Source organism: Excalfactoria chinensis, chromosome 6 (assembly GCF_039878825.1).
Source record: "Excalfactoria chinensis isolate bCotChi1 chromosome 6, bCotChi1.hap2, whole genome shotgun sequence".
Classification (NCBI taxonomy): Eukaryota; Metazoa; Chordata; class Aves; order Galliformes; family Phasianidae; genus Excalfactoria; species Excalfactoria chinensis.
In genome coordinates this window covers 11,550,850-11,622,938 of record NC_092830.1, presented here as the reverse complement: position 1 = coordinate 11,622,938, position 72,089 = coordinate 11,550,850, and the positions used below count along the sequence as shown (strand labels likewise).

Sequence of the window (72,089 nt, the reverse complement as noted above, 5' to 3'; positions counted from 1 at the left end):
ATCGACAGAAAAAATATATTTTGATAGCAGATAATAACATCTATCGTATATCAAAGATACCAGTCAGTTTGTTACCAAATACAGTCTAGACTGGAACTATTAGAAGGGTCAGTAAAACTTAAACCCTCCTAGTGATGACTGAGCCTGATGATCCTTGAGTGAATACAAACTGGATATTCTGCTGCCACTTGGGTTTCTGAGATGATGATTCTACTGCCTTGCTCATCTTACTACTCAGTTCCTGACAAATGCTCTGGCTAACCCGGGGTTAAATGGTATCTAAAACTGAGTGAAGATCCTGTACAGTACCTCAGTGTGTTTCTATTATTGCTCTTCTAGTGTGTTTTCTCAGATCAATTCCTTGTTGTCATTTTACTGTTATTGCTATTTCATGTCATGTAGCACACTGGGAATTGAAGAATTAATGTTGGCTCAAGACATCAGAAGAGAATTTCTGTAGTATGGCAGCAGAGACTGAACCTTGGATCAATGTCCATTACGTGTTGTTGCTGCGTGACAGATGGCAGCGGAGGAACATGGAGAAACTGGCATTTCACGTCCAGGAAGTGTGTATGAAGATAAGGTGTGTCACTGAATTTCTCTGTGGGGGAGAAAAATGGCACCCACTGACCTTTGGTGCTTGCTGAACTCATGTGGGTGGTGTGTAGTGAACTTCAGTGGTGACAGTGACCTGTGGGTCACTTGTGCTGGTGCAGATTAGGACATGCACAGCATGCAGCCTCACGTTCGTAGCTGGCAAAAATGCATAGCTAATGGTGGTGACTATGTTGACAAATGAAGTTTTGTAGCTGAGAATTTGCTCTATCAAACAGAATTAATGTGCTTATTTTATCTGTTGTGGTTTCCATGAAAATAAACAGGAGGCATCATATGTGGCCCATGAGAATTTGTCTTCATTCAATTCAGCCAAGACAGGTTGGACGCTGGTGCGATACACTGTTTGTACCACAGCCTGTTCCCTCAGGTCTTGGGTTCCTTTCTCCAGGGCAATCCATCTGCCTGGGTTACATCCCAGGTGAAAGATAATTGCCTAAAAGGAACCTTCTCCTCACAGCTCAGTTATTTGTGCTTCTGATGCATAGAAGGGGTGTGCAACGGGCATAGCCCATTGGGAACAGCATATACTCTGTAATCATCACTGTGTCTTCTCCCATAGCTGTATTTTGTACCATTGCTACAACAAGAATGAAAGTAGCAAAGGACAGAATGAAAGGAAATAAACAATAATAAAACAATAGCAAGTGCAATCACAGTGTGGAGCAGTTTTGTGGTTTTTTTCTTCTCATTAATAAAGTGGTGGGAATGGCGGAGGAGACGAGTGGTGCACAGATGATTAAAAGGGGAGATGCATGAAAATAGAGATCCCTGTTTAAGAACATAAATGTTTTTGGTGTTTTGTTTTGTTTTTAAAGCACTTCAGGAGAGAAACAGTGGATGCTCAGAGAAAAAATTAAAATTGAATTTTAAGTTTTGTATTCTACTTCAGGACAAGCCGTGGTAATAGGTGTTACAAGTGAGAAATCTCCCTTGTAACTTCATGCCAGCATATTGCAATGAGAGAAGATTAATATATGGAAATCTTAATCTCAAATCAAACAGATAAGGAGAGGAACGTGAGGCCTCTCCTTGTCAAATAAGACACAGTCACAGTTCAAATGAGCCAATGTGGTACGGTGGCTCTTTGTCTGGGAAAACGCCAGTTGTTGTCTTTCTAATAAAAACAGTGCAAGGGGGTCTCCTGTAATCAGGGAAGCTGACACTTGGCTGCTGTTTTTTCAATTTCCAGATAAAAATGATACTTGCCAAGTCTGTAATCCTCCGCAGAGCCGGCTTGAAGTCAACCGTGAGTCTGTGAGGTGAGAAAAGCTGCTCAAAGCAGCTTTTGCCAGGGTGAATCGGGAGGGGGGGTGTGCAAGGCCTTCCTTGGCTGGGTGGCTGCGTGCCGAGTTCCTTTGCGATGTCAAGATTCCCTTTTCCTCCGGGAGGGGGCCTTGCCGCTCTGCAGGTCTAATGGTGTCCCCGCTGATGTTTCAGGAGCTGCTGCAGAAGAAAGAAGAAGCGGTGTGGAGGACCTGCCAGGCAGGAACTGGGAAGAAATTGATTCTGTTAACTCTCATTCTCATTCAGTTCACTTTTCCCTTTTAGTGCCTCTGTTGAAATGTATGCATTACTCTTGCTTGCTCCTTATTGTTATCTTTCTGCTCTGAGAATAAATGTTTATGTTGGTGTTTTCTTTTTTTTTTTTTTTGTTTTTTTTTTTTTTTGTTTTTTGTTTTTTACAATGATATCTGGCTTTTATCTCTGTCCTCCTTAGAATTTTTCTTTTGAATTACACCTCTGTTAGCACGAAGCTTTTACTTACTGGGTGGTTTACTTTCATGCCATTTGTTTCATTCCTTCACCCATATGGAAGATCCTTTTATCTGAGCTGCTGATTTTAGTGTCCTTTCTTTGGGTTGTAGTGGTGACTGATATGGCACAGCTCTTCCCTTATTCTGCCCATGTCCTTTGTCAAGCAGGCTGTGGTTTAGTTTTTCAGCCAATTAAGTTGCCTTCCTTTTAGGAACACTTTTCTGACTTCTTCCTTTGCAGTTTTTCAGCGGTTAATGCTGCTCTTTCTGCTGATGCTTTATCCCTTCTCTTTCTTTCAGTGCAGTCTTACTGCACATTCTGCACTTACATGGCCCTAATCAACGTGGCTGGTGATTTTGTTTTTCTGAAGTGCTGTGGTTTAATTTCGCAGGTGGTTTAGTCCTATTGCAGTTTTTGGCTTCCTCCCCTGCTTCCCACGTGGTAACAGTCGAGACTGGGATGAGAGGGGGAACAGGTAGAAATAGTGAATTAAAGATAAAAAGAATTTACTAACGTACAAAAAAGAAAGGGAAAACTCGATAATGGCTATGGTACGTACACTCATTTATTTATGAGTAGCAACTGTTAACCACACAATTGCCCAGCCCCCACTGATCGATGCTCAGCCAGTCCCCGAGCATCGGTAGCGTTCAGGCTGGACATTAGGAAATATTATTTCTCTGAAGGAGCGGTCAGGCAGTGGTATGGGCTGCCTAGGGAGGTGCTGGAGTCACAGACCCTGGAGGTGTTCAAGGAATGTTTTGACGTTGTGTTGAGGGAGGCTGTTTATTGAGAGCTATTGGTGATATGTGGATGGCTGGACTGGGTGATCCAGCCGTGGTGATTCCATGATTTAGTAGGCCAATGTATAATCTGATTTTTCCAGATGCAGTGTATTGTAGGGGATGTGATATAGGAACTCAGTGCTGTGTTCTTTTGCCCAGGTGATACTAAGATTGTTTCAGTCCTGTTGTCTGACTCAGTTCTTTCTGGGTTGCCATGTCACCAGAAGGCTTGATTTTCAGGGCCCAGGACAGTAATTTGGGCAGTAGCAAATGAGCATGGGGTCTGTTTCCAGCCACCTGGTGGTTGCTTCCACCACTGGAAGCACGTGGTGCTTGGTTGGCCAGCAGCTGTAATCCTTTTGCACATCTCAAAGTTTACTTAATGTTAGGAGTCAGAGAGCTTCTTTGTCTTTCTTCCCCTCCCATTTTAGTAATGGCTTTGCTCAACCTTAATCTTGACTTACGGGCTTCTCTCCTTGTTAAATGTTTTGGCTTTTATAGATATCTTTTTCATCTTGCTTATAGGGGTCAACAGTTAAGGGCACTGATTAGTTCTTTGGTTGAACTGCTGGACTTATTATCGGAATTGGAGTGACCACAGGGCTAGTTGTGAGGCTCATGGCAGCTGCAGGAGCCTTTAGAAGGGTTACAGTACCCACAGGTCCATCACAAGCACTGAAGCAATTGCAGGGCCTGTTGCAGGGACTGGAGCAGCTGCAGGATGCGTTGCATGGGCTGGAGCAGCAGCAGAGCCTCTCTGATCTCCCCCATTCTGTTCTCAAACGAACATTAAAAAATGTTTTGTCTGTGTAATGGAATACTTCAGTGAAGGTGTTTTGACAGCTGTCTCTATGGCAGGGCAGGTGGTGGGAGAGTAGTCTCCGTGTATTCTTTCCCTCCAGTAGATTCTTTCATTCTTGTGTTTGGTTGATGCAGAAGGGGAATTCACTGTACAAAGTGCTCACTAGAAACCTTGTTTTTTGAGAGGGAAAAAATGCTTCATTATTTTTGGAGGCTTTTTAAAGCTATAGAAAATATTTCTGGTATTAGTTATCTGAAAGGACATTTGGGCAAAAGAATGAGATGTGTTTTATCCCTTAACGATTGTTTGTACTCTTTAAATAGAGATGAGGTACTCAAATGTGTGGAAAGTTGGGTTTCTGTTTAGTTTCTCCTTCAGGCGTCCTCTCAGCACCAACCACCTTCTCTGATGCTTTAAAATCAGAAACAGAGATCTGAGAAGAATTTATTTAAATCTCTGAGGATACGGCAGTAGTCCTGAGAAGAAAGAGAAGAAGTGTGTGAGCCTGAGCTACCCTCTGCAGTGAGTATCAAGGCAGAAAATTATTGTCTTGGCTGGCCAAGAGAAGATATGATGTTGCTTTTATGCTTTTATGTTTATTATTTATTATCATCCAGTATTTGATTTTTACACCATTTTCCTTTTTAAAGCTTTAGGTCATTCAGCGTCACTGAGTTCAGTGGAAGAAATGAATCCCATGGATGTATCTTCTTAGCTTTAAAACAAGAAAGGGATTTGAATGTTTTGCTGATCTCAAATCCACCGTGAAATCTTCAGTGTGTCTCCAGCTGTAGGTACGTAAATACTACCACTATTATATCAGGAGGCGGTTAATGTTGTTGTCACAGCTGTGGTCGAGTGATCTGAACTTTTAAAATAAAATAGAAGGTAAGTCAGAAGTGTACCAAAATGCGAACTTTGACTGATGCAGCTCTACCATGGGAAGCTTGACCCAGTGCAGTGGTTGAAGAAAGTTTTTCAGGAAGCTTTGAGGGGATCCCATTACTGTGTACTAGAATTTGCCCATGTTTACATGCTGCAATGATCTCTTAAAAGAGAGCCATCTTTCCATGCAAAGAGTTGGAGAACGTGTGAATTGCTGATGGCAGCAAACTGTGTGTAAAAGATGAAAGATCAGGTCAGGACTCTTGACGCTGTAAGATGTACAGGCTGTAGCTTCATTCCACCCATTTAATTCACAGCTTTTGTATTGTTGTGTAGTTTTAGCAAGGTCATCCGAGCTTTTGAGAGGATAAGGATAAAATATGGAGAGGACGGTTTTTGAGAACCAAGCTGGTACTTTCTCTATTTGTAGGATTTCTCACAACTGAGCCACCAGGACATCTCCAAGGAAACCGATACGTTTAGGTGTTCTTTCTACCAAAGGACTGCTAAGCAGCCTATACTGCTGTCCACAGTTTGCTGTGACATAATTGCTGGAGTGGAGAATTTACAAGCTTCCCTTTGCTTGTCCCGGCTGAAGTGTTTAACTCTGCTTTCTGTTAAATGGATGAGGCTAAAGTTAGGAGGACTCGCCTGTATTTTTAAGGAGGCTGTACTGATGTTATTTTTACCTGAGTATTTCATGAAGCATATTTTTGATGCTGAAGTGGCTGTGAGGTCAGTGGTAATGAAAGGGTGTTAGCATGCAATGTAATGTATGTATGTATTTCTCTGGTGTATTGAAGTTGGAGGTATTCTTTTAAAGTTCTTCAAACAGCTCTGTGGTGAGGATGATGTAAAAAGGTACATTGACAGAGTGTATTCTGGTGAATTGTTTACAGAAGCAGAAAGGGTTCCTACAAAGCTGTGGTTTGAGGCCAAAATGCAGAACCGTCCAGATATCTCTTGTTATGTAGCTGGAGTTGTTCATAGGTGTCTTGTATTTTAAAATGCAGTGGGGAAGCACCGGGATCTATTCTGTCTGTTTCTTGATTAAGCGATGAGACTTTACTGGAGGTCAGCTGATGTGTAAGGGAATTCCAGCCTTGGTAGACTAACAGGTGATGCTGCTTCAACTTTAGGTCCCTAACTTTTTTCTTTTAGTGAAACAAATGCAAAGTTAATTGTCACAAGGGAAGTTTAATGTGAAACTGAGTGAGAATGGGGATAATCAAAGGGAAGATTTAGCAAATTAAGTCCATATATTTGATGACCCACAATAATGTTGTATTCCTTCTTTCTTTTTTTGATGCTGTTGTTGGAGTAAAACTCTCAAAGTAGTGTTTTCACTGAAGAAGTAACTTCCTGCTGGAGGCTGACAAAATGGTAGAACAATATTCAGCCTATTTCATAAGATAAAAAACTTCATTTTGAAACATGATATGTAGTCCAGTTCACCTGTCTTCCACTTGGTCTTAGAGTGATATGCATGTACACAGTACATCTCAATTTGCCTATAAGAATAAAGATGACAGAATTAAAATGTCTCAAGTGAAGCACTCTAACATATCTATGCAGAACTGGGGAAGCCTCCAGTGATTTCCAACATCATGGGACACATTTTCTTTCTGGTAGCTTAGGGGCCTTTCCATTAATGTCATATTTTATGCATTGTTAAACATACACACACATATGTAGATATCACATATATATATATATATATATATATATATATATATATATATATATATATATATATATATATATTGCTTGTATGGTTAGAAACTGAGAACGAAGTTCACAATGGACTGGCATTTGTAAAATGTGTTTGTTTAGTATTTTTTTTGTAGGGGCTAAGTAAGTTGTTTTTCAGAAATATCCCCTACCCGTGTTTTCAGAAGAGTAAAAACAGCAAAATGTATCCTGTTCTGAGAGAGAGCGTTCATTCCACAGTTCTTTTAAATTGCATAGTATTAAATAAGCAGTAAAATAGATGACTGTCACCAGGAATAAAATCAAGGCAACTGATCTTCACAGTCCTTCTAAGGACTCTGAACTTTGCTGAAAAGGGAAAACATGATAAACAGAAGAATGATGTTTTAAGATGCTGAAGAGAATAGGCTGTACGAATGAGAATCACTGTGCGTTTTAGATATGCTGCCAGGTGGATGAGACAAGGGTGTGCATTTGTCAGCATTATTGCTCTTGGGTTTTGATTGTTCCAGCATTTTGAAGAAGGTGTTTTGGAAGGGATGCACAAATTTCACAATCATTTTTGTACCAGTTAATAGAGGTTGTCTATCCACAGCTCAGAGGAACAATATTTGTGTCCCTCATGTGCTTCACAATAACCTTTAATCCTTGAAATCCTACGTACTCTGTCCCACAGCTCCTGCTGTTTCTGAACTTAACTCCAGATTCTTGAAGGCAGGAATAAACTTTCCAGTCAGTTGAAAGATATTTTGCTGACCATCTGTTTCCAGGATCTAATTATCTTTTTTTTTGGGGGGGGGGGAGAAGAGGGGAAAGAAGTTCACATTGTTTTTTATAATGTATATATGTGGGAAATGTGATTACTGTATGAATTGTGCAAATGTAATTAAAGATGTGGTCACATTTTCTGCCAAAAAGTAGTTCCTGAATTTCACCGGTGTAAGTAAGAGGGAAATGAAGTTCAGCAGTTGTCCCTCTCACCGTGACGCTGTGTCTGTAGGCTTTACGTGGCTTCAGAGATGCACCCAAAGCCAGCAGAATCTTGGTCTTGTAACGTGAGGTTTAGACAGCGAACTTTAGGCTGCAGATTGTTGGAAATGTTTCCACAAAGGACCATTGCTGAAGAATGTTCCACTAAAAACATTTCCTTCCTTTCTCTTCTTTGTTTTCAACTTGTAAAAATGGATGTTTTCAAATGACTTTCTCTGGTAACCTTTCCTTCATCCAATACATAAATTCTCATCTAAATGAAGAAAAAGAGCCACCCAAAATCAGCCTACTTCAGACAGGTATTTGAGCCTGTTTCACTTGGATTCCGGATAAGAAAACTCAGCACTGGTTGGCACGGCTGACTTATAGCAACACGCTGGTGACATTTCTGTGGGATCCTGAGTTTTGCACAAGTGGAAACGCTTGGTTCATCTCAACACCTCCCAAGCAGCGATGAAACCATTTACTAGTCTTTTAAAGAGATGCTGAAAAGAAGGGGATCGGAAAAGGACAGCTTAATACACAAGTAGAACTGCTAATTCACTTCTAAATGCATTTATTTTTTCTGCTTATAAAATGATCTTTTATTAGGAAGACTGGTTGAAGTCTTTCCATCCACTCCACGCTCAACAAGATTTTTAATTTTTAATTTTATTGTTATGCATGTAAATCAGAAAGTCTGCGTGCTGATGCCTTTTTTCCTTGAGACTGAGCTTGTTTCCCTCTGCTTTTAATCTGAGTGAATTTCTGAACAGACCACAATATAGTATAAATTAATAATTTCCTAGTGTCATGTATTCTGATTGGGCTATGATTGTTTTGCATGTTAAGTTTATAGATAAACACCTTAATTTGTACATTGATAAAGTGAAAGATAATTTTTGATTAAAACTGAAGATTAACTCTTTCTGATATTCCTGGTCTCAGTGCATCTCTGCTGGACATGGTGCTCTGCGTAGAAGATCATCGCTTGTTCTGGAGTGCCGATGTGCATGCGTGACTTCGAATCCAGTTATTCCCTTGTGTTCATCTGTGGGATTTGACGGAATAACCTGACTGCAAGCAGCCGAATAGCATAAGGGAATCTTTGCAGAATCACACCAAATTCTAAATGATTCTCTGTAATATGAAACATCCCTTATTCTTTTCTTCTGGATCCTCTGTCTTTTATGCTTTCTTTGAATGATTTTTCTCCTGTCTCACCATCCAGTAATCAATACTAAGCTGTTTAAAGGTGCTGTGACAGAACGTTCTGCTTTCTTATATGAATTAAGATTTTATTTTGTTAAGCAGTATAAGATCTCTAAGCATTTCTTTCCACTTTTTGCTGTGATATTCCTTTCTGTCATTTCAAGTGACTCCACACTTGTCATTTTCATCACGCTGGAAGCGCAATCCGTAACTGAGAAGTGGGCTCTGAATTTGTTTGGTTGGCAAAAGCCGTGGTCTAAAAAGGCATCAGAGCCCTTTCAAAATGTTACGATGGATGCTCCACAGTGAAGATTTCTGTTTGCATTCTACTGTGAACCATAAAATTAATATAATGGAAAGAGATGTTAGGCATGCTCAGAAAGGCCTGCTCATCTCTAATAATGGCTTCACAAGGCACAGCTTGGAAGCATATTTTCACATTGAAAATGCAATTATATTATGCATTATATAGATTGTTTTCATTATATTACAAAGTTAATTTCCTCTATCAGATGGTTGCAAATGATGACTGGCATTTTTGCTATGTATGGAAATAAAGGAATGTTAATAAAAGTAATAAGGGCTGAACTGTCCCGGCGTTCCGGTGTGCACTACAGATAATAAGCTAAATATCCTCACAGCACAACAGGAGGGCTTTACTAACTGGAAATCAGATGTTTCGTGCGCAGCATGTGAACTTATTTTGTGACTGTGATGTCAGCATGTCAGCCAGAAATGCAATCTTGCTGATAATTCTCAATGGTCCATTTTATGTGGCTTTAAGCAAAATTGTAAGATGAATTGCTGGCATTCACTCACACACCAGATAATTAATACATTGAATGTTTGATTTCTTGTTTCTTCCTGTGTGTATACATACATTACAAAATGACCATACGTTGTGGTGTAAGGAGATCTTAAAATTGGGCTTCTGATTCTTCGCTTAATTTTCATTTTTTGAAATAAAGGTATCCTATTCCTTCTCATTTCCTTAGGGATAATATCTTAACATACTGCCAGCCTCAATTCGAAAAGTGTATCAGACAACAACCGGCCCGGCGCAGACCTAGAAAGTAATCAAGATATTCATCTCGCACTCTTCCATGCCGGTCAGCTGCTGCCCATTCCCTTATTTTAGTATTAGGGCTTCTGCCTGTTAAGCAGCCACTTACGTACTTTATTGCCACACGAGCCTGGAAGCTGGGAATGGAGAGTCACACGGGGATGTATATCCCACAGCATTGGAGAGTTTGGAAAGCTTCCCCTTTTAATAGTCTTTTAATAGTTATTCCAGGGCAATATGAATTTCCAACTCATCGTATTAGAAGTTCTGATGTAACTGAAAACTGTGTTTGTGAAAGATGACATTGTGGCCTATGACAGAGCAATATGAGGGACCCAAAGCTTCATTTGGATTCTGAATTCTAGCAAAGAATCTTGAGGAGATAATGAATTATGTCATTAAACGTAAACATGTTTTACCTTGATTAAAATGCATTCTGCTATGGGTGAGAGTGCAGGAAACTTGTGTTTAATATCGCTCAGAATGAAAAGCAACAGATCCTGACATCTCCAAATTAGGGTTAGGGTACCAGTGCTTTTTTTTTTTTTTATTATTATTATTTTATTTTTTTTGTTAACTTTGAGATATTTTCCAAGATGTTCGTATGTGACATAAACGCTTTCCTGTTTTTAAGGGAATTTGATTCATTTTTGTCCACCTTACATTTAAATCACGGTGCATAACAAAAGCAAAGCATGGCGAACTGACAAAACAAAGACTCCCCTTCATCACTCAGTTACCCGAATGGACATTTGTACCTCAGTCAGCATTAAAATAACAGAGGTTACCATTAAGTAATACTCACATGGAGCTGACAAAGCTGATAAAGCTTAGGGGGACAGAGGGCTCTGCGCTCAGTAACAGTGAGCAGATGAAAAATCCCTGAGTTATTTTTGTGAAGTCTGTTGCTTTTGAAATCTATGGAAAGACAATCAGCACTTGGCTGAGCTTCTAAAACGCAGTGATTTTACATGCTTTGTCACACGTGAATTGTAAGGAAGAATGACACAAAGATGGTAACAGATATTCAAAAGATAATTTATAAGGGAAAAACTCACCAATATGGATGCCTATGTTGGGAAATGCTGAGGCAACCTCCACCAGGAAGCACTCACCAAGAAAAGCTGCCTTAGTTATGGTCAGCCCTTAAATGAGGTCTAGAGGAGGTGGAGTCAAGCTCCACTCCTTCCAGGAGCACAGCTGAATTACTCTCACCTATGCTCCCACAACAAACCCGACACTTGCCTCAGCTGATTAACAGAGCTTCAGGCTGTGATTACCAATTTCCCATACATTAAAATATTCAGATGGAGATGAACTTTGTATTATCCATCTGTTAGGAAAAATATCTATTTTCCTTGCAGTAAAGCTGGCAGCAATACTTTGTCTTACCCAAATTTGCCTGCTGGTTAACATGAACAATTACAGTGATGAGAAAACCTGGTTTGTTCTCAGTTACAGTCAGAGTTTTGGTTTCTCTCACCAGAAGCATTTGACTTTTCATCAGGCAGCCTAATGATTTTCCTTTGAAGGCTGCCGATCCCTTGTTGCAATGTATCCAGATTGATATTTTATTACAGAACTGGGTTTGTTGGCAGATTTAGTCAAATATTCTCACTGTTCCTTTGATGAGTTGAGCAGGATAAAATAGTTTCACAGCCTTCTTTGTAGAGGATAAAGGGCAGAGGCTGGACTTCATTTTTATTCACAAGATCTCAGTTACGAGAAATGAGGTTCTAATCTCGTGACTGGAAGAAGCTGAGGGAACTAATTTGCTCGTACACTTTCTCACTGCAATACATGACAGGTTCACAGCAAGAAGTTCTTTTTTCCTTTTCTCTCTTCCTTGTTCTTTGTTTTTTAGTTTGTTTGTTTGTTTCTATATGTGGGAGGTGTTGTTGGTTTTGCTTCTTTTCTTCTACCTTCCCAAGTGTATCTTAGTATCAGGATTCCCTCCGGTGACCCAGGGAAAGTATTCTCACAGCTAGCGATCACTTCTCGAGGCTTCTGAGATCTAAACCTCCCATCTACCTTGTTATTCATGTTCTCAACCCGTATTAAACTGCACTCTTTCTTTCTAGTATCACATCAAAGTCGCACTACTTCGTTATTTTTTGAAGGAAATCCAGACAAGAATAGGTGTGGGGTTTTTTCCCCCTCCTTGAGTAACAGACATTGGTATCTGTATTGGGTTTCTGTGACAAGATTTTGAGAGGGAGGGGAGCAGCAGGAGCGATCTCTGTCACGGGCAGGGCTGCCACCCCCTCAGTCACCCCCCATCCAACCCAGGCTCGAATGCCTCCGGAGATGGGGCCATCACGACTTCTCCGGGCATCCCGTGCCAGCGCCTCACCAACCAGAGTAAAAAATCCCTGCCTCTTAATAACCGACCTAAATCTCTCCCCTTGTAATTTAAAGCTATTCTGCTTTGTCCTGTCACTGTCAGGCTGTACAGAAAATGCTAAATCACAGCCAGAAACAGTGATGGAACATCTGGAGGGAAGTCCGCTTTGGGCCTCTCGGTCAGAATCTGTAGCCCAGGACACGTTCGCTTTGAGCACACGCACCCATTTGCAGGCAGTAGGTCCGGAAAGCGAGAGATGTATTTACACATTTACAAGCCAAGGAGTTGCATGTGCCAGTACCCGATCGCTGTAGTTCACAACTACATTAACTGGATGGCTTTGCCAGAAAACCAGCAGGCAAAGGTTTCCCCCTGCTGCCCCCAAAACATTCAGATTTCCAATTAAGACCAAGACTGCTAAGCAAAGCGAGTTTAATCACTGAAGTCTTTACACAGTACCTTGGAGATGACCAAACTCTTTCTGAAAGCGTTCCTGCCCATGTATGCTTCACATCAACGTAACTGAGCAACACCGTACAGAGCCATTCATAAAGCTGTGCTGCAAATGTCCTTCATCAGCTATTCTGTCAGGCACATCATTAACCCCTGCAGGTGATTGCCACATCCCTGCTTCCATATTTCCACCTCCAACTTTAGGTTTTTTTTTCTCAGTCAGGTACAAAGTTGTTACATATTTAACAATCTTTTTTGGTTTTGTTCCTTGGTTTTTGTTTGTTGTTGTTGCTGTTGTTTTGGTTTTTGTAGGGTTTTTTTTTTTTTTTCTCCTTTTTTTTTTTTTTTTTCTTTGGATGAGGGCCAAGAGAAAGCGTGGCAGAGACAGAAAGCGGACAGCAGGGGACTCTGGAGACCGTTAATGGCGGGGACGTTCTTTGGAAGGGTGTCTCGTGAGACGCAAAGCGATCCGTTCCAATTTGGCACAATTATTTAATTGATTTATGAGTCCGTCAAAGAGAGGAGAAGGGGAAGCGCGTACTAAGCTGTCATTTACAGAAACGTCATCGCAGCCCCTAATTCAGATCTAGGGCTCACACGTCAAACCGTCACGGCCCCGGGCCGGCCGTAACGAGCCCCAGCTGCGCTAACGAGGCGGCGAGCGTCAGGCGGGGCCGCGGCCGCCGGGCGCGGCTGCGGTTCGTCGGCGGCCCGGGGGCGGAACCGCGCCGACGCCTCTTAAGCTCCGCCTGAGGCCGCCGGTAGCCACGAGGGAGTCGAAGGGAATCAGCATTACGAGGAGCTGAAGCGGGTGTCGTTTGTTCGTCCGGTCGTCTCGTCGGTGAGGCCGAAAGGCGGTAGGTGGGTGTGGTTTTTTTACGCGTGTTTTTCGGCTTGGTTGTGATGTTTTTCGTTGTTTCGTTTCAGGCTGCTGCTGGATCTTTCGCGCCGAGGATCTGCCCTGACTGGTGAGTCGTTCTATTAGAACCGGAGCCGTCCGGGGCCCCGGCTTCCTCGGCGGGAGGACCGCCGGGCTTTCGCCGCGCTCAGTTTGGAGCCGACGCGGGGTAGCTGCCGGGCTTCCCCGGCTTCTGGGAGCCGGCACAGTGTCGCCGTCCGGCCGCCGTTACGTTTTCGGAGGGAGCCACCGCTCGGTTTTCCGGGTCGCAGCGCAGCCCCGCCGCGTTCTCGGTCCGTCCGAGTTTGTGAGCGGCTTTCTCGGATCCTTCCTTTTTGTCGAGCCGGAGCGAGTGGGACGGGGCCGCGTTCCCGCGGTCTCGGTGCCGCCGGGAGTAAGAAGCGACGGCGAGAGCCGCTTAAACGGAATCTTTTTCTTTTCGCAGATCGCCCGAGGGTCGCGGCGGAGACTCCGTTATGCCGGAATCGCTGAGGCGGTGGAAGCCTTGAGAGTTTGGGAGTTAATAGGTATTTGTTTTTGTTTTGTTTTTTGCAGTAATCTCGCAGGTCCGTCGTTCGGCCGCTTCTATTTCCTCGCCTTCAGTTAGGCGCGGCGGTCGGGTTCCGACCCGGCGTTTCGGAAGGGCCGGCGCGGTACCGCCGCCGGACGGGCCCGGGCGGAGAGGGACCCCGGGGCGGCCTCGCCCCTTCGGCCGGCGTTTTCGGGCGCTTCGGTCCGTCCCGCTTTCGGCGAGGGGGACGGGATCGTGTGTTCTCTCCTTTTCTCTTTTGTGTAGTTTCAGGAGCGTGGTCTCATTCTCCACACGGAGACACGGCTGGACAGGAACGCTGCCGTGGAGGGCTCACAGATTTTACAGGAATACGTTCCGGGGACGAGGCGGCGGAGTCGGTGTTGTGGCGAGAGTTCCTCGAGGGACGCGGAAACGAGGGGAGCGCCGAGGAGCGGGGCTCGAGCGGCCGGTCCATGTGGGTTTCATTGCCGGGGGCGTCCGTCGCAGGACCGAGAAGCGTGGAAATGGGCGTGCACGCATCCAAAAGGAGCTTCTCGGCTTCAGTCGTTTGTTCTAGCAGTAGGTTTGTACGTCCCTGCTAGTTGTCAGGAAAGTGAAATGTATCTTTGCAGGAGGTTCGGTCAGCGAGTCTAAGACTAAAATTTTTGTGCAGGTGACAGGAGACCGGGAGGAGCGCGAGGCCTCCGGAGCTCGTCTTCAATTGCGAGTAAGTGACGGGAGTAACCTGAACAAAGGGAGCTGGGGTGAGTGATTTGCAGGTAGTTTTTTACTCAATGAATCATTTTATTTTTGCAAGGGACTGGAGGACTGCAGGGTAAAGACGATCGGCGCAGCTTTTGGGAAGCGTGAGAAGGACGGCCGGCAGAACTACAGGTTTTCACTCTCCAGACAGGTTGTGGAGTCCTGTGGTCCCGGGATACTTAAGTGGGGCCCGCAGCATTCGCAATGGAATAACCATCACAAAGCCACGGAAGCAAGGGAGCCGAACAGCAGGATTTTTTCTTTCACATCGGCAAGGGAGATGAACAGCAGGATTTTTTCTTTCACATCGGCAAGGGAGAGGAACAGCAGGATTTTTTCTTTCACATCGCGTTCTGTAGCGGAGCATCGGCTTCGACAGGGAGGACGGAGGGGAGCAGGGGAGCGAGCCGTCAGACGAGAAGGTCGGCCACCCGGAAGCCCGTCGGGATGAGGATACGGCGTCACCAGGTAGGGGCTGTGTTTCTTTACCCTTTTTTTTTTTTTTTGGAGGTAGATGGAGCGTTTTCGGTCGTGCCCTCGAGGCGTGTGACTCGTTAGAGGATTAGGGTTAAGAAATATTGGTGTGGTTGTCCTGTAAGGGTTTTGTAGTGTGAGGTGCTATGTCTTAGAGCTGTTTAGTTTTGTCAGGTTCTAGTGCAGCTGGTGCGTCTGTCGATGCCGTGGCTGGCGGGCAAAGGCAGGTGAAGGCTGGCGTTTGAGTGTCTAGCGGGCTGTTTTTTGGGGTTCAGCAGGCGGTCGGTTGGAGGTTAGCACTGCGGTGAGGGGGTTGTTTTTCTGTTGCCGATTGGCCATAGTTAGTGGTTAATGGTGGAATGCTTGTTGTAAATGTTGCCTCAGGGAGTTGGAATCGGCACGGTGGCAGGGGGCGAGTCAGACGGCTCGTTTGGATCAGGTTTAGGGGCTCGCATAGGTTGGCGTTGTGTTCTTTTGTGTGGTTTCTGTTAGTGCGGAGCCTGATGTCCGGAAGGCAGGGCAGATCGGTTGAGGCGTGTAGCATCGGCAACTTGTGTAGTTTTTGGTGTATGTTTGTTTTTTGTGTGGTTCGGAGGCTAGAGTTTGTAGTGTTTGTGCTTCATTAGGGGATGGAGCCGTCGGGGGTTAGCTCGATCGTGTTATTGTTGGCACCGTCAGATTAGCGCATGCGGTGTCTTTGTTGCATTTGCCTCGGTCAGCAGTTGGTTTTGTTGAAGGTCAGTTAATGTTTCTCGGTGAGTAGTTGGTTGTTGGTGTCTTGTTAGGACTTGGCTGGTTTCTGTGTTTTGCGGCAGCGAGTTTTCTGAGTTAGTTTTGGCTGGTGTTTTTTGAGGGAAAGTGTTCGTGTCGGTGAGCGTTCAAAGTTTTCGGCTTTTGTCAGCGGTCGTTGAATTTTCCTCGTAGTTTTGCGGTTGTGGTGTGTCAGGACTCGGTTTGTTTTTGTAGCGTTGAGTTTGGTATTTTTTTGGAGATTTAGTGTGTTGTTTGAGCATGCGGAGTTTGCTGCTTTGGTTGTTGAGGAGTTAGATGTTTGTGCGTTTGTTAGGACTTGGTTTTTTTGTGGGGAAAGTGTAGTTGCTTGAGTTTTTCTTTTTGTGTTGAGTTTGGTCTGTTAGGAGTTGTCTTTGTTAGTTTAGGCTGGTGTTTTTTGCGGAGTTAGTGTTTGAACATGCAGAGTTTTCTTTTGTTGTTTAAATTTGGTTGTTGAGGTGTGTTTGTTAGGTCTTGGCTTGTTTTTGTTGTTGTCTTAGTTTTTGGCTTTTAGTTTTCTTTTTGTTGTTGAAATTTCTTTTTTTGAGGAGTTAGATGTTAGTGCTTTGCGGTTTTTTTTGGTTGTTGAGGTGTTAAGTTGACTTTGTTTGTTTTGGTTAATTGTTTGTGGTGAGTAGTTAGGTTTTTTTAGGTCTTTGAGCTTTTTTTTCTTGGGCTGTTAGTTTTCTTTGTTTGGCCTTTGCTTTTGTGCTGACTTGGTTTGGAATGTAAGGGGGAAACTCTGGCTGCTCACTCTTGGAGTGAGTGGCTGGAGTTTCCCCCTTTGTAATGGGGCTAGAGAGTGGGTTTTGCACTATCTCTAAAGAGATATTATTTTTTTATTTTTGGGCGGGATGGTGGGTTCATGTCGGTCTTTTTGCCGGTGGGGGTCCTGTGAAGGCCCCCCCTGAGTGGGGGTGTGAGGGGGCCCCACCTGGCATAGGGGCCCCCTGAGTGGGGGTGAGGAGGGGCCCCACCTGGCATAGGGGCCCCCCTGAGTGGGGGTGAGGAGGGAAAGCCCCTTCTATAGGGGCTTTCCCTGAGTGGGGGTGTGAGGGAAAGCCCCTTCTTCCTATAGAGGCTTCCCCTGAGTGGGGGGCAGCTTCTGCTGAAGTTGTCTTCCCTGTGTGCTTCAGTGTTTCCTATGTGGTGATGGCTGTATTGTGGTAGGGCTCCTGGGCTGTAAAGGAGGCTTGGAGGAGCTGGGTTCTATGTCCTGCAAAAGAAGAAAAATGAATTGAAGCGTTAGGATAAACCAGAATGATGAAACAGCTTTTCTCTATGTAGTCACTAAATGGCAATTGAGAAGTAGTGGGGGTTGCCCTTTTAAAAGGGTTTAGTCTGAGATACCTGAGAAGGAGTTAAGTTGCTATTCTGCTCTAAGTGTGTTTTTTTTGTTTTTTTTTCCAGGAATGCAAGTCAGTTAAATAGAAGAATAAAGAAGATGGTCCAGATGGTTCCTCGTGTGTCAAGTCCAAGGCTGACTTGAGTGCTTTTCTACATTTATCTAATATTAAATAATCTCTTTGCATTAATGAGGTTTAACTCAGTATTTCTAAGTGTGCCTCCTTAAATGTGTGCTGAATGTAACCTGTAGGCAGACAATTTAAATTTTAAAAATAAAATATGAACTATGACTTGCTTTGTAAGAGAAGACTTTGAATTACTAATTATAAATAAAACAAAAATAGATAAATTATTATTACTTGGTTATTACTACTTTATTACTTAAGCCCAACTGTAGAGGGCAACATCAGGGTATAAGTGTTCTCATTTCAGTGTGTACCACTGGCATATCTCTAAGCTCACTTCTGTAAGGTGAGAAGTTGGTTATGATGTCTGTCTTGTTTGGAGACAAAATAAAGGCTCAAAATGGTCTTTCAATAAAGCTGTTGTGGCTGTCAGAGTGAGTGCTGTGTGTTGTCAGATGTGAGTGGGATGTCTTATGCAATTAAAGGAAAGAGAAGCCTTGCTCAAGACTTTGTACAGAGGATGCCTGTCTGTCTTTGAATAAAACAAAGATAAACCCCACAGTAATATGTTACTTACCTCAATAAAAGATGTGCTGGCTACTTCTGGACTTGAGCCTTGTTCCTTTGGTGTGGGTGGTAGGCTGTTTATCTTGATTAAGGTAAAAGGTGATCCCTCATAAGCACGCCCAGTTGTTATGTTGCATAGCCTGTAGAAAAATAAATTGAGACTTAAATTCAAATGAACTAATGCAAGACTATATAACATATCAGATAGGCTTTACGCAACAAGTAAAACTGCAGAGTAATGATACCAGTGATTTTACTGTTGCAGTTGAACTTAGGGATAGAAGTACTCCTTTAATTCAGTAAAGCTTTGAGCTCTTCAGAAAACACTTCTTTCTATGTTACAGTTAAGTCTGCTGCCAATTTACTGTGGTTTCTCCCTAGGAAACTCTCTAGCTGCTGCTTTTCCTTTAAAGCCTTTGCCTTGAAACTTGGTCCCAAACTGAGACTTAACTGTAATACAAAAGGGGGTGGTGGTATTGTATCACATTGTTCCGACTGAAATAAATGGAACTGCATTCCCTTCTGCCTCTGTGTCTAAAAGCAAACAGGTTGAATCTTTTCTGCCGTAGTCTGCAGTTATGTACTGGCTACACGTTTAATAAATGATCTGTTTCTGCTACCATTGAAGTGCAACAGTTGTTAGATAATTCAGGACTGTGTGCAGAGCTCACTTAAAAATGATTCTGCTTCCCTATTGATATGAACAGCACAGCAGTACATTAGTAGATATATCTAATTAATAGTTCAAGAACATGCTAGAAGGCAAATGATCATCGCAACAAGCATAATGATGGATTGTTTTCCTGAGGAATGCTTAAAGTCTCTTTAACTGAGCTAATACATGCTTATAAGAAACAACAAGCTCATCACAATTACAAGTCTGATTTTTCTAGTAAACTCAAGGAGAAAACATCCTATTGCTCCTTGCTGCTCACTGTCAGTCTGTTGACTGCCCCGGATATTGCTGAGAGTCCGGTCCAAATGCTTTGGCAAGGGGGTTATGACAAGTGACTCTCCAGCACCCTCACCGTCTATGTAAGATCTAAACCAGCTAACAGATAACCAGTCACAACCACACTAATAAAGTATGAAACTTGGTGCGTTACCTACCCTTTCCTTGAACACCTCTCGATACTGATTCCAAATCAGTAAAAAAAAAAAAAAAAGCTAAAGTATTTATATATATATATATAAAGAGCAGAATTGCTCTTGCCAAACTGCACGTGCTTTGCCAGCCTCTCCTCTCGTCATTTATCCTAACAAACGCTTGCAGTCTCCTTTGTAGGGGTCTGAGTCAGTGCTTTTTTTTTTTTTTTTTTTTTTTAATATATATATATAATAAAAATAAGAGGTACAAGGAGGAAGGGCTGTCTGCTGAGATAGGACTGACTTTCTGCATCCCCCTGCCCGACAAGCATCTTCCTTACATACTCGGATAATACAGAACTAGAACACGGCACAGACGCCTCTTTTGTTATGCGTGCGCTCAGTGGAGCGAGCGCATGTTAGAAACAGCAAAAAAAAAAAAAAAAAAAAAAAAAAAAAAAAAAAAAAAAGGAAGGCAAACTAGAAAGCAGAACTTATAGCAATTAATTACTGAATCAGAATTGCTTAAACCGTTGCAGTTAATGACCCTATCCCCTTCATGCATAATGACAAACAGGTCAGAATCAGTAATACAGATATAGCTAACAAGTACACGCAGCATCAAAGACTTTCAACTGCTAAAATCCAAGTCATTTCACTAAACACTTTGTCTGCATAGAATCAGTACTAGTGTGTTCTACTACCAATACCCACAAGGGCTGAACAGAAAGTGAGTTTTGTAGCTGTGAAGACTCAAACAGCCAAAAACGCCCCTCTCTTGATCTCCTAGATTGAAAAACGCCCTCCCTTGTCACGCCGTGTGGGAGCTCCCACATTCTCTAGATCTACGCTCACGTGGGGAAGTCTCTAGTAATAGCCCTTCCGCATCAAATTGACTTTTCATGCTGACAAGATAAATTCCTGCCCTCAAAACCGTGCAATGAATGTCAAAGGGCATTTTTTTTTTTTTTTTTTTTTTTTTTTTCCCAATTAAAGAGAAATAAAGCCTACAATGACAGTAGGAGATCTTTTAAATTCCTTTATCTGATATAACCCTTAGCAGTTTCTAAGTTCTTAATTACTTCACACATCAAAATCCAGACATATAAACAGAAATATTAAGGCTACAAAGGAAAGGCTACAGCTATAATCTTTGTAACAGCACCCGGAACCACTGCCGTGAGATCACGTAACAAAAAGAACAAAGCTTACCTGTCTCTGAAGATCTCGGCTCACTGAAAAATTCCACAAAGCAGGTATCTCGGCCGAGACATCCTTCCTCGCTGGCAAACGGCCCTCGAGTGAGGTCTGAGAGGGGCAGAACCTGGTTCCAGCCCTACCCGTTGTTATGGTAAATCGCCTCTGCCTGTGCTCCCGAGACAGACCCGGTCTCCCCACCCAGGTGCCGGATCGGTGATTCCGAAGAGGATTCTGCAGTTCCCTGACAGTCTTGCAAATCTTAACTGCTTACGATACAAGCTATATATATGAATACTATATATAGATATGTGTGTGTGTGTGTATATATACACTATATATATACACTATATATATATATATATATATATATATATATATATATATATATATATATATACACTGGTATACTCGAGTACCTAGACACGCTGGCTTCGGATAAGTCAGGCAGAACCACTTCGCAGAGGGAAGCAGAACTCTGGAACTCTGATCAAGTCAGATGATCACACAAGAAAGCGCACGCCTCAAGTCGCTGTCTGACTTGCTGAACCTTCATCTCCTCTACTTGTGCTGAGATAGAAAATCAAATCTGATATTTCTCAGAGAGAAGCCACTGGCAGAATTTGCTCAGTTCCCAGAAGGGGCAATTATTTAACTAAAAGAAACCTCACAGTCATATGTTCAAAAGCTCACAGGTTTCCAACCCGTCTTGTTTGCAATGCCAATACTCCAAGTATTTCACTTCTTTTACAGAGAAAAAAAAAACACACAACACCACCATCAACAACAACAACAACAAAAGATGAAATCACCCTTTCTTGGCATCTCAAATCATTAACCCTGCAGCATGCACTCTGCTCACACAAGTCTCAGTTTTCTTTAGCCCACGGGGACGAATAGCATCCCCTAAGGCCCGCTCTATGGAGCAGTGCTCTTCAACCTCGTACCCGATGACGCAAATATTGGAATCGTGCCCACCCTAGACATGTTCACTGATGGCACCGAGCTCGGTGGTGCTGCTGATACAAAAGAAGGGAGGGACATAATCCAAAGGGATCTAGACAAATATGAAAAGCAAGCCCACGTGAACATTACGAGGTTCAAAGAAGCCCGGTGTCCCGCTTGGGTCAGGGTTCTAGTGAACTAGAAGCTGAACGTGAGCGCAACGGCACCCCCTTGCGGCCCAGAAGGCCGGCGGCATCTTGGGCCGCGTCAGAAGAGAAAGGGCGTCGGGAAGAGGGAGGTGACGGTCCCCCTCCGCTCTGCCCCGAAGGGCCCCGGCTGGAGTCCCGCGCCTGGGCCTCGGGGGGAGAAATACTGCCGGAGTGGCTCCGGGGGAAGGCCGCAAAAGGGAGCAAAGGGCTACAATACTTCTTCCAACGAGAAACATTGAGGGGTTTGGGTCTGTTTATCACAAGGGACAAAGGCCTCATTACAGCCTACTAGCACACGAAGCGAGCTCATAAACAGGACAGACGCTGACCTGTTATGCGGTCTGTGTGATACTGTTGTACTGATGTGAAGTACAGCAATAACAGGAGGGTGGCAAAGCGCTAGGCAACCAAAGACGAGCCCGAACGCAGCAACTGCCACAGAAGCAGCACCAAAGAAAAGAAAAACGCCTCACCTTCTAAAGATCTCTCTACTACTCAGAGAACTCGGGCAAGATGCTCTCACCTCCGCCGCCGAGTCTTAAATGAGGGCTGCGAAGGGGTGGATCCCGGCTCCGCCCCTTACGCTGCGGCGCCCGCACCTGAGCTCTCCCGGGTCGGCCCGGCCCCTTCTCGCCACGTGCTCCGTCATCGCTTCCAGCTGTGACTTGTCATCTCTGTTACAGCCTGAAAGAGACGGGATAAGGCAGAACGGCTGTAATTAACACAGGGGACATTTAGGTGACATCTGAGGAGGCAGGAATGTCTTACTCGGGGCGGCGAGGCGCTGGCGCGGGACGCGCGGAGGAGCCGTGACGGCCCCGCGTCCGGAGGCGTTCCGCACCCGGTCGGACGGGGCTCCGGGCGGCTCCGCCGAGCGGGTGGCGGCCCTGCCTGTAGCGGAGGTGTTCCGACGACGTGATTCTTAAGCTCTGTTGCCACCCGAGCCGCTCTGTCCAAGAAATGGACGCTGAGCCAATATGTCAAAATGTTTTTTAACATTCATAAGAAAACCCACAACCGACATCAGAATTTCCACAGAGGATTTTACTGCACAAAGCAGAGCCAGAAGAGATTTATTGCAGAGAAACGAAGCGCTCTTGGGGAACTGAGACTCCGTTTGCACGTGCTTCAACTCTGGTTCTTTCATTTTCAATTAATGTTGAGAAAGTTCTTTGTGAAATATTGGTGTGATTCCTGTCTCTTCCATTTAAAATGAGATGAGTTATTTTGTTTGGTTTTTTTTTGTTTGTTTGTTTGTTTGTTTTTGGTTTGTTTTTTGTGTTTTTTTTTTTTGTTTTGTTTTTTAGCAATATACTGTGTAAAGCAGGACATTAATATTAACTCGAAAGGCTTCAAAGAAGAATTTAATGACACTTGGGGCTGTTCAGCAGTACAGAAGATCCCAGACTGACTCCAGAGTTACCCCTTCTTTAAAGAGCTCCTTACATACGCCTGAAAGTCATGTTAGATTTTGGTTTTGGTTTACTCTCCCAGGATGACCATATGTAATGACTCAGTATTTTTAGCATTAAAAACTATTCTTAAAATGGAACCTGTGTAAAATTATCTTCAATGTCTTGAACTGTAAACTTCTAAAGACAACACTAACAGCAACATTATCACTTTCAGTCTACTGTAAATAGTTTCCATAATGACTCTCATGTGCCAATATAATAAATTCGCTTTCCAGTTGAACTGTCTTGTGTGAAACATGTTGCTTTCACTGAACGTGTGCTAAAAGAAGTTGAAAAAAATAATATTACAGACTTCACCTGGTATAGGAAAGTTATTAATTCAGTTAACGTTTATTTAACTATTTATTTAATTAACTATTTATTTATTAGCTCTTTATTTTTTTAATTTAACTCTTTATTTAATTAACACTTATTGTGTGGGTTGCTTTGGTGTTTTTTTTTTTTGTTTGTTTGTTTCTGTTTTTTTTTTTTTGTTTTTTTTTTTTTTTCCTTGAGGATGATAGAGATCTCAAATGAAGGTCGCTGTTTCAGACCCTGCCACATTCAGCTGCAAAATCTGGATGCTCGCCCGTAGCAGGGTGCATTTGAGCCCATGTGAAACATGTTTGCATTTAATAATAGAATTCATTATCTCCTCAAGGGTTTCTGCTCGAAACCAGACTCTAAATGAAACTTCAGGTCCATCATAATGCCCTGTCGCAGGACATAAAGTCATCTTTCATCTTTCTAATTTTCAATTGCACTCTGACTCTTAATAGGCAGAGCTGGGAATTCCTATTGCCCTCAAATACCTATCAAAGATAGTGCCCAGGAAATGTAGAAACTATCCAAAGGCTCCGATGCTGTAAGATATGTGTGTGTCCCCCAGCGGCTCTCCGACAGGAAGCGTCCAGCCTTTTGCAGCTATCGGTACCTAAGCGGACGCTTAACAGGCAGAAGCCCTAATATTAAGATGAATGAAAGGACGACAGCCGACCTGCATGGAAACCTGCCAGATGAAAAACTTGCTTAGGTTCTGGGTATTTACAACAACCGCTGTTATCTGATATGCTTTTCTAATTGCCAGATGCCTTTTTCTGCTGGAAGTACCTCCGAGAAGACTGGCAACACATTACACATTCATTACCGAGAAAATGAGGACTAAGATACCTTTATTTCAAAATATTCTAAGTGAAAAATCATTGTGAAATCAGAGTTCCAATTTTAATATGTCCTTACATCTCTATGTATAGTCATTTTGTAGCAGATGTACAGGAAGAAATCAGGAAACAAGACTTCAATATATTAATTATCTGGTACGCAAGCGAAGGCCAGGAACTTCCTTAAGAGTTTCACTCAAAACCACATAAAAAAGACTCTCGAGAACCACCGGTGAGCTCTGATTTTTGGTTGACTTTGCAGATGTAAAATCAGTTCAAGCATTGAGAATGAAACATTTGACTTCCAGTTACCAAAGCCCTTCTGTCAGGTTGTTTGGATACTCAGCTCATTTACCCATAGCGCACATAGGAACGATGGGACTGTACAGCCCTTCTTCACACTTTCATTTATATGCCTTCATTTTCCGTAAATACCAAAGGATGTCAGTTGTCATTTGTGATCATCTGATAGAGAAAATGAACCTTGTAACACACTGGGAAAAAAAGAAAAAAAGAAAAAAAAAAAAAAAAAGAAAAAAAAAAGGTGTATTATATTATGCAGTCATACATATTATTATGCAGTCTCAAATGGAAACAAACAAACAAACAAACATTTCAAGCTGTGCCTTGTGAAGCTGTTACTAGAGATGAGTATGCTTTCCTCAGCATGCTTAGGGAAGTCTTTTTCCATTGTAATAATTGGACACGCTGGAGCACAGAACAAAAAGCAAATCTCTTTGTGGAACACCTATTGTAACATTCTCAAAGGGTTGCGAGGCCTTTTTAGGCCACCTTTTTTGCCAGCCGCACAAACTGAGAGTCCATTTTCCAGTGACAGATTGCACTTTGAGCGTGATGAAAATGACATGTGCTGAGTCACCACAAATAGCAGAAAGGGATATCACATAACCAACACAAAAAGTTTAAGGATTAAAACAAACAAACAAACAAAAAAAAAAAAAACCAAAAACAAACATTTATTTGTGAATAAAAGCTGCCTGACAAAATCTTCTTCACTTAGGAAAGCAACACATTCAGTAAAAGCAGCTTTAAACAGCTTAGTGTTTATTACTTGATGCTGAGAAAGGAGACAAATAATGCAATGAAACCACATGAAACTGAGGGTTCGAAAGATGAATAAAAAAACAGTAAGGGATGTCTTGTGTTACACAGAGATTCTGAATGATTCTACAAATAATCTCTTGTGTTACAGATCTGCTTTTAATTCGGGTCCTTTGTTCAAATCCCTCAAGTGAACACAAGTAAAAATGAGATTTAAAGTCACATATGTACATTAGCCCTCGAAAGCAAATGGTGATACGCATAGAGCACTGTGTCTGGCAGTGATGTGCTAAGCGGGGAAAATCTGACAGAGTTATAATCCAGTTTTAGTCAGAAATACTCTTTCATTTTATTGCTGTACAAATTATTTTATTTATCCATAAACTGTAACATCAGAAATACACAAAAAACAACCAGAATGTGTGACACTAGGAAAACTATACTTGTTATTTATACTGCACTGTAGTCTGTCCTGCAGTTCGTTTGGCAAATTTAATATGGGCTTAGGGCTTCTCAGCTTTTCTCTTCTCTCTCTTTATGAAATGCTGTGTTTGCTCAGTTCGGTTCTCTGTGGCCCGTTTGCATTTTTCAGTCTTCAATAATAGGATTCCCGCCTACGTGAGTGAAGCGCTGTCAGGCTTCTCCTCAGGAGAAGTCTGCCTTTTAACTTTGCCTTTTTGATGCAGACTCACTGAATGCCTTCTCTACCTCTTAAAAGAAGAAACTTGCTCAAACAGATTAAAAGCGGAGGGAAAGCAGATCATTTCCAAAGAAAAGAATTCATCGGTGTGCAGACTTTCAATTCTGTCCATAAAAATAAGGAGGGAAGGAGCCCGGGTAGGTGCACAGCTCTGAGACAAACCTAACCCAGCAAGCCTGTCGTCACCTTCATGTTGTTCCTCATCTGTAGCTTGGTTTTTCCTGGGGTTTAACTAGCAGCCTGAATTCGCGAACACACCACCTCATCCTGTCCTTAGAAGGGTGCAAACCATCGGCTTGTCCTCCTTTTCGGATTCCTTGTACCACCCTGCTCGTCTGCCAGCGCTGCGTATCAGTCACGTAAACCCTAGCGAGCATAAAGCAGCCCCTAAGATTAAGCACAGTTACCTCTTCAGAGCTCATAAGTTTCAGTACGCGAAAGCAACTTCAGAAAGCAGAATCAGTCAAATTTATCCATGTGGTTTCACTGCGGCTCTGCTTCCAAGTGATTACCTCTATATTACAATTCAGTCAAAGATAAAAAGAAAAAAGGAATGGAGAGTAAAATTAAGCATTCTCATAAGAATGTCCCTCTAACTAGTCACTCAGGTAAGTAACACTAATAGCACATACCAAACACACAACTTATTACTGGGATCAAATAACCGAACAGTGGAAATAAAGAAGACAGAGTTAGACTCTTTCCAGTGGTGTCTGACGACAGGACAAGAGGCAAAGGGCACGAGCTGCAATGCAGGCAGTTTCCTCCAAACATCAGGATACCCTTCTTTAATGTGTCGGTGTCAGAACACTGTCACAGGCTGTGCAATACCCTACCAAAGATATCTTCAAAAGCAGCCTGGACGTGACCCTGGGGGCTTGAGATAGGGGGCCGTGCTCGAGCAGGTGTCCTCTGGAAATATCTTCTGACATCGACCATACCGTGTTTTTACATCTGTCACAATCTTGCTCGGTCCCATCTCAAATATCAGAGAAGCTGGCTTATGGGTGAAAGCACATAAAAATAAACTGTCATTAAAGAAAGAATTCTCTCTGAAATAGCACCGAGAATAGACAAGTGTACACATTTTTCAACACTAATAAAACTCAACTACTTTGCTGCTATTTCTCCTAACCATAATCAAATGTATTTGTGATGCAGGATTACTTACAATGTACTGATAGATTTTAGCCAAACAATCTCTCCCCTTTGAACTCCAACAATGTTTCCACTGGCATCAACTCACCAAGTGGGAAAAAATATATCCTATAGGAAAAAGGAGAAGAAAAAAACTACTGAAATGATGAGAAAAGAAGAGTTACTGACTGAATGCATTAAGATTAAAGAGAAATGCACTATTAAAACACTAAAGTATAGGGGTGAGTACTACCGCAATCTGTGGCAAGTGTCTTCCTCCTTGAAAATCACGGTCTAGAGTGGATTATTTGGACATCTGAGTGACATCGTGAGTTTGACATGGACGGAAAAGAAAGGGTAAACGTGCTCGAGACAGCTGATTTAGCAGACACTTCCATTGCATCATGATAAGAGAGCTGAAAAAAAACAAAACAAAACAAAAGAAACAAAAAAAACACACACAAAAAAACAAAAACAAACAAACAAACAAAAAAAACAAAAAAAAACAAAAAAAAAAAAAAAAAGAGAGGGACATTAAGGAGCCAGAAATAATCTTGTATTAAGTGGATTTCTGATGATTGGTACACATTATAAAACGCTAGTTAGCAATGCTGAAAAAACAGATTATTCTGAAACAAGCTGAATTCACAGCCCTCGCTTCCCAGTATGTGCTTTTTCCTTGGAAGAGATGGCAAATCAGGCTGCAAAATCGTCTGCTGTATTACGTTTAAATATAATTATCTGACTACTAAATTCAAGACTTTAGTACTTCATAAGGTAAACAAATCTATTTCCTTAAAATATAGCTGTACCACACAGTCATCACTGAGTCATTTCACTGTTACTGTCTGTATTGGAGACATCATTTGACATGTAAATAAATAACTCCAAAAGCCAGTAAGGAAAAGCATGATCTGATAATAAGATAATAACACTGAATCGTAGGATAGTTTGGGTTGGATGGGACCTTGAGGACCTTCAAGCTCCAACCCCCCTGCTAAAGCCTGTTAACTGAAGGCTCTCCATGAGCGCTGAATAACGCCCGCTGTCAATGTCTCCAGAAAAATAGTACCCTGCTAATAAAAGCAGAAAAAGCACAAGAGGAAAGAAAATTGCTAAGGAAAGAAAAACGGTGGACTTCACATACTAGAATATAATGCTTTACAGACTATGCATACATACATAGAATATAATGGCAGTTCCTTACCAGACTAATACTCTGTTTTAGATCCCGTGTTAATAAAAATTAACTTATGTGCTGAAATAGACATACCTCAGGACTGAGATGGATTCATTGCTATGGAGGAATGAACGGTGACTTTTACTACTCAGAAAACTGTGTTTCGGAACACTGGGTGGAGCAGGCAAAACCTTTCAAAAGGTGCTGTTTGAAGAACTACTGCGGACTTTCCTGCGTGAAAACACATAGGATGGATAAGATAAGCAGACTTGGTCATAGCAAAACTAGAAATAGATTCCTAAATGATAAGAACCAGTAAGAATAGCCAGGCAGAATAACTGCCCTTTAACAGATGGGATCTAAAAGGTCTTCGAGAAGTTCGCAGCTTTTCAAACTGCTCTACAACTTTTGCTTACTTTTAGCATTTCAGTTCTAAAGTTCAGAACTGCAGAAGAGTACATCTGATGGAACTAACTGAGAACAATAGTAAATCAAAGCTGTTATCAGCATAAACCTGACGGGTTTTTGGATTATTTTTTATTATTATTATTATTACTATTTTGCACAGAATAACCTAGGCCAGGATCTTAACATGGTTTAAACTGCTAAAGCAGATGGAGATAGATAATGACAAATGCAAATCACAACACCAAATCAGTTCACGTGGTTACTTCGTAACTGCAGGGAATTTGTCATCTGCATGAGGTTTTGGTCACTTCCAGGTCATAATTTCCACATGAACAGAAAAATGACAACATTAATCTTGTCTATGTGCTGAACAAATAGAAAACCCAATACTTTAAAACTAAAAAACAAACAAAACAAAACAAAACAAAAAAAGAAAAAAGAAAAAAAAAAAGAAAAAGAAAAAACAGAAAGCCCATACTGCTATGTGCTGAATAGAAGCCTCAGTGCTGAGGCAATTATTAAGATTCCCCAAAAAATACCAGAGATCCCTGATCTCTGATATGCATAACATCCCATTAAATGAACAAAACCATTCCCACCTGGAATTAAAAACCTATCACTAGCTCTAATTTAATGATCCATTATAGCTTTGTAAACATATACAGGAGGACATCAGCAAGGACTTTGCCTTCCCAACTCCCGGTGCAACATACCTCAGACACACAAGGAACTGCACATTTTTTTCTCCCTTCCCTTATCTTTTATCAGAGGGACAGGAGGATGTAAGAGAAAGTTCTTTCTGACTTTTGACAAGCACTGTCTATAAAGTGTTTGAGAGGATACGTGTCAAGTACAACAACACTGAAAGACTGCTTAATAAGCTTCATTTAGAAGATGTATCTGTTCCATAAATACATGAGATAAATGGAAACTAACTAGGGCCCATCTGACGTCCCTAGTTTGGAACTTGATTTCTTTTTTTATGTATTTGGCAACCTTTTTTCTTTTTTTCTTTTTCTTTTTTTTTTTTTTCCTCCTTCTTTCTAAAAATATTGAGTACATTAGGCAACAGACACAAGCACTGAGTACTGCTATCTAGATTTCTGCAGCTGTGAATTTAATCGAAGTTCCAAAAACTGAAAACAAAGCAGGATTACACAATATTGAAGAACAGCCAGGTTGCAGCATTTACAGCCCTGGGGTTGCTCCGGCTCCTGTGACAGGCCCTGTTGCTGCTCCAAGCCTTGTGACAAGTCCTGCAGCTGCTCCGCTCCCTATGACAGGCCTCGCGGTTGCTTCAAGCCATGTGATGGACCTGTGGGTACTGCAACCCTCCTAAAGGGTGCAAATGTTGCCACGAAGGTCACAACTAGCCTTGCAGTCACTACAGTCACTGTAAGTCTCACAGTTCAACCAGAGAACCAACCAGTGCCTGTAACTGTTGTCACCTATAAGCAAAAAGAAAAACTGCCTACAACAGCCAGAACATTTAACAAGGAGAACTTGTAAGATAAGACAAAGAAAGAGCAATGTCACAACAAAAATGGGAGGAGAAATAGTTTGACTCCTAGCATTAAGTGAGCTATGAGATATGTGAAAAAACTATAGCTGTTGGACACCCAAACACCACACACTTACAACCACTGGATCGCTGGAAACAGACCCCGTGCACGTGGCTACTGCCCTAAAAAGCAAGCCTTCCGGTGAATCGACACCCCAGGAAGAAATGAATCAGACAATGGGGCTCATTTCTGAAACAGTCACGCAACCACACAGGCCCACTGATCAGGGCCACGTTAATGTCCAATAAAATCACATTCGAAGAAAGGAAGAATAAAGCACCAGATGAGAAAATGACACAAACAGTAGATGGGAAACCAGGCAAATATAATTACCCCTGAGTACCCAATTCATCCCATAAATCCAAATAAATACCTAGCTTTGGCAGACAGTGCTGACAAACTGCAATGGAAGAAAAGATCAGCAAAAGGGTAGCTGGAAGTGAGGCAACGTACTTCACTGAAAATCTAAAGCAGACCCTGCCTGACAGAGGACGTGGGCGAGATTAAGGGAAGAGCTGTGCCATATCAGTCACGACTACGAACCGAAAAACAGGCCAGTATAACCCACAGCTCCAATAAAAGGATTTTCCTTATGGGTGCAGAGAGGAAACTAATGGGTAGCTGACAATTCAAACAGTAGGAAAGACGTTTCAAAGAACCAGAATCATCATTTAAAACTAAAACTCAGTGCACGCCAGAGATTAAAAGCAAACGTCACTGGAAGAAAACTTGAAAATAAATTCTATTCTCAAAGGTATCTGGTGGCAATAAGGAGCTAAAAAGAGCAGAACACTTACTTGAACCGAGGATTCTAGGGACAAAAGTTAAGTCGAGGAGATCGATAATCGACATTAACCGCTTCGTGCTCGCTCCTGCCGGCCAGGTCCTCCGCGCCGCTTCTTCTTTCTTCCGCAGCAGCTCCCGAAACATCAGCGGCGACACCGTCAGACCCGCGGTGCGGCAAGTCCCAACGCCAGAAGGAAAAGGGAAACCCGACGTCAAAAAACGAACGGGTAACGAAACCACCCAGCCAAGGAAGGCCTTGCATTCCCCCCTCATTGCGTCCCCCAACCCAATTCACCCCGGCAAAACCCGCTTTGAGCAGCTTTTCTCACCTCACGGACTCACTCTGGACTACAGCCGGTGCTGCGGGGGATCGCAGAGGCGGGCAGACCGGGCAAATGGTGCCGGGCACACAAAAAGCAGCGGACAAAAGACAGCTTCCCTGCTTACAGGGGACCCCCAGCCACCGCCTCCGTCGCAAAGGGCCTGGGACCCCGAGGCAGCTTCTCCCTGGCGTACAGGGCAGCCCCCGTCCCTACGGCCGAGGGAGGCTCCTTCTCCCTCCAGTCCGGGGCACCCAGAAACGCAGCCCGCTAACGGGGCGGTCACCCCACGCAGGCTGCCAGCAGAGCACAAACGCTCACACATCAAGCACCTGATTACAGGCGGGTGGACGACACACCTGGAGCCACAGAGCTCGGCTTCACCCCCGCCCCCCAGTGGCAGGAACGACTCTCAGCAGCCAGGTAACGGAAAGCCGAACGCCTTTCATTCTTCTTTTGGCTACATTCGCTTTCATTGTAGCAACGAGATAAACTCCATTTATTGTTACAGTAAAAAGCTTTGGAAACAATCTTGTGTTGATACATCAGTATCCTTTATGCTCAGTTACCGTCACCATCCTGACTTTTTGTCTGCAAACTGCAAAATGTAAGTTTTTCAATCAACCTATGTAAGTTCTCCCATGAGGATATAAAAACCAACTAGCAATATGTGAAACCTACATAAAATGAACATATAAAGAGATGCTTTTTATTAAAACACATAGCAAAATACAGGGACTGTGCCGACTGGACTGTGCCGACTGGACTGTGCCGACTGGACTGTGCCGACTGGACTGTGCCAACTGGACTGTGCCAACTGGACTGTGCCAACTGGACTGTGCCAACTGGACTGTGCCAACTGGACTGTGCCAACTGGACTGTGCCAACTGGACTGTGCAAACTGGACTGTGCAAACTGGACTGTGCAAACTGGACTGTGCAAACTGGACTGTGCAAACTGGACTGTGCAAACTGGACTGTGCAAACTGGACTGTGCAAACTGGACTGTGCAAACTGGACTGTGCAAACTGGACTGTGCAAACTGGACTGTGCAAACTGGACTGTGCAAACTGGACTGTGCAAACTGGACTGTGCAAACTGGACTGTGCAAACTGGACTGTGCAAACTGGACTGTGCAAACTGGACTGTGCAAACTGGACTGTGCAAACTGGACTGTGCAAACTGGACTGTGCAAACTGGACTGTGCAAACTGGACTGTGCAAACTGGACTGTGCAAACTGGACTGTGCAAACTGGACTGTGCAAACTGGACTGTGCAAACTGGACTGTGCAAACTGGACTGTGCAAACTGGACTGTGCAAACTGGACTGTGCAAACTGGACTGTGCAAACTGGACTGTGCAAACTGGACTGTGCAAACTGGACTGTGCAAACTGGACTGTGCAAACTGGACTGTGCAAACTGGACTGTGCAAACTGGACTGTGCAAACTGGACTGTGCAAACTGGACTGTGCAAACTGGACTGTGCAAACTGGACTGTGCAAACTGGACTGTGCAAACTGGACTGTGCAAACTGGACTGTGCAAACTGGACTGTGCAAACTGGACTGTGCAAACTGGACTGTGCAAACTGGACTGTGCAAACTGGACTGTGCAAACTGGACTGTGCAAACTGGACTGTGCAAACTGGACTGTGCAAACTGGACTGTGCAAACTGGACTGTGCAAACTGGACTGTGCAAACTGGACTGTGCAAACTGGACTGTGCAAACTGGACTGTGCAAACTGGACTGTGCAAACTGGACTGTGCAAACTGGACTGTGCAAACTGGACTGTGCAAACTGACACTATGATTGTCCATAGAACTTGCTGTTAAACACATGCTGCTGATTAAATACATGCAGGTGCACTATTCTGGTTCAAAGCATGGTCCATAAAATCAGCAAAGAAGAAGAAAAACATGTCTATTTAAGCTACAGCAGTGCACAGTAAATTTAGGCATTACCTAGATCTGCAGACAGAATACTTCCAGGCATACTTACAGGGACCGGTGAATTCATATACAGAGAAATGTGTTCAAAAACAGCATGAATGAAAAGTTTATTTTATTATCTAAGTACTCTTAATTTAGTTAGAAGATATGCAGATTATTCTGTTCTCAAAATGCATCTTGTTGGCAGCAACTGGTTACCCAACAACATCTATTTCCTGTCTTTATGAATATACAGTATTCAAGACTGATCAGATCTTAGGCTGTCACATTGATTAGCCTAACTCCTGCCCATGAAACTTTTAAAATATGTTGCTTTCTTAAGCTGTATCCTCTCTCAAAGATCTGTTTGGACATATTCTAGCAGGATTCATTGCCTACTTACCACAGAGATGCTCTTTGCAAAGGGCATACCACGATTTTCATTGGGCATCCAGATGTTGCTCATCACTGTCATCTAGTATTCTGTAGATACCAGATCCCAGTTCACATTCCCATGAAACAGGTGTAGATCCATCTTATCAGTGTCAGTATACCTGCCCAGTACCACAGGTCACAACCTTTTGAACACTGCTATACATGTCCTTGATTTTTGTAAAGCCTTTTGGTATTGCATTACACTGCACTGATTCTACAGTGAAATACTAACACGGGTGCAATCACACCATCAAGCCAATTCTCACTTTGATAATAAACTGTTCTACAAGCACCTTTCTCTTAAAAAGTAACTGAACAGATCTTACCTCTCGCTCCAGCAACATCTGAGATGCCACTTCTTGCAGGAGCTGCAATCGCGGTAGGCTCTAATTCAGCCAGTCCTACTGGCTTGTGGAAGTAGCTCTGTTGCACTAAACTATGTCATTTGCAACTTTCTGCAGCTTTTATTGTGTAGATGTTTGATTGGAAGCTGATGAATGAAAACTAATTCTCTACAGCTAAATCCGCTACCTCAAATGGGAAAAACTTTCAAGCATGGTTCAAGCAACTTCTGTGGCTTCAAATAAATGGTAAACTAATTACGGTATGAAACAACATAACCATTTTGTACATAGAACACTTACTCTGTATCTATTTTCTTGGGTGACGTTGTAGTGTAAATGCAGAATTCTGGAATTAAATGACAACTTATTTCACCTAATAAGTACTATAAATATCATAAATATCACTTCAACCTTCTTGTATTCTACCTGCTCTTTCCTCTCCAGCAAGAAAACTACTTCAGGATTTCACTATGCAAGGGAACTTCAAGCAGCTCCTAAGGATGTTCATTGTGCCACATGTAACCGTCAGCGATCGCGTAACTTGTAATACAGTTACCAGCATCTGCAAACACAACATTAAAAAAAGGTCACATTGATTTTTTATTATTAATTAAATAAGTGTAAAGAAACTTAATAAAGTGATTTATCTTTGGCATTTAATCTTTGCAATTGAATGAAATATTACTGCACCTCCATGCATCACCACAGCCATAAATCATCAGTTGCATTTCAAGAGCAAAGCAGGGCAGAGATATAAATCCCTACATCACAAAATAACAACACAAACTTACTGAGAATTCTTTGGCAGACTACCCAATTGTAAACCAGCTGTACAAAACAAATAGTCTCTTAACATTACTGCTTTGAGGACATTCCTCTCTAGGAAGATAGAAATGATTCTTAAGATAAAAGCTGCTGTGAAGATATATTCAGCATACTGAATATACTCAAAATACAGAAGGCATGCATTGAACATCACATGCGCGTTGACCTGAGAGCATACAGAGATAAAGTACTTGTAATCCAAGATGAATTTCAAAAGCAATGAGCAGCACAACACATAGAATGAGCAAATTATCTATAATGAAAATAAACTCCACCAAGTTTTCAAACTAAAACCCCGCTCATTTCATAATCCAGTAGGCCCATAACTATCACTGCTGCATCCAAAATTACTTTGGTAAAGGCAAGTGCTACAGGGCCCAGCATGTCTCAGTCTTATACATTTGACTAGCGGGGATGTCTGCTCTACCTGGGCAAGTGGTGGTGCGTGCTGCTGATGGGTCCCCACAACATAACAGTTCTCAACCAGTTTACTAATATGTAATGGCACAAATTGGTTGATAAGGACTACAATGCAGAGAAACCTTCTAAGCTTTAGCAGTAATACCTGAACAGTAAGAACCATAGCATTTTTCAGGTTGTTAAAAGCAGACTGTTGTGAATCAGCCCCGTATTGGAGTTTGCATAGACAGATTATCTTCAAGCTGAAATTGACTGAATATGAGCATAGAGTATTCCACCTCATGAAGGCTTTATTACAAGAGACATACAGAAATACAGTGCAAAATACTGGATACATAACTGCTACTGCAAAATCAAAAAGGATCTGTTTGACCTCAGAAACATTAAATGCAACCTGGGAGGAAGCCATTACTTTCAGGGCAGTCCTGTTTTCACAGTTCACATATAGAGTAGCGTGAATGTAGATTTTGCAACAGAAAATATTTGAAAAAGATACCTTCAATTTGCAGATTTAAGTAGCTATGAACAAGAACAATTTTATTTTTTAAGAACAAGCCATCAATTCACTTAACGTACTTCCAATGTCATAGAAGGTATCTGGAATTTCAAGTCCTGTCCTCTTCTTTTACAGTTATTTCATCACTGTAATCTACCCTCAAGAAAGCTTCAATTTTACAGCTATTTGCAAGCAGAAAAAGTTTAAAAAAAAAAATTTTGAGCACACAAGACAGCCATTCAATTTCTATACGGTGTCTTCGCATGCATACAACAAATAAAACTGGGGAATTAATATTCCATACACAGGCCCATGCTGACATCCTCATAACACTGACTGTACATTAGTAGCTTGATGCAGTACCTGCTTAGCACTGCATTACTATTAAACTGAGCGCCTCTTGGCAGACGTTTTGCCATTGGTTCCAGAACAGACAAGTGTTAACAACACAGAGCTCTCAATAATTCTTAATGTCGAATGAAGCATGGACATTGTTCATAATAAAGTTTTAATTTGCACTAGTGAACTATGCAGGAAGTATCAGAACAATACTAAATAGAAAAAAATCCCTCTGACAACTATGTAAATGTAACACAGGAGATTCCAAGGACTGGAGTGTAATGCAAAACAATTATAAACCACACAGTAAAAATCTATTAGATTCAGATCTAAGGTAAGTTTTACATGCTGTTTCTAGCTTCAGTATATGAAAAGTCATATACAACTGCTTAATCTGAATCATTATTTTGCTCTGGAAGAGGAAGGTGATTAGAATACTAATTTAGGTCTCCAAGATAAAGCTCAGTTTTAATTTTTTAAAGTATTTATTTTCATTGAACTTTTCTCCCTGAAATAGACCACCACAGTAAAAATATCTGTTCCATTTGTAAATGTTACATGAAGTATGGACATTGTTCTTAATAAAGTTTTAATTTCCACCAGAGAGCTATGCAGGAAGTATCAGAAAACCCACTGACAACTACATAAATGTAACAGTGGAGATTCCAAGGACTGGAGCGTAAAGCAAAACAGTTATAAACCACACAGTAAAAATCTAATAAATTCAGATTTAAGGTAGGTTTTACATGCTGATACTAGCTTCAATATATAAAAGTCATATTCTATTGCTTAATCTGAATGTTATTATTTTGCTCAGGAAGAGGAAGGTGATCAGAATACTAATTTAGGTCTCCCAAATAAAGCTCAATTTTAATTTTTTGAAGTACTTTTTCATTGCATTTCTCCCCCTGAAATAGACCACCACAGTAAAAACATATGTTCCATTTGTAAACATTACCTAGAAACAGAAATGCCTCTCACAGGCAGGACTAAGTCCCAGATATGTGTAATCACACTCTTATCCAATACACAAGCAACACTCAATGAGCAAGGTTTATTTTCTCTTGGCTCTTCTACCATGAGAATGACTAATTCTGGTTGCTATACAGACAAGGGAACAATTCATAGCTTTTTTCCTATTAAAGAACTAAGCGATGTTCTCCACAGAGACATTAGATAGAAAACACAAAGTGAACTTAAGAAATGCATCTTCATATCTTCAAACACTTAGTGAATACTTTGCCACAGGATTTTGTGTCCAGTTTGTCTTACAGATGTTGAAAAAACCTATCATCTATACACAAAGGCTGCTAAACACAGAGCTACCTGTGGTTGAGGCAGGCACTCAACTGCAGCTTTCTGAAGGACAGAAGGATACCCAGTGAAATGTACACCGTAAGTGCATCTTGTTCGATGCTTCCTAAGCATTTTCTGCAGGCTGCTGTTACACACTGGATACTGGGTTGGCTAAACTTCGGAACTTCATATAGACAGTCTTGTACTCTTACGTATTAACCTTACATACTTGTAGTTCTTGATTTCAGTATTTTGAGTATTCCAGAGAGGCTAAAAGACATCCACACCTACAAGAAATGACAAGTTAAAACTTAGGCCAAATACATGGCAAACATCACTGTAATGCTTAATTCAAATAACAAGCTCACTGTATTTCAGCACTCAAATCCATCTCCAGTCAATAATGCACAGTGTGTGATAAGTCGAGGCAATAACACTAAAAAATTTTAACCATGGCTAAAAAAAAAGAAACACAATGGAGATAAAAAACACATCATCTTCAGACCCTAACTTAAGAAATAAGAAAGCCCCATCACTTTCTAATAGCATTTGGACAAATCTTTTTCATCCTCTCCTAACTGTTTCCTAAGATAACACGTAAGCATCGGGGCATTCTCATTGCAGCATAAGCATCAGGCAAACAAAGCAATTCATGCTCATTTAGGAAAACTTAACTCTATATTGATGCAGCTAGATAGCAGTTCAACACTACTAATAACAACAAACTAAAATTAAAGCAGCAGACAGAAAATTAAAGGTGTGGGAAGATGGAGCTGCAACAACGTAACATAAGCAGAGGAAAGTAAGCAGAGAAAGTTTCTGATTTCTCTCACATTGCACACCAGGCAACTAAGAGCTCATCAGGCTCCAGTTTACAGCTGGGGACAGCTGGAAGTGTGAGACTGCAGGAAGAATAAAGGCCATTCTGGTGTATTTTTTCTTTAATAAATGGTGAAAATTACTGGACTCTGGGTTCACATTACAAAGTACAAAGAAAACAATGAACACTTCTTTGAGAAGTGTTTATTTGTAGATCACAGCTCCTTTGAAGTACAATTCTCTACAACAATATGGCAACAGATTAAGAAATCACCACCAAACCAGCATCATACATCTACCAGGAAATATCAGTGAAGAACCAGAAAACGCACCATTAATTCCATGATGGGCATGTACAGAGACCTACAGTCCTATCAGTAGTTGTGTTTTTATTTTCTTATTATATATATTTATTATGTATAAACTATTTTATTATAATTTGGCATTACACAAAACCTGGTTGCCCCCTGTTACTTACAGTTAGTACAAAAAGCACGCACCAACCGCTTAGTTCTCAAGAATTAACAGAACGAGCATTCAACAGAGGAACACTCCTAATTGGCCTTTTCTGCCCTCAAGACCCACTGAACGAGGGGACCACAGCTCGGCTCCTCACCCTCTTCCCTGTAACATTCTTTCCTTTAAAGACAAATGAAAGTCCTGTAATTTGAACGGAGTAGACGGTAGATGTATCTGATGGTAGATGCCTATAGAAGAGCACACCCTTTTATCAGGCAAATAATGGCACTCCCCAGAAGGCTCCTACATCTTCAGCTATGTGCGATTCCAACTCTGGTAAAGGTGGTTTCTCTATAGTTAACGGTCTTCAATAGGTTTATCTTCCACGAATTTGTCACACTTTCCAGCAGTGAATGCAATACCTCAAAAGCTGTATCATCCTGGCACAGTACATTTCATAGATCAAGAGGTTAAGCAAGATTTACTTCTGATCTGACACAGTCACAGCTTGCAAACACTCAAACAGAACAGGAGCTGCCATAGCGTGGGAATCAAGTGTTGTTTCTGCATTTAGAACAAATTAAGAACATATAAGTAAAGAAATCTGTAGTCATAAGGTAGAAGTCATAGGTACAAAGGCTGCAGCTCCTGTCTGTCCAGCTGTCTGAAATCAAACTACCGATTTTTGGTGCTGGACAAATAAGGCCTGAGTAATAAAGGATCTAAAGAGAAGTTAAAATAATTAACAGTATATAGATATAAACTAGCAACAACATGTGTTTTAATATTTTCTAGTACACACTGTACAAATATACAAGTAGTGACATAGCTAAGGATGTGCCTGAAGAGATATCGATAAGGAGGACAGCGACTGACAGGTACAAGATAGCACGTGAATTAACAAGTTTCAGAATGAAATTAACAAATGCAAACCTCGGGTAAAACTGTAAAATTATACTACCAGCAGCGTTTTAAAAACAGCAAGTGAAATAGCTCGGACCTAGGTTCAGGTGCCAAGTTGGTATTCATTTATGCTGACCTCACTTCACATGTATTTAATATCAACATACTCACTTGTGACCCATAGACCTGACCTCGGCAAGACCAATCCCTTCTAGAAAGGCATCTAGTAGCCTGCTGATAATCTGTGAAGAGAATGCACTACAGTAGTCCTTCACTGCCTGCTCCTGTTCTTCAATGGGGAAAACTGTTTCAGTGCTGTCGGTATTCTGCTTGGTAATGCGCTATCACTCCTCCTTCCACGCAGAGCAAATAAACAGTTCATCCAAAATTAATTCATTGCAAGCTCCATGTCTTAAAGAAAGCCCAAGGCTGGTGAAGTTTTCACTGCAGGTTGCAGTATCTCCTGGCTGTCCCAGGGAAAAAAGAGAGAAGCAGCACAACTCTACAGTGGTGGTCTGGGCAACTATACACTGGTGTAATAACACTTGCTCCATAAGACTGCATTCATCGAAAGTGCCGAACCAGAAATAACCCATCCAAATCCCTTTGGTTTGAAAGCACTTTTCATCTAACAGACAGATGTTAACGTGACTGTAAATAACACGTACAAATAAACACATGGATAAACACCTAACAGTTCTAAAGCTTTCATAGGGCTGAACTTGCTTCATAAGGTGTGGAATCCTGTACAGCTTACTTGGCAAGAGAAGTAAGAGTAGCAACAAGTGTATTTAAAAAGTACCACACTGAAGTATTTCTAGCCTTAGTGTTCTTCCAGACCTTGCCTTGAGTCATCCATTCTCACAGCGCACAAAGGGCTAGTATACGCCTAGCCTGACTTAACCTGCTTTGCTGCCTTGAAGCACAAGGAGGAGAAAAGGGACATACGTTGAGATTCCTGCACTGAGGAACTTGAAATTCTCTGGGGAAAAGGTCTCCTGTTTGTCCAGCTGCATATACTAGAATGAAGTGGAAAATATTGAAAGCAGGAGTGGAGTACATTAGGGAGCAGAAGGCTTTGGGGGAGTTTTTAAAGGGCTAGGAAGCAAGCACAAGAAGCATTTTGTCTGTCATGGGGTGAAGAGGTGCAGGAGGAGAGGTTCTGGGAGTTACTCACCAGGAAAGGAGGAGCTGTAGAACAAAGTTGGATAGGTTGTCAACTATGTTGCTGAGGCACAAGGGGGATGGACAGTAGAAAGTGAGGAGCTAGATGCTCTGTACTGGAATGAGCTGCAAATTGGGACATACACTGAGGGGCATTCAGCTAAGAGACAATGAAAAGTAGAGTAAAAACCCTGCAGGGTGTGCAGGACTTTGAAGTAGGTTTAAATTCAAAACAATTCTAGCCAAGGATACCCTAATTAAGGATTTAGGTACTTAAGCACATATTCGAGAATTTTCCCCTGATCACCCTACCCACACATCAAGTCTTCCTACTCCTATTGCCAGAGATGCACTAATTATGGCTCACGTAATCCAGTCCATCAATTGGAGCATAAAAGACATTACATTCTCTATAGCTATTGGGAACAAAGGAAATACCCTGGTGTATTTCTGGATCCCAAAAATCCATGTGAGAGTCGAGCCTCAATCACAGAAAAACTAAGAGGGTACCAGGAAAACAGACAAAATGAATAAAATTCCTTAAGACAGTGAAACTCAAAAACACTGTCTCAAAACCATTGTGAACTGAGAAGTCAGATGCTGCAGTGTTCGAGTTAACACTAATCACAACAGTTTGCAGTCTACTTGCTTTTACATGTTCACAACCTAATTGTAAAGGAGGCCAAAGGCCCTGCTTGGCTATGGAGCATACCAACTAAGCAGAAATCTAGTGACACACACAAAAATCATAACAAATCTCACAGTTCATTTTCAGCCCTTAAGTAACCAGCTCTGCTGCTTTCATTAGGAAAACACAGAATTAAGTAGGAGTTTCGCATGCAGGCTCACATGCCTCAGTAAGGCTATAACAAACAGCACCTGAATTCGAGTGGACAGGAACTGTGATAGGTAAGGGTTCAGTTTGTTAGATCGAAACTCAATGGTGCTTTCTCAGGTGTCCTGGAATGTAAACAGTGTTGTAAAATATAAATTGTGTTATAAACAAGGGAAACTAAGAAGCTGCATGCACTGCAAAATACACATTGCCAGGGCACATAAGCTGCTAGAAAATAACCAGAGAATAACAGAAAAGATTGCTGAATTTCACCCCCACGATCATCAGGAGACAAGAAAGTGCACCCCCACACACAACAACATAGGACCCCAGCAATAACCTGTGCAGCCACAAGAATGACTGGAACGTATGCAAGAGATAAGAACTGTGTAACTGCAGAACTGATCCTTTGTTCAAGTTGCGACCTTGGCACCTTGGTGGAGTGTAGACTGCCCTCAGCACCCAGCACTGTTTTGCTCATTGCACCACCTTGCTTAATTGAATCAATCTATCCCTTTATGTATCACACTAGACTTTGTCTAGCTTTGTCATGGGAATCTGTAACAGGGACATTATACTAGACCTTAAGGAGCAGTAGGTAAAGCATCTACTGAAGACACTGGGCAAAGAAGAGGAGGCCAGGAAGAAAACTAGCCTCAAGAGCAGCCTATAAGGGAAATTGCAGTGCCAGCCTTGAAGCTTAACAGGTTCCGTGCTACTCAGTTACATGCGCTGGGAGCCATCAGAGGTAAGCGGAAATAACTGACAGCCACCACAATACTCTTCCTACACTATCAAAACAGCACAGCAACATTGACAGCTAAATCCCATAAACAAGCGATTGCAATTATAAGAAAGCATAGGGCTTGCCTGTGGAAGCCAAGAGATCATCTTGCCAGCATGGGAAAACAACAGAGACAATACAACTGTGTATATTGCTGATGCCCGTTCCGTTCAAAATTTCCAGCAAGCTGAAAGGCAAGGTATCTAAAACAGGAGAGAGAAATATAAAGCCACAGTGGATCCTATTAAACACATTTAAAGCAACACAGGCCCATAGACTGCTCAGACATCGTAAATCCCCCTGCCACAGGTAAGGAAGGAAGGCAGCAGTCCCTTGGCTTTCTGCCTTCACCTGTGTTGCCACTACACTGTAGGCTGCCCACCCTACACGATTGACCTCTTAACCTCCTGGTTGAAAAACATCCACTCTTCCTTAGGGGTGAATCTTGAACCTACAGCATGCCCCACTGTTGCTTTCCCAAATGCAATACGGTGAGTAAGGCTAACAGCAACGCATTTACAACAGGAGACTTTCTGCTTCTGGTGTTCAAGGGAGATTTGACTACAGTAATTGTTCTGCTCCCTGTATTTAAAGAGGCTGCATTGCATACCATGGTTTTCATTTTATTTAACCAAGTGGAGAACAACAACATGACTAACCTAGAGATGGATTTAATAACTAACAAATTAGACTTGAAAAAAGGGCAATGAAAGGTCTCTAAAGTTCCCACAGGTGTGGATGAACATTAAGAATACTCGTGGAATCACTAAATCATTTGGGTTGAAAGGAACATTTAGAAGATCACCTAGTTGCAATTGCCCTGCTGTCAGCAGGGACACCTCCCTCTAGACAAAGTTGCTTCATGCCTCATCCAGCCTGGCTTTGAATGCTTGGGAAGGGGGGGAGGGATTCATAACCTCAATGGGCAACACGTTCCAGCATCTCACCGCCCTCACAGTAAAAAATTTCGTTCCGATTTCTAGTACAAATCTACCCTTTTCCAGTTTAAAGCTATTTTCTTCCATCCTGCTACTGCACACCCTTAATGAAGTCCCTCCCCCATAGCCTTCAGCACATCAGCAAGCACAGGTAAGTCCTAATCAAAAACAGTTAACGCTGCAGGCGAGATGAGGGAAGAAAAGCAGTATGTGATGCAAAGTGGAAAAGTATAAGTCCTAATGATGCTTGCCTGGACGTTCCAGAGCAAACCTTCAACAAAACAGCTCTGACAGTGTTCATCCATACCTCAGCACCTCTGGAAGTAACAAAGGACATACATGCATTCTTTGTTTTTATTTTATATATACAGGCAGCAGCTTCCAAAGTTTAATCAAGGCAAAAAGTTGATTAACTGCCTTCAGCTGAAGCCTGCCAGCAAACAGCCCTTTACCTATGCACTGAGCATTTGCTGTGTGCTGTTTTAGCCTTTGAACATTTCTGTGGCACCCCATCCCAAAAGCTCACCACTCACCTCAGCAGCTGGCTGGAAGATTAGCTCTACAGCTCACATCAGAAAGGACCACTTTTACAGATAAATGAGGAAGAAACTGAGGAATTCTGACTGTGCATGTGGAAAAGGGGCCAGAACAGAAAGAAGTACAGAAATAGCTTTTGCTTTGCAACGAAGACAAGCATTTCTAGGTATACATATGCAAAATGAAGCTGAAGTACTAAGAAATACCTTCAGACCAAACACAACACAACCTGTGTAAAAGAAGCGTTCAATATAAGTAGTAGTACTACAAACATGCCTCATCCATTCCTTTCAGCAAGCAAATCTCTCTAGTCACTTAATGGCAGTCACCTGTTAACCGAGTTTGGGGAGAAACTTGCTAGGAATAGGCAGGACTTGGGAGGAGTTTGATAGAATGGGGGCAAGGCGTTGGCTTATCCATAGCACATTTCAAAGGAAAAAGCTCCTGGAATTGCAGATCTGAAACCTTCAGATAAGAAACTGGACCAATCACCATAAAAGAAAGCTCGTTCAAACTGACTTGACTATACATTGTGCATGTCCAAGACGGAGTGAAAAGCAAGAAAACATTCAAGGTATTAGTTAGCATAGGACAACCCAGTGTGTAGAATGGTTTAGCAATACCTACTTTGGGTAATCATGAGTGTGCATTTTGCATGGTATAAATATCACTGCTTGAGGGACACTAGTTACACAGCTGTGGTAGTGTAGGGGAAACTCCACATCGTTCAGGTGCATATACCTTAAATGAACTACCTTCCATTCTGACTCTTGTTAGTCAGAGTGTTGTTCTGCAGGTCAACTGCACTGTTCCAGCAACAGGTTAAGACACTAAGGAGAAAGCTTTTTAGTCTGTCTTTTAAACCTCCTAGAAGCAAAAGCTACTCATTCCCTATATGCTGGGATCTACTTGCTTCCTACATGCGCACAACACACCTGCCAGATTTAATAACCTCAACAGCCTGCATATCCCATAGAGCAGAGAGAAGACAGGATAAACATGATGAAGTCAGCATGTCAAGGTGTAGCTATGGCCACATTCATTGAAATGTCGTGTTGCTCTTGAAAATAAAATTAACACCATTAGTTAAATAACACTCAAAAGGATTTCAGAAATGTGAACCCGTACCTGCCTTCAGTGACACTGCAGAACTGGCTTCCTCTTCCATCAGCTAACAAACCTGAAGACTCGAGCTGATTCCTTGTCAAAACATCCTGATCAACAATTACACATTTGGCCAAGCAACACGTGCCTGTACCCAAAAAGAACATAATATTAACTGACAAATTAGTTAAGAACACCCCTCCCCAGAAGGAATTATGTCCTTTTCTAAAAGAAATCAAAGACTAGTTAATAAAAGAAGGAAATTCTCACTTAGCACTTAAACCCTCCCAGGCACAGCTGTTGCTGCAGAGTTTCTGCGACAGCTGTGTATGCCTCTTACTACTAATCCCTTCACTTCCCCTGGAGGTACCCATATCACCTGGGAGCGGATACTGTGGAAACCACAGACAGTTGGTTTTCCCTCAGAGAAAGTGTTACTAAGAGGGAAGTGAGGAGGAAGGAGGGTATTCAGGTGATGTTATTGAACAGTGCAGCAATCAAAACTACATACTAAAGCTGAGAGGATTTGAATCAATTTATTTTTCCAGCAACAGGAATTTCAGTACATCTCCTCTGCTCAAAACAGAGATAACAGCCTCGGTGCTGCTCACTCCACATTAGATAACAGTGCCACATAAAACCTCAAGTGTCGGAAAGAAGCTATGGGAGTCAGTGAGACAGGGTGTGCAACAGAGCAAAACCAGAAAAGGCAAAATGCTGTCTACACAGCTTTGCCCTCAGCTCAAAGGAAACAAACCTATCCGCAACCATGGCAGGGCAAGCGAACATATCGGAGGCTATCTAGGAGACAGGAAGATGAGGGCCCCAATACTGTGGCTGTGTGGGCTGGCATGGCCTCCCCTTCTTAGTCAGCAACTGAACAAGCTGAACAAGGTGATCCTTTACTCAGCCCCAGTAAGACCCCAGCTGCAGAACTGTGTCCAGTTCTGGGCTCCCTAGTACCAAAAAAGACAGGGACCTCTTGGAAAAAATCCAGCAGAGGGCCACAAAGATAGTGAAGGGACTGGAGCATCTCCCCTATGAAGAAAGGCTAAGAAAACAGTCTGTTTAGCCTTGAGAAAAGACAACTGAGAGGGGATCTAATTCAGGTATATAAATATCTGAGGTGTGGGGGCAATAGCAGCAAGGCCAGTCTCTCTTCAGAGGTATGTGGAGACATGACAAGGGGAAGTGGACATACTATGGAACATAGGAAGATCCACACAAATGTGCGCAAGAACTTCCTTACTGTGATTGTGACGGTGCACTGGAACAGGCTGCCCAATGGGGTTATTCAAGTCCCACTTGGACTCCTACCTGTGCAACCTGGTCCCTTCCAACCCCTACAGTTCTGTGATTCTGTGAAGTACATGGCTGGGAAAGACACAAAGCAGTGGTCACAGTAATAGATGGTTAGTGAGCCCTGTGAAACAGGTTGGCACTGTGCCTCCCTGCCAGCCACACCTGTGAGTAGGCTCTTAACAGGCAAGAAAAGTTACAAGTAGTTAAACATCAGAACAAGCCATTTACACAAAAATGAGCAACTTCAGATGGAAGAAAATTGCTGGGCAAGTGCTGAGGTTTAACCTCACAGGTGGGAATGCACCACACAGTCACTAACTACAGTGGCATGGGGAGAGAATGGGGGGGGAAATTATATAACACCACATAGGTTGATATAAGCCTATTTACTAAAATAGAGAAAAGGATATGAATTACAAGCTTATATACATAAATGGATATAAACAACTGGTGATGCACAAGTAATTGCTCACCACCTCCTGACCAATGCTCCAGCTAAACCCGGAGCAGAAGACAGATGAACACCCACCCCCCGTAGGTCAGATTCAGGCCACTCTCCTAACTCTGCTACCTCCCGGCTCCTTGCACACTTTGCTGTGAACAGCCTCAACTCTGTACAACACTGCTTTACAACACCTTCAATAATAATAAAAAATATTATTATTAATTTATAAAATGATATCATAGTTATCAACTAGAGAAAAAATTAAACCAATATGCCACGCACTCTGAATAAAGCAATTGCAGCCCAGTTGAAACAAAGACAGTAAACTGAGGACAGCTCTACCTTGGAGGTGATAGCTGTGACTCAGAAGATAGCTCTATTCAGACCTGTCGATCACAACTTCTATTAACATAACATGCATTAAAACAAGGGCACAGATTTCTCTCTTGACATACTCAAAAGACAAACAAGACAAAGAAGCCTGTCTACAGACTATTTCCCAACAGCTTACCTAAGATCCTCATGCACTGCACAAAGGGGAACTGACCATTGACGGGCCACAGAGGCAGGAAGCATTTCTCTAAACCACACAGCCTTCACAATCCTGCCTCGTGGACAAGAACAAATCACGCTACCTGAAGGCAGAAGTCGATTGGCATATCACTTCCCCAAGCAGCTAATGGAAAAACAAGTTCAGGGGGTCACAGAAAAAGCAGCAGCTGTCTCAAGTGGCTGGAACATTCTCTAAGCCCAGGCCCCCGCAAAAGATTTATCTACCTGGGAGCTCTCACGTGCTATCCAGAGAACCAAGATTACAAAGACAACAACCACAGCACATTACAAACTACCTCTTTCTTTTTAAAATGAAAACTAAATGAGAGTTTTTCATCCTCTTCTGAATAAATCCTATATCCAAACAGCAAAATAATTATACACTGTCTTACTGAAGCACCTGTGTAGTGTCATAGGTAAGACAGCACACTCAGAAGAAAAACAACTAAATAGAAAGAAACTGTGATCAGGTTCTAAAGAGTTAAGCTGACGCCTACATTCATGCAGTAGAGGCATTTTCCTACATAAAACCTTGAACTTCAAATAGCATATAATACAGAGACAGCACGATGGATAACTTGAGACATTAATACCACAACAGGAGATGATAAAGAAATGAAGCTAAAAATTAATAAAAACATAAAAAAAGAAACATAACAGGCTCTCATGCCGTATCAGTTGTCACAGCATGAATCATCAGCTTAAGCACAGCGTTAGAGGACATGCTTACATGACTTTTAGAACATGACATTTAGAACAAGTTAATAAACATTTGGTCAGCTCAGCATGAAGTCAGATCCATCTCCACTCACCTGTACTCCTTTAGTCAATGAAACAGTCACTCCCATATAGAGATGTCCAGTACAGTCAATGAACCAAGTCCTTCACAGAAAGCAACTTCTTGTGGATGTATCCAGACGGTTAGTAATTATGGACAACTGCATTGCACTCAAAGGGAAAAACACCAGTCTTAAACTGATCAGTTATGATGCAACTACACCTAGTTCACATCTCACACCAAAACCCTTGGAATCAGCTCCACGTTTCCTCTAGCACTTCCTGTCTGTGGGACCATAGCAGCATTCAATACCCAAATAAGTCAGTACCCATCAGAGCTGGTATTGATTTTAGATCCTGATTCACAATGTGTAGTTTTTATCTAGGCCAATTTAGTAGTGATGGACAGTACTACTTTAAATAGATAACCATACATTACAGAAACTTATTTTCTAGGGAGAAGGTGTCATGCAAAATTAACTCTCCTCGTTAGAAGAGTCAGCACCCTGCAAAGAAAGCACTGGCATTCAGGGAATGCATTTTGGCACATGGAGTTTTGTAACGCTTCACCAATTTATGATGAAACCAAGGCAAAAATCACACTCAATGATTTTTCATGTTCACTAATTATCCCCGTGTACTCAATTAAAAATAAAAAAAGTAATTTCTTAGATATCTCTGAAAATAATGATCCATAATCCAACCTAAATACCCAACACATCTCTCTTGATACTCCTTAATCTCTTAGCTTTTGTTCCCTCAATAACATGCATTCCATTTGAAAAGAATTAATGCCACCTGCTTAATGCACATTTTCATGCTTTTATTATACACCAAAAATACCCGGAAAACAACATGACGACCCAAGTAAACATCTTAAAGGGACCTAAAAGAAAAAAGTCTCACAGTATATTCTGGAAAAAAAACGAAGGGTTTGTGGAATAAATGCCATTTAGGAAGTTTAAAGATGACAGAAACCAGCTCATTTTCAACAACATATGCACCAGTGAAAGGAACCTAAAACTGCAGAAACACCTTGAATCAGCCAAATAAACCCTCCCACACAAAACAAGACTATTAGCGAAACAAGAACCACAAAACATCCCTACTCAGACATCAGAGCTGGTTGAAGTAGGCCTGCTACAAGCATACACCTCAAAAAGCAAAGGAGAGAGGGATTACACATTGCTTCAGGCTATTGCAAAGCCAGGCAGATGAAAGGGCTCACCATGCCGTAGAATAGGGAACAAGTGAGCCACATAACCGCTAAAACCCTCCTCCGAAGCTTCATACCCGCTCAATTAGAGTGTGCCAGCAAAAATAAAAATGTACCTGGTGTACAGCTCGGTTCTACATCCACCCACATCAGCTGGGACTTCCTGTAACTTCTTTCTAAAGGTCTCTGGATGAGCCGCCAAAAGACTAAAATCCATCAGACTCTGTATCCTTTCTTTCACTGTGACAACAGAACAAGATAAAATGCAACTCAATCAGATCATTCACAACACGTAGTATATGAAAGCATACGTACATAAAGCAGTTCCAGCAAACACTGACATTTTAAAGTACCTAAGACAGAAATGAGCTCCTTCACAGTAACAGCAGAACACGCTCACGGAGGAGCCCGCATAAACATCCCTACCCTTGTTTTACCTCTGAAGAGATCCTGTATTTTCAGACTGCCATTCCTTTTCACCTCCAAAAGGTGACGCTGTATCGTAGGTTCCTAGTTCTGCTCTTCACAGAGGCTGCCCTACAGCAGAAATTAACAGCCTGCATAATTCAATAACTTGCAGGACTGCACTGCAGACAGCACTGAAAAATGGGTTGCTCTTACTGAAGTGAGAATACATTCTGTGTTTGAAGCTGTACCTAGGAAGTGGTCCACTTAAAAGCCAGTAATGTCAGCTAAAATGAGAGTAAGTGAACTCTCACTTGAAGACAAACTGCTGGAAGCTACTGAGATAACATTACTCTGGAATAACCATCTGGATCAACAAAAATTCAGCAAATAATCTTCACAGATCATTCTCTCTGCAGGAAAAGAACCCTCAAAGCTAACTACTTCGTTAACTATGACACAACATTAGGAATCCACCAACTGGAAGTTCTTAACACCTCTCCTTTCCCTCATACACCTGATATCAGAAGCTTCAAATCTCAACAGTATGTGAGCTGCCAGCTGGTCTTTAAAAAAGTAAAAAAATAAATCCCAAACAATAGCAAGTTAGTACCTACAGAAGTAAAAATAAACTCCAGTTACGCAATTAATAAACTCAGTCCTTCAAAGAATGTAAAAAAGAAAAAAACTTGTGCTCAAACAGCTGGAGACCTAAGGTACAAACTGTCCCCACATTTGCCTACTAAAACAGCCCTGCTCCAACTGATCCAAAGAAGTCAAGTCAGTCTCTGTCCACATTGAGTGTTTTCCGTCAATATGAAAGGAGGCAGCTAAGGGACACCATGCAGCACAATTAACATCAGGAAGGAAACATTCAGTGAAGACTCCTGACAAAACCCTCTCTGTGATATGCCCAGCTTTACAGCCTACTCGCACAGTACTGAATAGAGACTATAATGAATGCACTCTAGCTCCTGGGATGTTATTTTTTCCACCCTATGTAAATGTTACATGACTGTAGTCTCTGTGGGGATTTATTCTGAAAACTCTGTAGGAATTACAAAAACAGTATTACCACTGAACACCATCTCATATTCAGAAATCAACATTGGCATTCAGGCTCCCGGCTACAAAGGGATGTCTACACGTCCCTAAAGACCCTGTTCCTTATCAGAGCAAGATTCGTAACCCTACAGGAAGTGCATGTAACTTCCAATTCTCAAAATCTTCCCTTGTTTTGCATAATATAATCACTTGCTTGATCTTTACAGTTGCTCTTAGTAACCTCAAGCATTACCTGATAATTTATGAAACCTATAAGCTGAGCAGGCTGCCAAAACATTTACATTATATGTCAAGTAATAACCTCCAAAACTCACAGTTCTGTACATTCAAGTAAAAAAATCATTTCCACTAGTACTAAAGAGCAATTGAACTAGTCAGTGACATTCGTGAGTCACCTCTCAGACCTATCAAGCCAGGCTTTTTTTCTCTAGAACAGGTAGCTTCACACTACCCTAACCTAAAATAATGAGTATAAAACAGAAATAAAAGTGTATCTGTAAGCTTGAGAAAATAAGGTAAACAGCAAAAAAGAAACTCTAGAGACAACTCTTATGTCCTAACTTACAAAACTTCACAGCTTTGGTCCATAATTCATACCTGTTTACTCCTGCTTCTCCTGCACCTTTGAGTAGTTGCTACTCCTTCCCTTAAAAGCGGAAAAATAAAAGTAGACAAGCCTGCCTGTTTAAAGTGGCTCACCCAGGCACAGTAGCTTTCCACAACAACGGTACTACACAGCAGCAGGACTTCCGTCCCTAAGCAGCAGTTGTTGGAACACTAACAATGTTTCTCAACTCTGAAGCAACTGAAGGTATATGTGACTGATTAGAAAAAAAATAAGCAAATCACCACAGTACTATTCTCTTACCAAAACAAAACCTCTGCTTTTGTTTCAAGATAACTGATACATGCACACTATCTCTTAAAATCTTAGAGGATAGCTCACATCTTCTGACTACAATGCTTTTTGTTTCAAGCTTCCAACAACATACAAGAACACAACATACAGGAAAATAAATAAATAAATCCCAAACTACGGAAATCTAAAATTTACTTAAAGAAAAGTACAGCCACAGGAACAAAATTAAGTAAACCCACCACTTACCTACAGAAAACCTCCCTTATTCAGATACCTGTAACAAAAGGTAACCCCACCATCCCCTACCAGCCCTTAAATGAGGACTGCAAAGGGGAGGATCCTGGCTCCACCCCTTCTTGTCAGCTGCATTGTGTGCACCTGAGCTCCCCCGAGTCAGCCCTAGCTTCCTACCTGATGCTGTCACCTGTTTAATCTCTGACTGCAATTCTGCTGCCACATGAAATGAAAACCTGCTTTCAAAAGATAACAAAAGGAAACATGCAGTGAGATCTCTAATGGGAAAGCATTATTTCATAGAATGACAGTTTATGGATTATGAGAAATCATGAAATACACGTGAAATGTAAAGGTTAAGCATAAAAGACTGGAATTGCTGCTACAAATCAAACACTTGTAGTGAAAACACAGTCCTCAGTAACATGTTCTTACAGAGAGAAAAATAGCTAAAGCTTAATGTACACATGCATGTACAGTGATGAATAGCAACAATAATGCAAAGGTACTACAGGAGAGGCATCAGAGCCTAAACAGGAGCCATTTAGCCTGCTCAGGTTCGAGTAGGCCTTCTGGACAAACATCTGAGCCCTGAGCAGAGACACTGCCTGATTCACCCACGGACACAGCAACATTGCTTAGAAGGAGGTGGTGGAAGGGACTGCCTTTGTCCCAGCTAAGGAAGATGGGACAAAGGCTCCAGTGTGCAGAACCGATGACTTTATTCATGCCTCTAGAGAAGAACCTCGCTCCAGGATGGCACAGGGACTGACTGGGCTGTAACGTGTGCCATGAGGCTCCTCCCGCTCTCCCCTGCTCCAAGCGAGGACCTGCTCTCCAGCGGGAAGAATTTTAAGCCCATTCATTATTTCTGTATAAAGCTCTAGCTTTGCTTGGTGAACTTTGCTCCCATTTCAGTGCACATTGTGTGATCTGTAGGGAAGGAAGGGAATGAAGCCATTGCATTACTGATCATAACGACCTTGGCTGATAAGTAACCCACAGATGCCAGTGCTGAGCTTATATCAGGAAAAGATCAGCCACGGCCCAAACAACGTTCTGTGGAACATACAGCTACGCTGACAAAATCTTGCTATGTATTAAGAATAAGGACTATCATTAAGGAGCTTTGGGCCAATTACGGATAAATGTGTGACTGTGACTGGGCTGTAGCCAACCTGTGTACGCTATACAACTTCCATATTGGTGATCATTAGGGGCTCCCAGAACCAGGGTGAAGCACGAGATGAAGAGAAACTCTGCATTGCAGAGAATTTTCCTTCTGTAATTCTGTACTTAACAGTGTCTGTGTCTCTGTTGTGCTTTTGCCTTGGCGTGCAGCTGTGTACCTCTTAGGTGCTAGATACACTTCCCGAGTGGAACAGGAGAGAGAACTGGGAAAGTGAATGTACAAGGATCCGCGAGTTGAGAAGAAGACTGTTTACTGAGTAAATCAAAAGCTGCATGACTAAGAAAAAGAAAAGAACAAATTCATTCACTACTCCACACTGAGTAGTGAATATATGCTACATACCCCAATATATACTAAAAAGTCCATACCCACTGGAGGAGTGATGTTGGAACAGGCAACATCCAGGTGTCCCAAACACAACTATTCTGTGATTCTGTGAGTCTGCCTTTATGATCAAAAAGTGGCAACAGTTCATACTTGTCTTCACACAGGAGAGCTTAGCCCTGCTAGTATCAGAGGAGCAGAGAAGCATGCAGTGAAGCCCAGTGCCCCGTGCCACATCTGGGCTGGTGCAGGAAAACGAGTGGGGAGAGCTGCAGCGTGCCCGCTGCGCCTCATCCTTTGCCATCTCCAACATCCCATCTCACGGACAAAGGCTGATACTGGTTGCATGGCCACGGAACTGTCATTAGTGGGCTCCCTGTGATTCACAAAGCAAGACAAGAACATCTGTTCTCAGGTGAGAAAATAAATGGACAGTGCTCTGCCTTTTGTTGTTATAGCCACCAGGTTGGGATCCTTAACGGACTGGCAGGGGACAAAAATGCACCAGAACTTTTCTATAGCCAAAAGGCGTTTGTGTCCTTGTAGCAGCAGGTAACACAGACCACAAAGCTGAAATTCTTTTGCACAGTCACCAGACCACATCAACGTCTTTTTAAATGAGGAAGTGGTGAATCACAAGGACATGGCAGAACATGGCACAGTCTTGGATGGTGTGTGATGCTGACATCTCCTTCCTCTTGGTTTAGAAGTTCATTTGGGCAGAGGAAAGAAGCCATCTTAAAAAGATGGCAATCTTTGCTCTTAGCTATACAGGTGCAGTCTCTCAGCACAGTGCCAAGTCTCAGTGTGCTGTTCCAGACCGTAACTTTGCCTTCTCCACAGTGCACAGTCCTTCCACACAACCTGAAAACTGTCCCTTGTGAATCCCTGTTTTTGGAGATGTCTGGAGCTGGTGCACTAGTGCTTGCTTGTGTGTTGCCTTCTTCCCTAATGGTGAATCTCATCTTCCAGACAGGATCTTGTGGCCTGGGTTCTTCAACCACATCTCATCCAGGTATGCATTATAATGACATTCTTCTACTCCACAGCTGGCAGCAAGAAATACCACAGATGTCCCAGGTGGGGATGTGCATCCAGTGACCAAACCTGACTAGAAGGAAAGTGCCAGCAGTTCCTGGGGTCTTCTTGTACTCATCCTCTCATCTCCTGTTGTGAAAACTGGGTGAAACCCCTGCTTGGCCCTGCAGTGCTGCAGCTTTGAGCCTCGGCAGCAGTCTTAGGGCTGTAGCATGAAGTGCTGCTTATGCATCTGTTTTGCAGCAATGCTGCCGGGCCACCTGCATGTTGCTTGCAGCATAGCCATCCACATCCCAGATCCCATTGACTCGGCACCTCCACATCACCAGCTGACCAGCCAGCCAGCCCTGAGCTGTCTCTGACCATGGCCCTTATAATTTGTTTGGGACACCAGAGCCTTGGAGTTCCTTCCAAAGTAGCAGAGCCCTTAAGTTCTTAATTTCTATCCCATCCTCCAACCCCCCAAGTGCCGCCTCTTGTGTGCTTCCTCCCTGCACTGTGGTGACTCCTCCTTGTTTAGGAGTTTCCTGTCACACTGTACTAAATAAAAGACACAGCTGATACCCTGAACCATTGCCAGACGGAGGAAACGGTCGACGGTCGAGGTGGAACGACCCTGAGGAGAGACAGGCACAGATCCTCACAAATACCCAAAGAGTGGCAACGTGAGTCCTAGGTGGGCAGGATACGAGGGACCCGGGGAAAAGAGGTGTCTCTGTGGGGTTGGCTGAGACATCGAGGACAGTGGAGTATTTTGCTGGGGCACATGTATGTGTTTGAGAGGACAAGGGGTGTGAAAATGTATTGAAAAGGGGGTGGGAATTTGCTTATATGTGTAGCATCCCCGTTCTACAGGAAGCTCTCCAGAGGATCAGGAGGAAGTGTTCTGCCTCCTTAATAGCTTGAATTAGCACTGGATAATTAGAGGAGACTTGATGGTTATGGGCCAGGAGGGAGTTGGGCTTTCTTGTGTATGTAGAGTGGGCTGGAGTCATTTACCATTTGGGAGCGACAGGTGTCAAGGTGATCTTTGTTTGTCTCAATCTCCTGTTGGACAATAGTGCATCTGGGGGTCAGGAGAATTTCCTAGGGAGTGGTGGGTTGTGTTGGGTGCAGCAGGGGCACCTGAGTTACCTGGGACTCTCACAGAGCAGTGAGTTTCTCTTACAGTTTCCTTCCTAGGCAGCCGTGGCCATGAGCTCCCTGTGGTGGACTGCTGTCCTGCTCCTAGCCCTGACAGTGTCTATGTGCCATGCTGTTCCAACCTACCAAGATTTTTTGAACAGTCACGTGGACTTCCCCAGGACACCATCCTCGAGTACTAATCAATATTGCAATGTCATGATGGCGCAGCGTGGCATGGGTAACCCTGGAGCATGCAAAAGCCTCAACACCTTTGTGCATGCTCCACCCACAAGTCTGAACCCTCTCTGCGTAAACCAGCCCAATCGGGCTCTACGTACTACTCAGCAGCAATTTCCTGTCACAGTCTGTAGTCTGATCAGGCGATATCCAACCTGCACATACTCTGGCGCACAGTTCAACCATCGGGTCCAAGTGGGATGTTGGGGAGGTCTTCCTGTGCATCTGCAAAACACCTTCCCATGACACTTGCCGCTTAGAACATGCCTTATTCTTTTGAGTGTCCCTGACCAACCCTGAGTCTGTCCTCACTCTGTCCACTGCTCTTCAGCTCAGAGAAGGTGTCAAAGTCTCTGGCACCCTGAATGCTGCTCCTTAACCTTGGTATCCCCTAAAGCCTTGGGAGGTGCTTAAGTCCCACTGGGTGCCCCTAATTTCCTGAGTCTCTTCTAGCAATGTTGAGCCATTTCCAACCCTCCAGAAATGGTTGCGTTTAGGCTCACAGACACTCCCTTTCCAGCTTTTACTTGCATAGAAGAATACAAAATAAAACAAGATAAAACAAAAACAAAAACAAAAAGCAAAACAAAACAAAATAAAAATAAGAGTTCTTCATCAATAGTGTTTACAGAGAAATTCTTATTGGAATAGCTATTAAAAAGTACCATAAGGTATCCATGCAACAAGTTTAACATGTTTAATTTTGAATCATAGAATCACAGAACGGCTTGAAAAGGACCGGAATGATCACCTACTTTCTACCCCCTGCTTTGTGCAGGATCACCGACCACTAGACCAGGCTGCCCAGAGCAAGATACAGACTGGCCTTGATTGCATCCAGGGATTGGGCATCCGCTAATTCCTTGAACAACCTGTTCCAGTGCTTCACCACCCTCTGTGTGAAAACCATCCTCCAAATATCCAAACAAAATATCCCTTATCTCAGTTTAAAACCATCCCCCCCTTGTCCTATCACTATACACCCTCGTATACCACCCCACCTATTTATATGTTCCTTTCAAGTACTGGAAGACTACAATGAAGCCTCCCCGGAGCCTTCACTTTCTCAGTATCTCTTTTGACAACCTTTGCCCCATAACAGTTATTTCTGCTAGCTGGTCTCAGGTATAGGGTGAAAATCCTTTGTGTTTTGCTGGGTAATGGAGTCCTCCTACTTACCCAGGGCAAGGGAACACCAAATTCCCTGGACAAGAGTTGTAAACAATGTCCACAGCAAAACGGGGACCTTTATTAAAAAAAAACCTGTTTGCTGGGTAATGGAGTCCACCTTTATATAGAAAAGATGCTTTCATGATTCACAAGCCTGGCTGTGGCAGGGAGTTTGGAACTCAAAGGTCCTTGAGGTCCCTTCCAATTCACACCATTCGATGATTTCTGCCATGACTCATACAATGATTTCTGTGATTTCTGGTCTCTGCCATGAAGCAGGCTGTCATCTATTCACCTGCAGACATAAGCATTTTACTGGCAGCCTTAGCTACCATGTTGTTTCTCCTAGATGTGCTCACTGCTGGAAACTCCTCCTTCCAGGTGCTTCCTTCTCTCACTGCCTGCCCTTATTCAGGGCAGTAGCCTAGAAGGACAACTCTTCACGTATCAAGCCTCCCCAGCACTTCCCTGTTCTGGCGGGAGCCTGGGTGACAGTCCAATTAGAAAAGCAAGCTGATGCTGGGACCAAGGAGTCACTCAGTGGTGTGCAGCTGTCCAACACCTTCCCTTGCACAAAGTGCTGGCCTCAGCCCTATGCACTATAACCAATGGAAATGGTCAAAACAGCTGCTTTTGCAAGGGGTGTCTTTATTACTCAGAAATGGGGTCTTTCAGGGAACCCTGGACCTGCTGACACAGGTAACTGGGGCACTAGATGGCTATGGGGAACCCTGAGAATTGCGGGTATCTGGGGAAGAGACGCTGTCTGTGGGAGAGCTGCTGGGACACGTGGGCCAAATGGAAGGGTCTGTGCTGATTTTGTCAAACTCTGCTTCAAAGGAGCGGGAGAATGGGCCGGATCCGCTGCAGAGATTCTTTCTTTCTCGGGCAAGTACATCCTCTTTTGCTGCCTCCTGCAACTCTGCTTCACCTCCAGTTTGGCCTCTCTCCTGGTCACGGTCAGGATGACCTTGTCCTGGAGCTGTCTCTTCTCTCTTGCACACTCTGTGAGAATGAGTTTCAGAAAGCACTGCTCGCTGATGGGAACTAAGAGCACGCTTAAAAGACATTGCAACATTCATCCTAGCAGCATACTGCCAGCAGCTGAGTTGGTCATCCAGGATCCTATCACCACAAATGCTTCACTGCCAAATGCAGCAGTATTTTGGGGAAAAGCCAACTCACTGACATTCGTGCCACATCCATGAGAAAACAATACAGGTCATCACCAGCTGAGGCAGCAGCACAGCTATAAGCACTGCCATCAGTGGGTTGTAGCGCTTTCGTAGGAACTTGAGAACCACAGGCCTTGTGTGTTTCCCAACATCCACCCCTGAACGAAATCAGATAATGCTGCGTGTTACCATCCCCTGCTACAGACAGTGTCACAGTGTGCTTCATGGACCCAAGGGCTCTTATTTTTCATCACTGGATACCTCTGTCTCTGGTGAAGAAGCACCAGAGGACAAGGAGGATTGCTTCCACTTCTTGTTGGGTAGGGAGAGGCTGCACCAGCACTGCCCACATATTCCTCTGGGCCGAGGGCTGAGGCTGCGCCCTGGGGTCTGGGCTTTGTCTGTGGGCAGCGCTGCAGAGCAGAAGCCCTCATGCTTTCACCAGCTCGTGTGTCCTGAGCTCCCCACCAGGACATCCCCCAGGCTGAATGTTGGGCTCGAGCCAGACCAGGGGAGAAAAACTCCTGCAGGCTCCTGCCACACAAAGTCCTTTGACTCCATTACCCTCGCCTTCCCACCTGATGCTCCATCACTGCTTCAAGCCGTGACTTGGCATTTCAGCTACACGCAGAAAGTAAAAATGCACACGAATAAAACCTGTTGACGACCCATCTGCCTGTATGACCAAGTGTATTTTTCACTCCGGTAGCCAGTTGTCCTTCGTGTGCACTACTAAGCGATTTGCAGAGATTTTCAAGGTCTGCAGAGAGGCTATAAGAAAAGAGAGGACACATTCTATTCTTTAGCAGGGTGTGTCATTATGGGGAAAGCAGAAATGATTTCAAACCATGGATTCAGTGACACACATTTGCTTTGTATGCACTTGCACGTCAGGTGGTATTCCGTCAGACTGACCCTCTACTGCCATCTGTCACACAGCAGCAACGTGTAACGGGATGTCAGTGGGAAGGTTCAGACTCTTCTGTCGTACCGATGACATCTGTCTCTGATGTTGCAGGACAACTTCTGAAGCAGCCCTTGTATATTGCCATCCTCTAGTTACATTAACGTACCTTTGAAAACCTGACAGCTGAGCTCAGTCTCATGTTGCATGTTAAATAAATACATATGTATTAGTATATGCATTTGTGCATGTATGTATATGTATATGTAATCACAGCCTGAACCACTGATTAATCAGCTGAGGCAAGCTTCAGGTCAGCCCTGGGAGCACAGGTGAGGGTAATTCAGCTGTGCTCCCGCAAGGGGTAGAGCCTGACTCCACCTCCTCTAGACCTCATTTAAGGGCAGACCACGGCTGGAGCAGCATCCCTTTGAGATTGTTCCTTGGTGGAGTTTGCTTCAGTATTTCCAGCAGACTGATGGTTTCTATTGGGTGAGTCTTTCCTTTAAATTACCTGTTGGATACTTATTACTGTTTGTTACAGTGATTCCAGCAGACTGAAGGCCTTTATTGGGTGAGTCTTTCCTTTAAATTACCTTTAGGCTATTTATCACTGCTAACTTTTTTGGATACTTACTACTGCCTCTCTTATACTATCTTTGCATTATTGTTGCTAAACATCACTGTATGTGCATGTATCCGTTATACTTTAGCTATTTTTCTCTCTGTAAGAACATGTTACTGAGGACTGTGTTTTCACTACAAGTGTTTGATTTGTAGCAGCAATTGCAGTCTTTTACTCTTAACCTTTACATTTCATGTGTATTTCATGATTTGTCATAATCCATAAACTGTCATTCTATGAAATAATGCTTTCTCATTAGAGATCTCACTGCATGTTTCCTTTTGTTATGTTTTGAAAGCAGGTTTTCTTTTCATGTGGCAGCAGAATTGCAGGTCAGAGATTAAACAGGTGACAGAGCACCAGGTAGGAAGCTGGGGCTGACTCAGGGGAGCTCAGGTGCACACAATGCAGCTGACAAGAGGGGTGGAGCCAGGATCCTCCCCCTTGCAGTCCTCATTTAAGGGCTGGTAGGGGATGGTGGGGGTACCTTTTGTTACAGGTATCTGAATAAGAGAAGTTTTCTGTAGGTAAGTGGTAGGCTTTCTTAATTTTCTTCCTGTGGCTGCAATTTTCTTTTTTTTTTTTAAAGTAAATGTTAGCTGTCTGTGGTTTGGGATGTTGTTTTTTAATCAGTCGTATATGCCTTCAGTCTCTTTAGAGTTGAGAAACATTGTTAGTGTTCCAACAACTGCTGCTTAGGAAAGGAAGTCCTGCTGCTGTGTAGTACAGTTGTTGTAGAAGGCTACCAAGCCTGGGTGAGCCACTTTAAACAGGCAGGCTTTTTCTACATTTATTTTTCCACTTTTAAGGGAAGGAGTAGCAACTACTCAAAGGTGCAGAAGAAGTAGGAATAAACAGGTATGAATTATGGACCAAAGCTGTGAAGTTTTGTAAGTTAGGACTGAAGAGTTGCCTCTAGAGTTTCTTTTTAGTTGTTTACCTTATTTTCTTTGGCTTACAGATACACTTTTATTTCTGTTTTATGTTCATTATTTCAGGTTAGGGCAGTGTGAAACTACCTGTTCTAGAGAAAAAAGCCTGGCTTGATAGGGCTGACAGGTGACTCATGAATGTCTTTGTCTAGTTCAATTGCTCTTTAGTACTAGTGGAAATGGTTTTTTTACTCAAATGGACAGAACTGAGAGTTTTGGAGGTTATTACTTGACATATAATGGAAATGTTTTGGCAGCCTGCTCAGCTCATAGGTTTCATAAATTAGCAGGTAATGCTTGAAGTTACTAAGAGCAACTGTAAAGATCAAGCAAGTGATTACGTTATGCAAAACAAGGGAAGATTTTGAGAAGCAGAAATTACATTGACTCCCTGTAGGGGTACAAATATCACTCTGCTAAGGAACAGGGTCTGTAGGGGCGTGTAGACATCCATTTGTAGCGGGGAGCCCGAATGCCAATGTTAATTTCTGAATAGAAGATGGTGTTCTGTGGTAATACTGTTTTTGTAATTCCTACAGAGTCTTCAGAGTTAATTCCCCACAGAGTCTACAGTGAAGTAACAATTAAATAAGGAGAAAGAAATAAGCATTGGAGGAACTAGAGTGCGTTCATTGTACTCCCTGTTCAGCACTGTGTGAGCAGGTTGTAAGACTGAGCTTATCGCAGAGAGGGTTTTATTAGCAGTCTTCTCTGAATGTTTCCTTCCTGAAGTTAATTGTGCTGCATGGCGTCCCTTAGCTGCCTCCATTCATACTGATGGAAAACACTCGGTGTGGACAGAGACTGACTTTACTTTTTTGGATCAGTTGGAGCAGGGCTGTTTTGGCGAATGTGGAGAAAGTTTGTACCTTCTATCTCCAGCTGTTTCAGCATAAGTATTTTTTACATTCTTTGTAGGACTGTGTTTATTAATGACAATACTGAGGTTTATTTTTACTTCTGTAGTTACTGACTTGCTTTTGTTTGGGATTTATTTTTACCTTTTTAAAGACCAGCTGGCAGCTCACATACTGTTGAGTTTTGAAGCTTCTGATATCAGGTGTATGAGGGTAAGGAGAGGTGTTAAGAACTTCCAGTTGGTGGATTCTTAACATTGTGTCATAGTTAACGAAGTAGTTAGCTTTGAGGGTTCATTTCCTGCAGAGAGAATGATCTGTGAAGATTATTTGCTGAACTTTTGTTGATCCAGGTTGTTATTCCAGAGTAATGTTATCTCAGTAGCTTCCAGCAGTTTGTCTTCAAGTGAGAGTTCACTTACTCTCATTTTAGCTGTGATGACTAGCTTCAAAGCTACGTCTAGGAAGTTGTCCGATTAAAACACAGAATGTATTCTCACTTCAGTAAGAGCAACCCATTTTGTAGCACTGTCTGTGGTGCAGTCCTGGTAGTTATTGAATTATGCAGGATGTTAATTTCTGCTGTAGGGCAGCCTCTGTGAAGAGCAAAACTAGGAACCTACGATACAGCGTCACCTTTTGGAGGTGAAAAGGAATGGCAGTCTGAAAATACAGGATCTCTTCAGAGGTAAAACAAGGGTAGGGATGTTTATGCGGGCTCCTCCGTGAGCGTGTTCTGCTGTTACTGTGAAGGAGCTCATTTCTGTCTTAGATACTTTAAAATGTCCCTGTTTGCTGGAACTGCTTTATGTGCTTATGCTTTCATATACTATGTGTTGTGAATGATCTGATTGAGTGACATTTTCTTTTTCTTTATTCACAGTGGAAGAAAGGATGCAGAATCTGATGGATCTTAGTCTTTTAGTGGCTCATCCAGAGACCTTTTGAAAGAAGTGACAGGATGTCCGAACTGATGTGGGTGGATGTAGAACCGAGCTGTACACCAGGTACACTTTTATTGTTGCTGGCACAGTCACATACTCTAATTGAGCAGATATGAAGCTTCTGAGGAGGGTTTTAGCCGTTATGTGGCTCAGTCTGGTTCCTTATTGTATGTAGTTTGCAATAGCCTGAAGCAATGTGAAATCCCTCAGTCCTCTGTGCTTTTTGAGATGTATGCTTGTAGTATTGAAGTATGCCTACTTCACTTAGCTCTGATGTCTGAGTAGGGATGTTTTGTGGTTCTTGTCTCGCTGATGGTCTTGTTTTGTGTGGGAGGGTACGTTTGGCTGATTGAAGATGTTTCTGCAGTTTTAGGTTTCTTTCACTGGTGCATTTGATGTTGGAAATGAGCTGCTTTCTTTTAAACTTCCTAATTGGGATTTATTCCACAAAGCCTTCGCTGTTTTCCAGAATATACTGTGGGACTTAATTTTCTGTTAGGTCTCTTTAAGATGTTTACTTGGGTCGTCATGCCGTTTTCCGGGTATTTTTGGTGTAGAATAAAAGCTTGAAAACGTGCATTAAGCAGGTGGCTTTAATGCTTTTCAAAAAGGAGTCCGTGTTTTTGAGGAAACAAAAGCTAAGAGATTAAGGAGCATCAAAAGGGATGTGTTGGGTATTTAGGTTAGATTGTGGTTCATTATATTCATGCTGAAGCATGCAGAGATATCTAAGGATTTACTTTTTTTTGAATACGTGGAAATAATCAGTGTAAATGAAAAATCATTGTGTGTTGTTTCCCATGTAGAGGAAGGTGCATTTTGTGGACCTGTTTCCTATGGTAAATTTTGCTTGAGTGGGCCTTTCCAATAGCAGTATTGTTCAAATTAATCTGTAAAAGAGAATCCACATAGTGAACACGAGGAGTGTTGCCACAAATATTTCCTTTGAGTAACGCAATGCATAAGTCCAAAACTGTAAGTCTAACAAGATGGAAGTGGAAGAATGAATTACTTACATAAACCAAGCACACACAGCAGTTAGTAGATAGAAATGAGCCGAAAGAAATCAAAGCAACCCTTTACATCTACCTATATTTCAACTCCAGTTCTGCTAGGAAACAGTCAGGATGCTTTAGTGTTTTATGGCTGGGATCCAGTTCTCAAAGCAGTGATTTAAAAATCACTGATGGATTTAAATATCTGGATTTAAATATCACCAATGAAAACTCAGTTTGCGGTTACCTCTCTCTGATAGATGCCCAGGCTTTTCTTAAAATTCTCCTTGGTTTCAGATGCTTTCCACGTTTTCTTTTACTGCAACAGTTTCTTAGAGGTTGGTTTGAATATTACTCATACAGGACTGGTACCATTGGGTGTGTTGTGTAGTGCAGTGTGGTATGAGAAAACTGGGTGAGATGGCTGGACATCTGCCACTGCTTTGTATGAGCGGAGAAATATTATTAGTAATACTAGAAAACATGAGCTATTGCTCTGTTTAAACATAGCCAGGATAAAAGCATGTTCTATATAACTGAGGGAGTGAAAGCACTGCTGAGGGATGGGGGCTATGGAAGTTCAGTGTTTCTTGTAATACCGTGTGAATCTGAGTTATTCAGCTGTACAACATTACCTCCATCTAGCTGGTATGGAAGTCAAACTCGCACACTGGTTGTCCAGTGTGAGGGTGTTAGCCAGTGCTGTACTATGCTGTGTAAAGGTCTCATACTGGAAGGCTGTGGATTGGAGGTCAAAATGGAATGTGAATTGGGACCCTTGGTTTCTGGTTAAAATAACATTGTTGCCTTTATGGATTGTTGCAGCTGAGAACATCCAATGTATGTATTAGAGTTAGTAGGTACACTCCTTATTGTATATACTTTTAATTACACCAGAGGAACTTGGAGTTAGCGGGACTGGGTGAGTGAGAGTAGTCAATAGTAAGTAACACCTGTCTTGACTTCCTTTGTATTTCTTGACTTTGGTCATAGGTATGTACTGTGTTCTGATTTCTTTGCACCTGCATCGAATAATTGAGAGCTCCTTAAAACTGCTTTCTGTTGAATTAAAATACCTATCCTTTGTTTTCCTCCAGGCTGCGGATCCGTTTGTTAGATACCACAAATAAAATTCCAGCTGCACTGAGGCCCGTATTAAATATGTTTTTCTTTTCAGTGAAGGTATGATTTTTGCCTTGGTTTCATTATAAATTGGTGTAGTGCTACAAAACACCATGTGCCAAAATGCGTGCCCTAAATGCCAGTGCTTTCTTTGCGGGATGCTGACTCTTCAAACAAGGTCAGTTAATTCTGCATGACACCTTCTCCCTAGAAAACTTTCTGTAATGCATGGTTATCTACTTCATGTAGTACTGTCCATCGCTACTAAATTGTCCTAGATAAAAGCTACACATTGTGAATCAGAGTCTAAAATCAAATCCAGCTCTGATGGGTACTGACTCATTTGGGTTTTGAATGCTGCTATGGTCCCACAGACAGGAAGTGTCAGAGGAAACATGGAGCTGATTCCAAGGAATTTGGTGAGATATGTGATGTAGATGTAGTTGCTTCTTAGCTGATCCGTTTAAGTCTGGTGTTTTTCCTTTCAAGTGTAATGCAGTTGTCCAAAATTACTAACCTTCTGGGTACGTCCACACAAAGTTGCTTTCTGTGAAGGAATCGGCTCATTGACTGTACTGGATAAGTCCATATGGAAGTGGTTGTTTCATTGACTAGATTAAAGGAGTACAGTGACTTCTTAGAGGGGGTAGGCACTCTGAAGGTGCAGTTCTCCATACAGCCAAAAGATGGTAGTACAATTTGTATTCCCAGCACCCCAGTGGCATAGAAATTGCTGTGCATCCTCTCAGCCGATCTGCTTAGTGAGATCAGAAACGTGCGTAGCCTGGAGTAGCCGGTTAGCTGGAGAAAGAGTTTAGGATAGGAAATCTAAGTGCTGTTATGTTCCTTCTTAGGCAACTTACTGGTGGTGGTGAGATGTTTGACACCCCCACACCTCATTATGTGCTTGAGGAAGCAGCAAGTGACCTCCCATTGAAGATCTGCATAGGTGAGTGAAGATGGATCAGACTTCATGCTGAGCAGGCCAAATGTTTCTTAACTTGTTCTAAAAGTCATGTAAGCATGTCATCTAATGCTGTGCTTAAGCTGATGGTTCATGCTGTGACAACTGATACAGCATGAGAATTGGTTATTTTTTTTATCTTTTTGTTAAATTTTAGCTTCATTCCTTTACCATCTTCTGTTGTATTAATGTCTTAAGTTATCCATCATGCTGTCTCTGTACTATATGCTATTTGTAGTTGAAGGTTTTATGTCGGAAAATGCCTCTACTGCATGAATGTAGGTGTCAGCTTAACACTTTCAAACCTGATTACGTTCTTTCTATTTGTTTTTCTTCTGAGTGTGCTGTCTTACCTATGACACAATATAGGTGCTTCCAGTAAGACAGTGTATAATTACTTTGCTTTTTGGATATAGGATTTATTTGGAAGAGGATGAAGAATTCTCATTTAGTTTTTATTTTAAAAAGCAAGAGGTAGTTTGTAATATGCTGTGGTTGTTGTCTTTGTAATGTTGGTTCTCTGGATAGAATATGAGAGCTTCCAGGTAGATAAATCTTTTGCAGGAGCCTGGGCTTAGAGTATGTTCCAGCCACTTGAGTCAGCTACTGCTTTTTCTGTGACCCCCCTGGACTTGTTTCTCCATTAGCTACTCCTCGAAGAGATGTCAATTACTCACGCTGCCTGAAGGCAGGAGTCAGTTCTTGTCCATGAGACAGGACTGGGAAGGCTGTGAGGCTTAGAGAAATGCTTCCTGCATTATGAGTATGTCAGGGGAGAGAATTTGGTGCCCTTGTATTAACATAACATGCATTAATAGAAGTTGTGATCGACTGGTCTGAAAAGAGCTATCTTCTGTGTCACAACTATCACCTCCAAGGTAGAGCTGTCCTCAGTTTACTGTCTTGGTTTCAACTGGGTTTTAATTATTTTATTCAGAGTGCATGGCATATTGGTTTAATTTTTTCTCTAGGAGAAAAATAATGTTTAACTCTGATATTATTAATAATATGATAATTAATAAAATGATATTTTTATTTATTATTGAGTGTTGTAGAGCAGTGTTGTTCAGAGCTGAGGCTGTTCTCAGCAAAGTGTGCAAGGTGCTGGGAGGTAGCAGAGTTAGGAGAGTGGCCTGAATCTGACCTAAGGAGGGTGGGTGCTCATCTGTCTTCTGCTCGGGGTTTAGCTGGAGCACCAGTCAGGAGGCAGTGAGCAATTACTTGTGCATCACCAGTTGTTTATATCCATTTATGTATATAAGCTTGTAATTGATATCCTTTTCCCTATTTTAGGAAATAGGCTTATCTCAACCTATGAGTTGTTGTATAAGTTTCCCCCGATTCTCTCCCTGCCCCACTGTACTGTTAGTGACTGTGTGGTGGTTTTGCCACCTGTAAGGTTAAACCTCAGCACTTGCCCAGCAATTTTCTTCCATCTGAAGTTGCTGGTTTTTGTGTAAATATGTTACTCTGATGTTTAACTACTTGACTTGTGATTTTTCTTGCCTGTTAAGAGCCTACTCACAGGTGTGGCTGGCAGGGAGGCTCAGTGCCTACCTGTTTCACAGGGCTCACTAACCATCTATTACTGTGACCACTGCTTTGTGTCTTTACCCAGCCATGTACTTCACAGAATCACAGAATTGTAGGCATTGAAAGGGACCTCCAGAGATGATTGAGTCCAACCCCCCTGCCAAAGCAGGCTCCCTACACCAGGTTGCACAGGTAGGAGTCCAAGTGAGACTTGAGTATCTCCAGAGGAGACTCCACAACCCCCTTGGGCAGCATGTTCCAGTGCACCGTCACACTCACTGTAAAGAAGTTTTTGCGCATATTTGTGTGGATCTTCCTATGTTCCATAGTATGTCCATTTCCCCTTGTCAAGTCTCCACATACCACTGAAGAGAGACTGGCCTTGCCACTATGGCCCCCGTACCTCAGATAATTATAAACCTGAATTAGATCCCCTCTCAGTTGTCTTTTCTCAAGGCTAAACAGACCCAGTTCGCTTAGCCTTTCTTCATAGGGGAGATGATCCAGTCTCTTCACCATCTTTGTGGCCCTCTGCTGGACTTTTTCCAAGAGGTCCCTGTCTTTTTTGTACTGGGGAGCCCAGAACTGGACACAGTACTGCAGATAAGGCCTTACCAGGGCAGAGTAAAGGGGGAGGATCACCTTGTTCAGTTGCTGACTTAGAAGGGGAGACCATGCCAGCCCACACAGCCACAGTATTGGGGCCCTCATCTTCCTGTCTCCTAGATATGCTCCAATATGTTTGCTTGCCCTGCCATGGTTGCAGATAAGTTTGGTTCCTTTGAGCTGAAGGTGGAGCTGTGTAGACAGCATTTTGCCTTTTCTGTTTTTGCTCTGTTGCACACCTTGCCTCACTGACTCCTGTAGCTTCTTTCAGAGTCTTGAGGTTTTATGTGGCACTGTTATCTAATGTGGAGTGAGCAGCACTGAGGCGGTTAGCTCTGTTTAAGCAGAGGAGTTGTACTGAAATTCCAATTGCTGGAAGAATAAATAGACTCATCTACTCTCAACTTTAGTATGTGGTTTTGATTGCTGCACTGTTCAATAACATCACCTGAATACCCTCCTTCCTCCTCTCTTCTCTCTTAGTAACATTTTCTGAGGGAAAACAAACTGTCCATGTAACATGTGTCCACAGTAACCACTCCCAGGTGATATGGGTACCTCCAGGGAAGGTGAAGGGATTAGTAATAAGAGGCATGCACAGCTGTCACAGAAACACTGCAGCAACAGCTGTGCCTGGGAGGATTACAGTGCTAAGTGAGAATTTCCTTCTTTTATTAACCAGTCTTTGATTTCTTTCAGAAAAGTAAGGTAAGGACATAATTCCTTCTGGGGAGGGGTGTTCTTAACTAATTTGTCAGTTAATATTATGTTCTTTTGGGTTACAGGCATGTGTTGCTTGGCAAAAAGTGTAATTGGTGATCAGGATGTTTTGACAAGGAATCAACTTGAATCCTCAGGTTTGTTAGCTGATGGAAGAAGAAGCCAGTTCTTCAGTGTTGCTGAAGGCAAGTATGGGTTCACATTTCTGAAATCCTTTTGCATGTTCTTTAACTAATGGCATTGCTTTTATTTTTAAGAGCAATTAAATGATGACATTTCAATGAATGAGGCCATAGCTACACCTTGACATGCTGACTACTTCATGTTCATCCTGTCATCTCTCTGCTGCTCTGTGGGCAAAGCAGGCTGACAAGGCTATTAAATCTGGCAGCTGTGTTGTGTGCACATAAGAAGCAAGTAGATCAGAGCCTATAGGGAATAAGTAGCTTTCGCTTCTAGGAGGCTTAAAAAGCAGACTAAAAATCTTTCTACTTGGTGTCATAACCAGTTGCTGGAACAGTGCAGTTGACCTGCAGAGCAACACTGATAACAAGAGCCAGAATGGAAGGTAGTTCATTTAAGGTACATATACTTGAACTATGTGGATTTTCCTCTACCCTAGCTGTGCAACTAGTGTCCCTCAAGCAGTCATATTTATACCATGCAATATGCACACTCACGATTACACAAAGCAGGTATTGCTAACTCATTTTACGCAGTGGGTTGTCCTATGCAATTAATGCCTTGATTGTTTTCTTGCTTTTGGCTCCTTATTGGTCATGCACAGTGTGTAGTCAAGTCAGTTTGAATGAGTTTTCTTTTACGGTGATTGGTCCAGTTTCTTATCTGAAGGTTTGAGATCTGCAATTCCATGAGCTTATTCCTTTGAAATGTGCTATGGATAAGCCAAAGCCTTGCCCCCGTTCTATCAAACTCCTCCCAAGTCCTGCCTATTCCTACTAAGTTCCTCCCCAAACTCTGTCTCTGCAGTAAGGGGTCCCGCTTTCTTTGTTTTCTATGCAATTCAAGCGAGGGCCTCCCCCACCTGTACAGGGATCATCCTAGGGTTTCTACCTTTACTCACATGAGTAATAGAAATTTAGTAGCTTATGTAAGTACTCTCTGCCTCTGTGGTGTTTTCAGATTGCTGTTCAGGATTTCTGCCTTGGTGTTCCTCTCAGAAAAGCAGAGCGATGGAAGCTGAAGCTGTTCTGGGAGTGAATGCTCCTCTACAGTATTGCTTTGGCTTTCAGTGGAGGAGCTGCTGAGAGGAAGGGGTTTGAGGAAGTTTTCTAGAATGCATTGCTTGCAGCTGTGTAACATTGTTTGGCCATGTTTGCTTGCTACTTTGTGAGGGGAGAAGCTGAGCAAATGCAGCAGGTGCTTCTGGGTAAGTGGTTTTCAGCTTATGTTAGATAGGCAGAGAGGAAAACCTTTGGCACTAACAACCAGCTTGTGAACATGCACTGGAGTACTGTCATGGTATTTTTCACTTTGAACCTTTAAAGCTTTAAAGCTTCATAAATGCTCAACTGGACTTCTTATGAAGTATCTCAGCAGTGCCTTATTGCAAGTGTAAACAAACCATTGTCAAGAGGGGCAGCTGTAAGTCTGGATCTGACCTGCTGAGAACAAGGAGAGTAGCATAGTGAGTAGCGTAGCGTGTTGTTTTAAACCTATTTTAGCCTGCTTGTATTTTAGCCTGTATTTGTAGACGGTATTTGTCTGATGTGCGGCAATGAGGCCCCACGGTAAGAGATGGCTGGGAAGTAATGGAACTGCAGCGTACTTGGTATTGCAGTGAAACCATAGAGGAGAGAATGGTGAGTCCTTACCTGGATTTTTCCTGGTCCTCTGCCAAAGAAGAGTCTTGTTTCCTAGGCTCCTTTCTGATTCAAGGCTTCTGTTGTGCTACTGTTCCATGGAGTCTATGGGTAGGAAATTTTTATGCTGTGAATTAAAGCTTCTCGTTGAAAACTAGCATGCAAATATCCAATATGTATGAGAAATACAGAATGCAGCTAGTTTGCTTGAATTGCTCTATTGTGTTTTTTTGTTTGGTTTCCATGATTTGTTGTTTCTTAGGAGTCCTGTAAGCTTTTTGTGAGCCCTGTGACAAAAGTCATAACAGTTAACTGGTGACTACCATTAAGTGACTAGAGAGATTACTGAAAGGAATGGATGAGACACATTTGTAGTACTACTACTTTTCTTCAATGCTGTTTTTACACAGGTTTTGTTGTGTTTGGTCTGAATGTATTTCTTAGTATTTCAGCTTCATTTTGCATATGTATACCTAGAAATGCTTGTCTTCATTGCAAAGCAAAATATATTTCTGTTCTTTTCTGGCCCTTTTTCCTCATGCGCAGTCAGAATTCCTTAGTTTCCTTCACATTTATCTGTAAAAATGGTCCTTTGTGATGTGAGCTGTAGAGCTAATCTTCTAGCCAGCTGCTGAGGTGAGTGATGAGCTTTTGGGACAGGGTGCCACAGAAATGTTTGAAGGCTAAAATGGCACATGGCAAATGCTCAGTGCATAGGTAAAGTGCTGTTTGCTGGCAGGCTTCAGCTGTAGGCAGTTAATCAACTTTTTGCCTGGATTAAACCTTGGAAGCTGCTACCTGTGTGTGTACATATATATATATAATAAAAAGAAAGAATGCATGTATGTCCTCAGTTATTTCCAGAGGTGCTGAGGTATGGATGAACACTGTTAGAGCTGTTTTGTTGAAGGTTTGATCTGGAACATCCAGACAAGCATCATTAGGACTTGTACTTCTCCACTTTGTATCACATACTGCTTTTCCTCCCTCATCTCACCTGCAGTGTTAACTGATTTTGATTAGTACTTACCAGTGCATGCTGATGTGCAGAAGGCTATGGGGGGGCTGACAAGAAAGCTGTGGAGGGACTTTTTTAAGAGTGTGCAGTAGCAGGATGGAAGAAAATAGCTTTAAATTGGAGGAGGGTAGTTTTTAAACTAGAAAATGGAAAGTAATGTTTTACTGTGATGGCAGTGAGATGCTGGGATGTGTTGCCCATTGAGGTTATGAATCCCTCCCCCCTTCCCAAGCATGCAAAGCCAGGCTGGATGAGGATTTAAGCAACTGTTGTCTAGAGGGAGGTGTCCCTGCTGACAGCAGGGCAATCGCAACTAGGTGATCTTCTAAATGTTCCTTTCAACCCAAATGATTTAGCGATTCCATGAGTATTCTCATATATATGTATATGTTCATCCACACCTGTGGGAACTTTTAAGACCTTTAATTGCCCTTTTTTCAAGTCTATTTTGTTAGTTATTAAATCCATCTCTAGGTTAGTCATGTTGTTGTTCTCCACTTGGTTAAATAAAATGAAAACCATAGTATGCAATGCAGCCTCTTTAAATACAGGGAACTGAACAATTACTGTAGTCAAATCTCCCTTGAACACCAGAAGCAGAAAGTCTCCTGTTGTAAATGCATTGCTGTTAGCCTTACTTACAGTACTGCATTTGGGAAAGCAATTGAGGAGCACATTGTAGGTTCAAGATTCATCCTTAAGGAAGAACGGATGTTTTACAACTAGGAGGTTAAGAGGTCAGTCATGTATGGTGGCCAGCCTACAGTGTAGTGGCAACACAGGTGAAGGCAGAAAGCCAAGGGACTGCTGCTTTCCTTCCTTACCTGTGGCAGAGGGATTTACGGTGGCTGAGCAGTCTTTGGGCCTGTGCTGATTTAAATGTGTTTAATAGGATCCACTGTGGCTTTATATTTCTCTCTCCTGTTTTAGATACCTTGCCTTTCAGCTTGCTGGGAATTTTGAACGGAATGGGCATCAGCAATATACCCAGTTGTATTGGCTCTGTTGTTTGCCCATGCTGGGAAGATGATCTCTTGACCTCCACAG

The 72,089-nt window shown here is 42.5% G+C and overlaps 3 long non-coding RNA genes across 3 annotated transcripts; all 3 read right to left on the bottom strand.

Annotated features, from left to right (window-relative positions):
• Positions 1 to 16,685: 16,685 nt before the first annotated feature.
• LOC140254037 (uncharacterized) lies at positions 16,686 to 22,074 on the bottom strand. Its single transcript, XR_011904044.1, has 3 exons — positions 21,962 to 22,074; positions 18,062 to 18,191; positions 16,686 to 17,228 (listed from the first exon to the last, which is right to left on the bottom strand). It is a non-coding gene; the product is annotated as an uncharacterized lncRNA (long non-coding RNA).
• Positions 22,075 to 27,035: 4,961 nt separating this feature from the next.
• Positions 27,036 to 30,023, bottom strand: LOC140254321 (uncharacterized). Its single transcript, XR_011904147.1, has 3 exons — positions 29,747 to 30,023; positions 28,275 to 28,412; positions 27,036 to 27,130 (listed from the first exon to the last, which is right to left on the bottom strand). It is a non-coding gene; the product is annotated as an uncharacterized lncRNA (long non-coding RNA).
• A 9,095-nt stretch (positions 30,024 to 39,118) lies between these two features.
• LOC140254271 (uncharacterized) lies at positions 39,119 to 51,776 on the bottom strand. The gene is made up of 5 exons (XR_011904124.1): positions 51,751 to 51,776; positions 49,292 to 49,415; positions 47,995 to 48,130; positions 44,908 to 45,031; positions 39,119 to 39,182 (listed from the first exon to the last, which is right to left on the bottom strand). It is a non-coding gene; the product is annotated as an uncharacterized lncRNA (long non-coding RNA).
• Between the last annotated feature and the right edge of the window lie 20,313 nt (positions 51,777 to 72,089).